General features: G+C 39.2%; 5 protein-coding genes across 8 annotated transcripts in view; 2 read left to right on the top strand and 3 right to left on the bottom strand.

The window, feature by feature from the left end:
• si:dkey-110g7.8 (GTPase IMAP family member 8) overlaps nucleotides 1-835 on the top strand; it is a 16,944-nt gene extending 16,109 nt beyond the window's left edge. The window contains 1 exon segment of the mRNA XM_061885089.1: nucleotides 1-835. This exon segment is cut by the window's left edge and continues 3,719 nt beyond it. The gene's annotated coding sequence lies outside the window, so the exon portion shown is untranslated.
• Nucleotides 836-7,672: 6,837 nt separating this feature from the next.
• atf4b (activating transcription factor 4b) lies at nucleotides 7,673-10,194 on the bottom strand. Its single transcript, XM_061885090.1, has 3 exons — nucleotides 10,032-10,194; nucleotides 8,944-9,372; nucleotides 7,673-8,878 (listed from the first exon to the last, which is right to left on the bottom strand). The coding sequence occupies exons 2-3, from the start codon at nucleotides 9,266-9,268 to the stop codon at nucleotides 7,965-7,967; spliced, it is 1,239 nt and encodes a 412-aa protein (XP_061741074.1). The 5' UTR covers nucleotides 9,269-9,372; nucleotides 10,032-10,194; the 3' UTR covers nucleotides 7,673-7,964.
• A 9,618-nt stretch (nucleotides 10,195-19,812) lies between these two features.
• Nucleotides 19,813-48,131, bottom strand: LOC133541289 (uncharacterized). Of its 4 annotated transcripts, none has more exons than XM_061884606.1 (11): nucleotides 48,007-48,131; nucleotides 39,762-39,860; nucleotides 39,568-39,648; nucleotides 34,296-34,370; nucleotides 33,670-33,729; nucleotides 33,416-33,511; nucleotides 26,789-26,929; nucleotides 26,629-26,715; nucleotides 24,648-24,696; nucleotides 21,824-21,878; nucleotides 19,813-21,751 (listed from the first exon to the last, which is right to left on the bottom strand). In XM_061884606.1, the coding sequence occupies exons 2-11, from the start codon at nucleotides 39,801-39,803 to the stop codon at nucleotides 20,992-20,994; spliced, it is 1,446 nt and encodes a 481-aa protein (XP_061740590.1). In that variant the 5' UTR covers nucleotides 39,804-39,860; nucleotides 48,007-48,131; the 3' UTR covers nucleotides 19,813-20,991. The 4 variants fall into 4 exon arrangements, with proteins under 4 accessions (XP_061740590.1, XP_061740591.1, XP_061740592.1 ...); XM_061884607.1 differs by having other exon boundaries at nucleotides 39,762-39,855; nucleotides 48,007-48,114; XM_061884608.1 differs by lacking the exon at nucleotides 33,416-33,511.
• Nucleotides 48,132-57,620: 9,489 nt separating this feature from the next.
• On the top strand, nucleotides 57,621-67,296 carry napsa (napsin A aspartic peptidase). The gene is made up of 9 exons (XM_061884236.1): nucleotides 57,621-57,818; nucleotides 57,984-58,137; nucleotides 61,826-61,949; nucleotides 65,988-66,106; nucleotides 66,180-66,379; nucleotides 66,447-66,569; nucleotides 66,629-66,773; nucleotides 66,844-66,942; nucleotides 67,024-67,296. Exons 1-9 carry the CDS (start codon nucleotides 57,751-57,753, stop codon nucleotides 67,183-67,185), a joined length of 1,194 nt encoding a protein of 397 aa, XP_061740220.1. The 5' UTR covers nucleotides 57,621-57,750; the 3' UTR covers nucleotides 67,186-67,296.
• Nucleotides 67,297-70,838: 3,542 nt separating this feature from the next.
• The window catches only part of mief1 (mitochondrial elongation factor 1), a 12,946-nt gene continuing 11,695 nt past the window's right edge, over nucleotides 70,839-72,089 (bottom strand). The window contains exon 5 of the mRNA XM_061885146.1: nucleotides 70,839-72,089. This exon is cut by the window's right edge and continues 1,835 nt beyond it. The gene's annotated coding sequence lies outside the window, so the exon portion shown is untranslated.

The following is a 72,089-nucleotide window of genomic DNA, read 5'->3' on the forward strand; positions in this document are numbered from 1 at the left end:
TTCTGTGGTCTGACGAGTCCACATTTCCAATTGTTTTTGGAAACTGCATCTGTGATGGTATGAGGGTGTAATAATGCTCAAGGTATGGGTAACTTACCTATTTTTGAAGGCACAATTAATGGTGAAAAGGTACAAACAGGTTTTGGAGCAACATATGTAGATATCCAAGCAACGTTATCATGGACGCCCCTGCTTATTTCAGTAAGACAATAACAAGCCATGTGTTACAACAGCGTGGCTTCGTAGTAAAATAATGTGGGTACTAGAATGGCCTGCCTGTAGTCAAACAGTCTGCCATTGAAAATGCAAAAAAAAAATAATGTTTCTCAGTTCGAACATTAAATATCTTGTCTTTGCAGTCTATTCAAATGAATATAAGTTGAAAAGGATGTGCAAATCATCGTATTCTGTTTTTATTTACGAATTACACAACGTGCCAACTTCCCTGGTTTTGGGTTTTGTACATCCCTCTGCTTGAATATCTGACATCACATCCCTGTACTTCGACAGCTGCAAGCATTTTCAAGAGGAAAATACTTTTACACGCACCATATTTCTATGTGACTTATGTCGTGCTGTAAACTGTAGGCTCTATGCTTTCCTGTCGTGACGTAGCCTAGCGCAGCGCTTACAAAGCATGAGTTGCACTGTATTCACACTGTCAACGTTGTTAATGTTGCTTTTAGTCGCGCATTTTTGTGCACTATTCTGTAAGTTTGGACACTTCACTGGTACCCAAAAGTGACGTGACTTGCTGTGTTGTCCCTCTCCATGGTGATTACGTCGTCATCAGCACTTTGGTTCATTGGTATAAAAATAAAAAGATACGGACATATTGTTGTGTATGTTTGGCTTTTTAAAAATATAAAAATCAATTCTGTCCTTAAGGAAGAAATTGTAAACAACAATAAAAAAAGATCAGGTTTTTACAGCATTTTTTCACAGTAAAATATTATAATTAAAATGTTCTATTATATTACAACAAATGACTATATTCTTTTATCTCACAGCAATTAAATGTTATTTCACAGTCAAAAAAAAGAGTCTAAAATTTCAACAAATGACTGTGAAAATTACAATATCCCAAGAGTTCACATTTTTTTAATGTTATTTCATAGTAGACTATGTAATCAAAATGTACTGTAATATTACAACAAATTACTGTAAAAATTACTATATCCCAATATTTCACATGATTTAAATGTTATTTCACAGTAAAATACTGCAATCAAAATGTACAGTAATATTACAATAAATGACTATATTCTTATATTTCACAGCAATTAAATGTTATTTCACAGTCAAAAACAAAAAGAGTCTGATGTTACAACACATTACTGTGAAAATGTACAGTACAGTATCCCAATATTTCCCAATATCTAAATGTTATTTCACAGTAGAACATCATAATCACAATGTACTGTATTATTACAACAAATGACTATATTCTCATATTTCACAGCAATTAAATTATTTCAAAGTCAAGAAAAGAGTAAATAGTCTAATATTACAACAAATTACTGTGAAAATTACAATATCCCAATATTTACCATTATCTAAATGTCATTTCACAGTAAAATATTGTAATCAAAATTGACTATAATATTACAACAAATGACTATATTCTTAATATATATCAGCAATTAAATGATATTTCACATTACAATACTGTAATCAAAATGTACTGTGTAATATTACAACAAATTACAGTAAAAATTATAGCTTGATATTTTACACCAATTAATGGTTATGTCACAGTAAAATACTTTAATTAAAATGTACTGTAATATTAGTGAAGTGAATTATATTTTATATAGTGCATTTTCTCTAGTGACTCAAAGCGCTTTACATAGTGAAACCCAATATCTAAGTTACATTTAAACCAGTGTGTGTGGCACTGTGAGCAGATGGGTAAAGTGTCTTGCCCAAGGACACAACGGCAGTGACTAGGTTGGCGGAAGCGGGAATCGAACCTGCAACCCTCAAGTTGCTGGCACAGCCGCTCTCTCTACCAACCGAGCTATATCAGGATATAAAAGTTATATCCTGATATTTCACAACAAATATTGGTTATTTCACAGAGAAATACTTTGATCAATATTAACTGTAACATTACAACAAACACTGTAAAATGTATGATATCCTTATATTTCACAGCAATTAAATGTTATTTCAGTGTAGTGAAGTGAAGTGAATTGTATTTATACAGCACTTTTCTCAAGTGACTCAAAGTGCTTTACATAGTGATACCCAATATCTAAGCTACATTTAAACCAGTGTGGGTGGCACTGGGAGCAGGTGGGCAAAGTGTCTTGCCCAAGGACACAACGGCAGTGACTAAGATGGCGGAAGGGGGGTCGAACCTGCAACCTTGAAGTTGCTGGCATGGCCGCTCTACCAACCGAGCTATACCACCCCAAAAATACGGTACTGAATGTTGTGTAACATTAGAACAGATTACTGTACAAGCTCGTACAAAGTATAACATAAATCACTACAAAATGATATAACATAAAATAAAGAATGGGGAATGTATTATTTATAATCTGAAAAATTAAATGTGTAAATTATAACGTGTAAATCATTATTTTATTAATGTCTTAATAAAAAATATAAAATAAACAATGTAATAAATCAAAATAAAATACTTTATTAATCCCAGAGGGGAAATTACAATTTTCAGCACAATCCCATTCAAGATCAGACAAACATTACAGGGAGACAGAACAGGATCGCTGACAGGTCTGCCAACTTCCGGCGCTCCTTACAAAAAAGGTGACATACAGGTAAACAAGTGGAGGGAATGGAAGGAAAAAAAATAAAAGATTAAAATAAAATAAAAAATAAAAAATAAAAAATCGGTCTAAGCCTGAGCCCCTGGAAAGGGTATCCAGTTTGAGGCCAAGCGAAAAAAAACAACTCATAGCCATAGTACACATCCCTCTTACATGACTGTAAGAGGGACACATCAAACATCAAAGAACACAAAGGACATGAAAAACATTGAAGTAGCAGAGCTGATGCAACCAGCCACTTCTAAATACATGGCCAGAGGCAGGAGCAGACCCATCAAAGCAACAAAGAGAGCCGAATCCACTCTCGGCCGCCCACTAACTCTCGGCCAGTGTCCAGTGCGCATGGATGAGTGAGGATACGTCCAAGGAGACCGAGGTGTCTGATACCTGCTCATTCAGCCAAGACAATGTGAAGACTGTCCGTCCGGGCGCTCTGTGCTAGCTCGGCAGTCCTGTTTCTTCATCCGCATCTCTTCCAGTCTCTCCAAACTGACTCTGGTGTGGCAGGGACCCAGCGGCTGGTCTCCATGGCCAAAAGGCTCCCGGGAGGCAGATCCAGAAGTCCATAAAAAATCACCGCAGAAGTCACGAAAATGCCACCCCTTGTCACACAGTCCCAAAGGGTCCCCAACCAAAAGACATACATACACACACATATATATATATATATATATATATATATATATATATATATATATATATATATATATATATATATATATATAACACATAAAAACAAGAGGGAAACACCAAATAATGACACAAGAGTACAGAGCTCCTGCCAACAGCTGCCACTACAGCTGCGCCATCTTGGGAAAAAAATAAAATGAAATAAAATTTTAAAAATACCAGCTATACATAAGTATTTAAAGGCCTACTGAAACTCACTACTACCGACAGCGCAGTCTGATAGTTTATATATCAATGATGAAATATTAACATTGCAACACATGCCAATACAGCCTTTTTAGTTTACTAAATTGCAATTTTAAATTTCCTGCGAAGTGTCGTGTTGAAAATGTCGCGGTATGATGATGCGTATGCTGACGTGTGGGCGTGACGTCTCGGGTTCTAGTGGACATTATTTTCCAGCCCGATCCAAGCTATAAGTAGTCTGCTTTAATCGCATGAAGTCAAAGTAGAAAGATGTAGGTGGGAAGTTTTTAGCCTTTAGCCACGTAAACACAGCCGGTGTTTATTTTCGAAAATTATGAAATGTGACCATATTTATTCATGCCCTATATCAAATGTCTCCAAAATGTGGCATGATGGCCATCTGTGGCCCTCAACTATTTTTTTTTAATTATCTTTTATTTTACACCTTCTACAGACAAGATAAACATGTCCTGTTACAAATTTTGTATTTTACTCATTTTGGATGTATATATGTATATATATATATATATATATATATATACATATATATATATATATATATAAGTATTTTGTCAGACACCGATTGTGCAAGTTCTCCCACTTAAAATGATGACAGAGGTCTGTAATTTTCATCATAGGTACACTTCAACTGTGAGAGACAGAATGTGAAAAAAAAAAAATCCAGGAATTCACATTGTAGGAATTTCAAATAATTTATTTGTAAATTATAGTGGAAAATAAGTATTTGGTCATTCATTCAAAGCTCTCACTGATGGAAGGAGGTTTTGGCTCAAAATCTCACGATACATGGCCCCATTCATTCTTTCCTTAACGCGGATCAATCGTCCTGTCCCCTTAGCAGAAAAACAGCGCCAAAACATGATGTTTCCACCCCATGCTTCACAGTAGGTTTGGTGTTCTCGGGATGCAACTAAGTATTCTTCTACCTCCAAACACGACGAGTTGAGTTTATACCAAAACGGATACATGGATGATACAGCAGAGGATTGGGAGAATGTCATGTGGTCAGATGAAACCAAAATAGAACTTTTTGGTATAAACTCACCTCATCCACCGTAATTTACAATTAAATTCTTTGAAATTCCTACAATGTGAATTCCTGGATTTTTTTTTACATTCTGTCTCTCACAGTTGAAGTGTACCTATGATGAAAATTACAAACCTCTGTCATCATTTTAAGTGGGAGAACTTGCACAATCGGTGGCTGACTAAATACTTTATATATATATATATATATATATATATATATATATATATATATATATATATATATATATATATATATATATTACACCTTCTACAGACCAAAAAAACATGTCTTGGATCAAAACAAAATGTTTTTAATTCTGTTTTACATTTATTTTGAAAATTCTACAGATCAAAACAAACCTTATTTTGCCTTTCACACATTTTGCATACAAAATAAACACATCCTGGAACAAAAAGAAAACTTGTTTAAATTTTGCACTTTACACAATTACGGATTTAAAAAAAAAATATATATATATATTTTAAACAATGTACAAAACAAATCTTTATTTTTTCTATTTTATACATTTTGCATTCAAAAGAAAATTATGGAGCCAGCCCAAACCCCCCCCTCAAAAAACTGGGTCTGCATGCAGTTAATATGCGGCCCTTGGAGGAGCAAGTTTTCCCTATGCCAGGGGTTCTCAAACTTTTTTCACCAAGTACCACTATAATGACCGACATTAAAACACAGTAGCGTAGTAGACCTTAGTATCGACTAAAAACAAGAGCGATGTTTTATTTAACCAGTACAACCAATATGTTTTGCTACAGGAACATTAAACACAGTTTAACACATTATTCAACGAAGTAATTATTTGTCATACTTCTAGATCAGGGGTGTCCAAACTTTTTCCACTTAAGTACGCAGATTGAAAAATCAAAGCAAGCGGGGGCCATTTTGACATTTTTTAAATTTAAAAACGGGTGGCCATTTTGACATTTTTTAAATTTAAAATCCAATATAATATATGTATAACCAATATACCTTTAGGCCTCCATTCAGGCTTGATCCCGGGGACCCCAAAGGGTTTTGGTCAAAAAAATATTAAAAACGTGTCATTATTCAGTATTATTTTGTTTTATTATTATTCAAGTTTTAAATCTCCAGATCAACATTATGTCCATCTGTCGATATAATGATTTTAAAGATTTAAGTTGTATGCTCTTTTTGTCAAAGAAAAAACACAAAATAGGCAATATTATCACCCAATATTTTTTCAAGTGTAATATTTCAAGTTAATATTAAAATTGGAGCCTTCAAAAGGTCAATAACTAATAACACTATTGATTATAATTCATTATTTTTTTTTTAGCAATTACACTTAAAAACAAATCACACTAAAATTATTGGGGATCCAAAAGGGTCCTACTCATTAAAGTGTTAAAAAATAAATTATACATGTTTTTACTGTTTACTTTTAACAAAATAATCTTGAGATCAACTTCAGGTATATCCGTCAGTTATAAGTTTTATTGTTGTTTATGTTTTTTGTTTGTTAGGCCCTTCTTTTAAAAAAAAACAGCTGTTTTTTTATGGCAAACACAAAATATGCAACAGTTTTCCCCAAAAATATGTCAAAGTGGAAAATTTAACGTGACGTAATTGGAGCCTTGAATAGGTTAAATAATTCATAATGACATTGATTTTGATTTATTATTATTTTTGAAAGAAAGAAACAGCCTGCATGGCAGCTTTGTGTTGTTAGAGTAAACATTGCCACATTTTCTTGTTACATTTCAATCGTATTTTTAAAATGTGCCGTGGGGTCGTTAAAAAATTACCCACGGGCCGCAAATGGCCCCCGGGCCGCAATTTGGGCACCTCTGTTCTAGATGGAGTCTGTGTACTCCCAATTTGAGAAGCACTATACTAACTGTATGAACATACAGCATCACCCCAACAGCATAGGTATTTTTCTGTTTTATAAGAATGGAGTTGTGCACCATCTCAAACTTGGCTTATTACCAAATATAGATTTTTTTTTTTTTTTAAGTAAATGGAGGCTAAAGTGTGGAGCAGTCCAAGTGTGCACAGCCAGAACCAGTTATAAGCTGAATGTACACATTTCTGCAGGGACTATTGAAGCTCTGCAGACGTCAGCACCAGCGTCAGCTTTTTCACGCACTTATGTCCTCCATGCCAGCACACCGTGGAAAAAAAACACGGAGACCGCATACGCCAATGTTGACACAAACTTAAAAGCGCATTACACCCAAACGCTGCATTATTGGTGACTCTTACTGCAGCATATTTATGTATGGCACTTTGTTCTGAGATTGTAAATCTTGATGGAATCTCTCATGAATACTGTATTTCACAGCCTTCCGGACTAAAAAGTACAAATACATGAGGTAAAAGTTTAGGCTTAGAATGATTTCTAAAATTTTGATTTAACTTTCACCGCAATGTTTTCAAACGCCGCCTCCAATTTGGTTTAGGACCCGGATGTGGACCCTCCACATCCGGGTCCTAAACCAAATTGTGATATGGATGAAAACAATGTTTCCATTCGGTCTTCAACCATAGTTTGACTTGTTTGTCCTGCATTCACAAGTGAACATTCAACTTGTGTTTTCTGGATTCACAAATCGTTAAACGAGCACTTACCTGTTTTACAAAAATAACGACTTCGCTGTGGGCTTTCGTAATGTCCGCTGCTAGCTCAACTCCGCTCCATGGGCACAGCACCGGACAATGACTGTGCTACATCAAACGTGACCGGAGAGCACACACAGGTAGTAATTGGTTCCGTTTTGTAGGAATTAACGCCAGTAAAAGAACATTTAACAGCGAGGGTGATATGTATGCATTCGTTACTAAAATGTTAATATGCAGGACCTTTCCTGGTTGCATTTATTACTTTTCTGTATCTGGGAGGAATTGTAATGCCATGAAGACAATTATTTACTATTTAATGTTACAAATCACTGCACAACACACAATAAAATTTTAAGGTTATTTAAACAGAATACAGGTTTATTTTGTAATACATACTGAGACATTTTACATAAAAAGGACCAACCACAATGTAACTGAGGCCCAGTCAATGAGAAATAAGCAATAAATGGAGGATGTATGTTTGACATAATTACAGTAGTAATGTCATAAAGGAGATACACATGGTGTACTTTCAATTACAACCAGGGTATTCTGTGCTTAAATCACATTATACAGATTATATATTTTGCAACAGATAAAAACAGTGGACATATAGTATTGTTAAAACTCTTCAGAGAACACTAGGGGCCGCTCTTTAATCTTGCCACACGAACTTCCTCCATGAGCTCTTTCAGGTACTCTATCTCTCTGGCCATAGACTCTGCCTTCTCACTCAACTCCACATTCTTCCTCTCCAGAGTTGCATGCTCTGACAACAAGGTGTCCTGCTCCACCCTCTTCTTCTGTCTGTAACGCGTTGCCGCCGTCTTATTCTGCTCCATCTTCTTCTGTTTCTTGTTCTTGGGCGCCTTTGATGCCGTTCTTCCATCCGTTTTGTTCCCGGGCACCTTCGACGACGCGCCCTCGTCTGCACACGGCTTGACTTTGACTGTGGGGGAAGGTGGGCTAGTATTGGGCTTGGGGTAGGGTGTGCTTCTGGAGGACCGCGCAGAAGTGGAATGAGGAGTGACGGTGGGTGCAGCGGCAAGGAGCCCTGCGTTGTTTTGAGGAGCCAGCAATAGGACGATCCTCGTTGGCGAAAGGGAGAGAACAACCCTCTGGACCGGAGGCGCCACAGCTACCGGACCCACATCACTTGTGGGGACATCCACTTCACTGCCAAGGTCCAGGGTGTAGGCAGGGGAAGCGGCGATGGAAGGTGACGTAGAGGGTGGGGAATCACAAGAGGTCGGCTCGGATTTGATTTCCAACTCCTCTTGGGGTTCTGGGATACACTGGACAGGGGAAGGAACACCACAAACCTCAAAGGGATCAGAACCAGCAGCCTGGGGGTAGGGAAGATCAGGTGCGGAGGCAGTGGCGAGGCTCGAAAGGGTTTGGATTGGGAGCGAGTCGAGCTCGAGGGAGGCCATGAACTCATTGGGATCACTTGGAGAATCTTTATCTGGAATGCAGGGGCCTATCAGAGAATCCAGGTCGAGGTCACTCAGATCCATCCTTTCGGCCATCCAGTCTAGGTCCCCAAACACGTCATCTGAGGATCAAAACAAGCACTTTATGAAGGTTCCAAAGAATACGCCGTCATAATCATGTTATTACCTCGGCCGTCCATCGCAGCATCTCTCAACTGACCCGAGTTATCCAACAAGGGAAAGGGGAGCGGCTCAGATGAAATCCCAGATTTCCCCTGGAAGATCACAGGCGGCGAGTGTGGGGGGGAATAGAAAGTTGGAGAAGACTGAGATGATAGGTTAAAAGGTGACACTGGTGCTGCCATTCTATCCACTGAGCTCGGTCCTCCTTTGCAGTGGTCAGAGTGAGACACCCCGAAGCCCATAGAGTCAGCCATGGGAGAGGAAGGCCCCCATAGAAGGACCTCCATGTCTTCCAGGCCAAACTGTGAGCTTGTCGTCGTCGTGGTCATAGTGGCTGTTATTGGTCACCAACGGAGTGCGAAATAATGCTCGGAGGCCGCCGAAGTCTTTGATGCTGTCGCGTGCAGCAGTGCTGAGGGTTTCCACGTGGGACCTGGGAATAAATATGGAGACATTTTAATCATCAAAATAAAAATACTAGATATACTCTTTATTGTTGTGCTCTCTATTGGCTTTAATCATTTTTACAACAGGGCTGTTGCCAAAAATAGTGGCTCAACACTACCCCCTCTCTGACAAATTAGGCGCTGCATGTCACGTGATTTACCGTGACGTCAACCCGCCTCCAAATAAAAGGTCAAAGAGTTCCCATCCCCCAATGGTGGCCACGCCACACCGCCATTTTAACACCAGTAAAACTGCTTAACTTTAACGGCCACGTTGGCATTTGGAAAATAAAAGTCATGGCAATTTGAAAGCAGTCACGACAGTTGTAACTCCATTTTTTGGGGGATATTAACAAAATCAGCTTTAATTAGCAAAGGCGAGTTAAAGAGCTAGAACATTTGGGATACATTTAATCACAGAATTGCTAAGGAAATCTCAAGCGTTACATCAGCCACCAATAATCCTTTGTGGGACAAAACATACGACTATACATATATTGTGTATTCTTTAATCTACTATATCGTAGCTACAATACAAAGATGTGCATGTGTAATATCTACTAAGGAGACCGCGGGGCATGTGGCGCGGTGCTAGGCCCAAACACACGTTGACGTAGAAAGCCAAATTATTTAAAGGAATACTTACGACATGTTTGCTGAATTAGAAGTGACTCAGTGCACTGGTTGGATGCACTGTTTGTTGGAGGCTGCTGGGCGCTGCACACGTTTACGCTGCCATTTCGGCAAAAACAGACAGTAGTCCTGGAATGCTGCTGTCGTCTCGGTCCGAAGTGGAAATAAAATGGCGCTCGCCACCAGCTGTGATGTTTAATAGTTTGTGCTGCGGCTTGCTGTATCCTTCCGCTACGTTGACGATTACTCCGCCTGGGTCTGCATTTCACGAAAGCTCATACACATCATAAAATAAATAAGTTAGTGTATAATAAGTATTCAAATGTTGAATAAACATACCATCCAGTGAAAAAGAAGAATCATGAGAGAGGGTTTAATGGGATTCAATTCACTTGCACAATATTTGAAAATGAGTCAAGATAGGGAGCGTTTTTTCACCTTATGGACCATTTGAATCCCCAAGTAATGATATATAGAAATGCAAGATACTATTGTCAGGAAAATACATATTTTTTATTGAGAAAAGTGTCCTGCTCATTGATATTGCATTCTTGATAAAAACAATTTCTAAAATACATATACATTTAACACAGGTAAAATTAGCATTTGTTCCCTCTCCCCGCTTCCTAAAATGAGAATTACTGGGCTAGTTATTGCTACCATGAAAAATGTAAATTTTGAAGTAATATATTTTTACGTATATGTTACTCTTACACTGCGATGAGTTGGCAACTTGTCCAGGGTGTACCCCGCCTACCACCCGATTGTAGCTGAGATAGGCACCAGCGCTCCCCGCAACTTCTAAGGGAATAAGCGGTAGGAAATAGATGGATGGATGGATGGATATTTTTACGTATATGTTACTCTTACACTGCGATGAGGTGGGAACTTGTCCAGGGTGTACTCCGCCTACCGCCCAAATGCAGCTGAGCTAGGCGCCAGCGACCCCCAAAAGGGACAAGCGGTAGAAAATGGATGGATGGTTACTCTTACAGAACCAGAAATACTTTATTAAACCCCGAGGGGAAATTAAAACTTTCAGCACAATCTCATTCAAAATCAGACAAACACTACAGGGAGACATAACAGGATCATACATTGTAGGTAGAAGGAACAGGATCGCTGAAGGGTCTGCCAACTTCCGATGCCCCTTTCAAAAAAGGTGATATATAGGTAAACAATGTGGTGGGGGTGGGGGGGTGTATCAGTCGAAGCCTGGGCCCCTGGAAAAGGGGTCCAGACTGAGGCCAAAGGAAAAAAACATCTCATAGCCATCGCACACGTCCCTCTTACATGTGTGTAAGAGGGAAACATCAATCATCAAAGGACATTAAAGACATTAAAAGAGCAGAGTTGATGAAACCAGCCACTTCTACATACAGCTATGAATAAAACATAAAAGAATCAGAATGAATCAGAATCAGACATACTTTATTAATCCCAGAGGGGAAATTACAATTTTCAGCACAATCCCATTCAAGATCAGACAAACATTACAGGGAGACAGAACAGGATCGCTGACAGGTCTGCCAACTTCCGGCGCCCCTTACAAAAAAGGTGACATACAGGTAAACAAGTGGAGGGAATGGAAGGAAAAAAAATAAAAGATTAAAATAAAATAAAAAATAAAAAATCGATCTAAGCCTGAGCCCCTGGAAAGGGTATCCAGTTTGAGGCCAAGCGAAAAAAAACAACTCATAGCCATAGTACACATCCCTCTTACATGACTGTAAGAGGGACACATCAAACATCAAAGAACACAAAGGACATGAAAAACATTAAAGTAGCAGAGCTGATGCAACCAGCCACTTCTAAATACATGGCCAGAGGCAGGAGCAGACCCAGCAAAGCAACCAAGAGAGCCGAATCCACTCTTGGCCACCCACCAACTCTCGGCCAGTGTCCAGTGCGCATGGATGAGTGAGGATACGTCCAAGGAGACCGAGGTGTCTGATACCTGCTCATTCAGCCAAGACAATGTGAAGACTGTCCGTCCGGGCGCTCTGTGCTAGCTCGGCAGTCCTGTTTCTTCATCCGCATCTCTTCCAGTCTCTCCAAACCGACTCTGGTGTGGCAGAGACCCAGCAGCTGGTCTCCATGGCCAAAAGGCTCCCGGGAGGCAGATCCAGAAGTCCATAAAAAAGCACCGCAGAAGTCACGAAAATGCCACCCCTTGTCACACAGTCCCAAAGGGTCCCCAACCAAAAGACATACATATACATATATATATATATATATATATATATATACATATATATATGTGTATATATATATATATATAACACATAAAAACAAGAGGGAAACACCAAATAATGACACAAGAACACAGAGCTCCTGCCAACAGCTGCCACTACAGCTGCGCCATCTTGGGAAAAAAATAAAATGAAATAACATTTTAAAAATACCAGCTACACATAAGTATTTAAAGGCCTACTGAAACCCACTACTACCGACAGCGCAGTCTGATAGTTTATATATCAATGATGAAATATTAACATTGCAACACATGCCAATACAGCCTTTTTAGTTTACTAAATTGCAATTTTAAATTTCTTGCGAAGTGTCGTGTTGAAAACGTCGCGGTATGATGATGCGTATGATGACGTGTGCGCGTGACGTCTCGGGTTCCAGCGGACATTATTTTCCAGCCCGATCCAAGCTATAAGTAGTCTGCTTTAATCGCATAAATACACAGTATTCTGGACATCCGTGTTGCTGGATAAGTCGAAGTAGAAAGATGTAGGTGGGAAGTTTTTAGCCTTTAGCCACGCAAACACAGCCGGTGTTTCCTTGTTTAAAATTCCCGAAGGTGAAGCTTTACTATGGAACAGAGCGGTCAAGCGAACATGGATCCCGACCACCTGTCAACCGGCAGGTTTTGGTGAGAAAATTGTGGTACCAATTTGGCTCTTACCGTAGATATGAGCGGAGCCTGCGTCCTCCTGCAGCTGACGCGGACTGTTAAATCCTCCCATGGAGACACTGGCGGTGAACACACCCGTGGCAACACCTCTTCGACTTTCAGGTACTCTATAATCTCACAAAAACACTAATAGGCAGATAAGGGATTTTCCAGAATTATCCTAGTAGATGTGTCTAATAACATCTGAATCGGTCCCACTGCAATCCCCTTTTTATTTTTTTTCTAGTCCTTCACTCTCAATATACTCATCCACGAATCTTTCATCTTCGCTGAAATTAATGGGGAAATTGTCGCTTTCTCGGTCCGAATCGCTCTAGCTGCTGGTGGCCATGATTGTAAACAATGTGAGGGGCCCTACAACCCGTGAGGTCACGCGCACATCTTCTGCCACTTCCGGTAAAGGCAAGGCTTTTTTATGAGCGACCAAAAGTTGCGAACTTTATCGTCGATGTTCTCTACTCAATCCTTTCAGCAAAAGTATGGCAATATCGCAAAATGATCAAGTATGACACATAGAATGGACCTGCTATCCCCGTTTAAATACTAAAATCTCATTTTAGTAGGTCTTTAACAATTTAGTTTAAATCCACACTTAAGTAATTTCCCTTATGGGTTTCTCTTGTATATTATCTCAAATCTGAACACAGCCAGGTTACACTTTAATATAATTCAAACTTCTTTTTTAAGAATTTGTTTATTTTTAAAATTAAAAAAATGTTTCACCTGAGTTCATCAAAGTCTGTTGACTTGTTGAACTATTTTAGTGGTTATGCAAGTTTCAACAAATTTGCAACTTGTCATTTTTCCTCTGTTGTTTGTTTCTTCTTTTAGCATCTATGGCAGGGTCTCAAAGTCGCGGCGCATTTGCGGCTAATAGTTAAATACAGCGATACCTCAACTTAAGAGCGCTTAAAATCTGTCTTTCGGTTATTCATTTTGCTTTAAGCTGCAAGCAAAATGAAAACACAAGAAACACACAATGGACAACACAAAAAGCAACTTCTTGTAAGCAAGCGGAAGTGTCTTTGATCATTTCTTGGTGAACTCAACCGTGCAAAAATATAACATTTTTACACACTATTTTATACTTATATTGACTTAAAAGCATACCACAGCTAAGGGTCACTTATGGATTTTAGACTACTTATCAGACGCAAGGTCCGGGGGCCAGATTTGGCCCGCCATTTGCCATTAAGTGGTCTGCCATTTAATTTTGCGTGGCCCACCACGTTATTTCAGTGGCCCACAACATCATTTTATGTGGCCTGCCACGATTCTAAACGGCCTGCCACATCATTTTATGTGGCCTATCACATCATTTAATATGTTCTGCCACATCATTTTACTTGGCCCACCACATAATTTTATGTGGCCTGTCACATAATTTCAGGTAGCATGCCACGTCGTTTCATGTGTTCTGCCAACTAATTCTACTTGGCTCACTACATCCTTTCATGTGGCCAGCCACATCATCTAATGCAGCCTACCATATGTCAATTTACAGTATGTGTTCTGCCACAAAACTTTACTTGGCCCACCACATAATTTTATGTGATATGCAACTTCATTTTAAATGGCCTGCCTGTCGCATCGTTTATATGGTCTGCCACATCATTTTATTCGGTTCGACCTCATCATTTATTTTGCCTGCGAATAAGATGGAAATAATAAAGCACTTTCTGGCTGAATGATTTTGAGAGAAAAATGTACTGCATGAAATTGTTGTACAGTTTAATTATTCTCAAATCATGCAGCAAATGTTCCAAGCATTGTTAAGTGGTTATCCAAAATAGATACTTAATTATCTGCTTGTCACCTTGACTTACAATTTAAAGTAAATATCCATCAATCTGTTAGCAAAAATATAACAATCAAAAACAGTTGCCTATGAAAATTGTGTTATGAGGCTATTATATGTTTATATTCATAAATGCTGTATATAAAAGGCACCCACAATTCTGATGTTACCCTATTATTCTTTTTATAAATTAAGTAACATTTATGACAACCTTTTTCCATAACACAATTAAAATGTGAGATATAACAGGATAATGCATACATTTATCATTTGTTTTCAAAACGGTTACAAAAAAGCGGGACCCCAAAAATTTATTGTGGGACCCCATTTTTATGACCTGATGGGGGTCTTTGTGACCCCATTTTGAAAATTCCTAGCGCCAACACTGTAAGAGGATATCTGTCTTCCATGATATGTTGAAATAATCGTGAGCTCGCCAGACAGAGGAATTATACAAAACACGTGTTATTTCAAAACAATATCACTACCTGAGGTTTACTAAAACTCCACTATCTATATTAACATGTCAATTACACAAGTACTTAAAAATTAGGGATGTAACGGTTCGATTCTAAATTTGTGGTTGCCAATACGATTCAGGTATTATTTTTTTTGTTTTTTTAGAACGATACAATACGAAATGCGCTGAAATCAATTGTGTAACTTTGTAGCCCAGTGTGACTGAGAAATAAATACTAGATTCTGCGTGTCCGTGTACGTCGCGGCTATCTGATTTTTGTTAGGAAGAGAAAAATAATCCATCTATTCATTTTTTACCGCTTTATAATTTAACTTAAAAATTCATTTTTCCCGTTTTGTGGTTTGATAATAAAACAACAAAAATGGAAAACAAATTGTTATTTGGTCTGTGTACCTTCCGTTCAATCTATTTCAAATTCTGAAACGCAAATCAAAAAATAAAATTAGAGCCATCCATCCATTTTCTACCCCTTGTCCCTTTTGGGGTTGCTGGAGCCTCTCAGCTGCATTCGGGCGGAAGGCGGAGTACACCCTGGAAAAGTCGCCACCTCATCGCAGGGCCAACACAGACGGATAGACAACATTCACACACTAGGGCCAATTTCGTGTTGCCAATCAACCTATCCCCAGGTGCATGTTTGTGGACGTGGGAGGAAGCCGGAGTACCCGGAGGAAACCCACGCAGTCACGGGGAGGACATGCAAACTCCACACAGAAAGATCCCAAATCCGGGACTACTTAGGGCCGTTCTTTTGTTTTTTTTAATATACATATATATACATATATATACATATATATATATATATATATATATATATATATATATATATATATATATATATATATATATATATATATATATATATATATAAGGCTGATTTTAAAAGAAACAAAAAATGGATCATTTTCATTAAAATATTGCCATAACAAAAGATTTTGTGCTGTTTTCCCTTTATGGGTTTTTTTTTCCAGATAAACACAAAAATTGAATATATGTTCATCCAAAATGCAACATGCGTGGTTATTTGTGTGACGACAAAATTAACCGGAAAAAGTATTTTAGCTTTACCTTTGCGATTAGCATGTTTGTTTGTTTTTATTTGCATTTAAGAATTGGAAATCGAATGAACAAGCGAAACATATAGAGGAAAAGCTGAAATACTGCTTCTGGTTCAATTTGTCATCACACACATACCGTATTTCCTTGAATTGCCGCTTGGCATATAGTATGCGCCTGCCTTGAATTACTGCCGGGTCAAACTCGCTTCGCAAAATAATTAGCGCATGCTTAGTATTACCGCCTGTTCAAACTCGTGACGTCACAAGTGCCACTTCCCCTGTCATCATTTTCAAAATGGAGGAGGCTCATTTCAATACCGGTAATTTGAAATCGCACAAAGGGAAGAAGATAAAGAGCTATTCAGTAGGATTTAAGGTACGGTATGCTAAAAAGAACAGTAAGCAGCTGTGTTTTATTAATATACCTGTGGAGCCGAAGGTCCGACAGACAGGCAGGGCATGCTGTAGCCCGGCCCAAGATGGCGGTGAGGAGACGGCGAGCGAGCGGAGAGGAGGAGCGGAAGAGCGACCTGGACTGAGGTTTTATTGAAAAATAAACAAAGTCAAACTACTCAAGCCATGTACTTCCTTGGTGGTCCTGGGAACCCGCAAGACGACGGCTTGAGACCGTCACAATACCGTAGCTGCGTGTGTCCAATATGAGTCATTAAATGACTCCTGCCTCCTGGTGGTAAAGGGCGCTAGTTATCCTTCTTGCGACTACTCGGCTGCAGAAGAAGTGAAATGAGTGACGTGATATGTGCTGGAGAAGGTAATAAAGGAAGATCTCCATCAAGACAGAGAGACTTTTAAAACTGAAGAAAGATAAGGAAGACTTCTATAAACAAGTTATCGATGCTTTTGATCAGAAGGAGCTGTCATGGACTATATTCATAAGTAAAGGTAAAACAATAATAAGTATTTTTTTTTTATTAAATGTGCTTTTCATGATGGTATCTTTACATCACACTCAAATTTTTACTGCATGCCTTTGGTAAGTGCCGGAGTGAGAAGAGGTTTTAAAATAATTGGCGCATGCTTAATATTTACCGCATGCCTTTGGTAAGCGCAGGAGTGAGAAGAGGTTTTAAATAATTAGCGCCTCGGCGGCAATTCATGGAAATACGGTACTCATCTTATAAGGGTACGCTACTGCCGACTGACGCCGACGAGATGAGGGGCCGCCATGCTGGAGTGGTGATCCGCTTCACTCAGTGCAATTCACTTGGCAGGAGCAATGAACTGCCAGCGCATTTAATTCATAAGTCTTCTGTTTTTAAATCCATTGTTTGCTTTTATCCAGTATCAATGAAATTGATGCCGTCCGTCTAAATCGCTGTTAGATCAATACCTATCTTCTGGAAGGCCAAATTGCAGAGCACGGATCGATATACTTGAAATGTATAAATATATATTTAGATCTATGAATATATTGTTTCAGATTGTTAGACTCCTACTAAAAATGCAAAGATATTTAGGACACGTTTCCTAGCAAAAACGCATCAAGGCCTTTGCCATTTTTGTTTTTTTTGTTTTGTTTCTTGCAACATTTTACTTCTGAGCATTCCCTAATGTCAATGGAAGCAACTGACCAAAACATGCAGAAGCAATCCAACTCGACCTAAGACAAATACCACTTTGGCTAGAAGAATTCCGCTAAAATAGGGGACGTCTGGGTTTACTGATTAGGTGATCTCAGCAGGCACAAGGTATTGATACAACTTTGATGATACATACCTGTACATGTCCTTTAAAACGGACTTTGACAAATAGTTGTATTTGTAAATTGAAACAACGTTGATGTCCAACGTTGGATCCATCTTGTTGGTTGAGCAATGACCACATTTCAATGGTCAAATCACCGTCACAACCTGACATTCAATAATCGTTGTCAAAAAGCATGTTGTTTTAACGTTGAATTTGTGTTGTAGAATATTGGTTTTTGAAATGACCAAAATTCAACAGTCAAATAAACGCCAGAACCCAACATTGATTCAACGCCATCAAGAAGCATGTTGTTTCAACATTTTGTTTGTTTGGCTCAACGTCAGGACCAAATTCAACAAGTTCTCAATGTTGTTTTAATGTCTTGTGTCTGCTGGGATAAAATTAAACGTACCAAAAGTTTGGACAAACCTTCTCATTTCAATGCGTTTTCTTTACTTTCGTGAGTATTGACATTGCAAATTGTCACTAAAGGCATCAAAACTATGACACCTGTGAAGTGAAATAATTTTCAGGTGACTACCTCTTTAAGCTCATTGAGAGAATACTAAAGGTGTGCGAAAAGTTAATCAGAACAAACGGTGGCTATTTTGAAGAAACTAGAATATAAAACATGTTTTCAGTTATTTCACCGTTTTTTTTTTTGTTAAGTACATAACTCCACATTGTCAGAACGTGGATTATTTTGTAACTTACTGCGAGGATTGTTTTCCAGGGGTGCAAACGAACTTGACCGGACGAGGCTTGCAGGTAAACACATGATTATTTATCTACTCAAAAGGGGTCCAAACAAAAAGCGCTCACAGCGGAGGCACAAACTTAGCGTAGGAAACAAAAACTAGCACTTAGAGTAAACTATGGACATGAAAAAAAAGTCACTAACTGTGGCATTAATAAACAAAAACTTACTTGGCAGAGCAGGAATCTATGGCATGAAACGAGCATGAACAGAGCAGATACAGAGAATGAAATGAGAAATGTCGCCAGACAGACTAATTGAAAATGACAGGCCTAAATAATAGTCTCTGATTAGCGACAGGTGCGTGAGTCCATACAAATGAGGCAGGTGAAACTAATGAGTCGCCATGGTGACAAAACAAACCGGGAAGCGCAAACAGGAACTAAAAGAGTCGGTGGTCGGGGTGGGGCGGGGGCGTGGTTGGGGTGGGGGCGTGGTTAAGAGGGGAGGAGTATATTTACAGCTAGAATTCACCAAGTCGAGTATTTAATTTATATATATATCTATATATCTATATATCTATATATATATATATATATATATATATATATATATATATATATATATAAGAAATACTTGACTTTCAGTGAATTCTAGCTACCTGTGTAACGGCTGGGGACATCTCTGTGCTGCTGATCTGCCTCCACTTGGGATGTTTTCCTGCTGGCTCCGCTGTGAATGGGACTCTCGCTGCTGTGTCGGATCCGCTTTGGACTGGACTCTCGCGACTGTGTGGATCCATTATTGATTGAACTTTCACAGTATCATGTTAGACCCGCTCGACATCCATTGCTTTCCTCCTCTCCAAGGTTCTCATAGTCATCATTATCACCGACGTCCCACTGGGTCATCATTGTCACCGACGTCCCACTGGGTGTGAGTTTTCCTTGCCCTTATGTGGGCCTACCAAGGATGTCGTAGTGGTTTGTGTTGTGGTTTGTGCAGCCCTTTGACACACTAGTGATTTAGGGCTATATAAGTAAACATTGATTGATTGATTGATATATATATATATATATATATATATATACATATATATATATATATATATATATATATAACAGGAATACTTAAATTTCAGTGTTCATTTATTTACACATATACACACACATAACACTCATCTACTCATTGTTGAGTTAAGGGTTGAATTGTCCATCCTTGTTCTATTCTCTGTCACTATTTTTATAACCATGTTGAACTCCCTCTCTGATGATGCATTGCTGTGTGGCACGCACAAAAGTGCTTTCATCAAATGCACTAGAATCTGGAATTTTCCATCTCTCCCTAGCATGGCCCAAAACCGGTCAATCTTTGCTTCCTGAGGAAGATCTTCCCTGCCAAGCACTTGGTAGTCCACTACTTCTTCCCAGAGGCTTTCCAGGTCCAATCGTAGCTGTGGCTTGGAACTTACAAGCGTATTTCTTCATCTTACTCGTCGTCGGCGTCGCCATGGCTGTATCTTCCTCGTTCTTCTGCTTCGTCTCCTTGTTGTGTGCGCAGTTGTGCACTGCACTCTCTAAAAGCCGTAGATGTTATTGTCACATATGCATGTACAGTAGATGGCGGTATTGTCCTGTTTAAGAGTGTCACAACATTGCTGTTTACGGCAGACGAACTGCTTTACAGTAGACGAAAACATGACTGCTGTTTTGTGTGTTGTTACCGTGCAGGGAGGACGTTACTGAAACTGCCTAACAATAAACCCACAAAAGAAACCAAGAACTCGCCCTCCATCATTCTACAGTTATAACGTCATTGTGCAGGCACGTTGTTTATATTGTGGGAAAGCGGATGTGAAAACAGGCTGTCGACACGTCACTCAGGTCTGCATGGAGCTGGAGGGGGCGTGGGCTCCAGCTCTGCCTGAATTTTGGGAGATTTTCGGGAGAAAATTTGTCCAGGGAGGTTTTCGGGAGAGTTGCTGAATTTCGGGAGTCTCTCGGAAAATCCGGGAGGGTTGGAAAGTATGACTACTCATCTGTGCATCAGTTGATGACGTCTCCGCGCTGCAGACTCAAGATGATCCCCTGCTGGCCCCACTATGGACTGGACTCTCACACTATTAACTAGATCCACTCGATGTCCATTGCATCAGTTGCCGGGGTGGGAGGGGTGGGATTGGGGATACCCCACATCTGCGGTTCCCTCCAAGGTTTCTCATTGTATCCTATTGGGTTGAGTTTTTTCTTGCCCTGATGTATGATCTGACTGCAGCCCTTTGAGACGCTTGTGATTTAGGGCTATTTAAATCAACTTTGATTAATTGATTGATTAAAGCATTTCCACATATCATTGAGATAATCCAGCTCCTCCTGCAGGTTTCGAACCAGCAGTTGAACTCTGCCAGAAAGTCTGCTCTTGTTGGACTTCCTCAGCTTTTTATGTCCGCCCTTGTCTTTATAATACTGGTCCATCTCTGCAGCAAAGGCATGCAGCAGCCTCTCAGAAGGCATTGTACTTGCGTAAGAAGAAATTCTCCCGTTGTGGATGTTATTCGTCACCGCCTGTGACCTGTGGGCCAGCGTCAGTGCGGCAGGCAGCACTCCTTCGGCGTGCTCCAACCTCCCCAGGTCGTGCCTTTGCAGCTCGTTCACTTCAAAAAGGATCAAACCCAGGCAGCGTTCTATATCGGTGACGCTCATCGCATAATCGCAGGCCAGCTTCTCAATTTTTTCTTGATCGTTAATCTCCTTGTTGGGTGTAGCGGCATGGACGCCGATGCCACCGGCCGCCCCCACCATTCCGACGCCGACAGCCGTGGCGACCAGCGAGACTCCCATGGTAACGGGCGCCAAGGCGATGCCCACCACTGCAGCTACTCCGCCCACTGCCCCCGTGGTGCCTCCGGCAATGCCCAAATTTTTCATCTTCTTCTCATCTTTGTCCAAGAGTTGCGAGATGGATCTGAACTCGGTAACATAGTACCAGAGACTTCGACTTCGTCGTTTCATTAGAACATCGTAGAGATGAAGCGCTCGCCTTATAGTCATGGCTCTCTGATTGAATGACCTGTTGGGAAAAAGAAACTACACTTCAATGATCATTTCCTGAGGTATTTATACATGATTAACTTTTTTATACCTTATTTCCTGCTTAATATCGAGTCCAAACACTGATGGGTTCTTGTGAGCAGCCTCTGTCAAAAGTCCAGCATAGTTATTATTAGATGCATTATAGTTTAGTATACAAAACCAACTTTTCCAACCCAACGGTACCTGCTTATGTGTATTTGGGATCTGCATAAGTCCTAAAATTGTGAAATCAAACTGTGGAGGCATTGCAGGGATAGTTTCATGCCAATTTGGCCTCCGTCCCTACTTCCTCCAAACTGTTCGTTTGAAATTGGTCAGGCATGTGATGTTTTTCTGACAAATGACGTCTGTGGATGTCTCTATATATGGTAAAGGCTTACCCAAAGGTCTGTGTGAATCCGCCATTTTATTTATCGTTCGAGCATTTGTAGTAAAAACGAGATACGACCAAGGTACGACGTACAGACCGAAACGCTAAGTTATTGGTTGCATTACCCAAATCAGGACAATATTCAAACCTCCGGTCTAATCTGAAGAAGTAAGAAGTGCCTGGAAAACTTTTTTGTTTCAGGGCAATGTGCCTTTTAAAGGGGAACTGCACTGATTAGAGCTGTGGCCGCAAGGTGGTTGGTGCCTGTCGTGGCGGTAATCCTTGAACCCGTCCACCAGCGGTGAGGGATGCCATCAAGCTGAAGAAAGAGTCCTATCGGGTTCTTTTGGCTCATAGGACTGCGGAGGCAGCTGATCAAAATCTACATACATTTTTCACCAAAGAAACATCATTACATGTTATGGAGACCACAATTAAGAGTTTTGAACGTACAAAACCCCAAACCAGTGAAGTTGGCACGTTGTGCAAATCATAAATAACAACAGAATACAATATTTGCAAATCCTTTTCAACCTGTATGCAATTGAACAGACTGCAAATAGAAGATACTTAATGTTTGAACTGGAAAACTGTTATTTTTTGCAAATACTAGCTCATTTGGAATTTGATGCCTGCAACATGTTTCAAAAAAGCTGGCATGGGTGGCAAAAAAGACTAAGACATTTATTTGGAACATCCCACAGGTGAACAGGCCAACTGGGAACAGGTGGGTGCCATGATTGGGTATAAAAGCAGCTTCCATGAAATGCTCAGTCATTCACAAACAAGGATGGGGCGAGGGTCACCCCTTTGTGAACAAATGCGTCAGCAAATTGTCCAACAGTTTAAGAACAACATTTCTCAACGAGCTATTGCAAGTAATATAGGAATTTCACCATCTGCGGTCTGTAATATCATCGAAAGGTTCAGAGAATCTGGAGAAATCACTGCACGTAAGCGATGATATTATGGACCTTCGATTCCTCAGGCGGTACTGCATCAAAAAGTGACATCAGTGTGTAAAGGATATCACCACATGGGCTCAAGAAGGCTTCAGAAAACTACTGTCAGTAACTACAATTCATCACGACATTTGTACGTGACCCTGGACTGTTAAACAACTTATGCTGTATATCAAGCAAGAATGGGAAAGAATTCCACCCGAAATTCCCTCAAAAATTGGTCTCTTCAGTTTCCAAACGTTTACTGAGTGTTGTTAGAAGGAAAGGCCATGTAACACGGTGGTAAAAATGCCCTGGTGCCAACTTTTTTGCAATGTGTTGCTGCCAATAAATTTTAAGTTAATGATTATTTCCCAAAAATATTAAGTTATTCGGTATGGACATTAAATATTTTAAATTGAATATAGGTTAAAAAGGATTAGAAAATGTTTGTACTTATTTTTATTTACGATTTACACAACATGCCAACTTCACTGGTTTTGTAGAAAAAAATCATTATACGACTCCTTTAATATAGAGCCAGAACACTGCCAATAACTTCTGATATTGAAAAAAAAATATATATATATAGTAGAAAATGTTGTATTGACACTGAAAACAGTATTTTGAATTAAAACTGACATATATTTTTTGTGAATCTTTTTCCTATTATGATTAGGGCTGTTAAAGTTAACTTATTAATGCGATTAATCACAAAAACTATCGCATTAATCATGTATAAACACAGATTAATCATGCAGTACATTTTGGCATCAGCAATTTTTAGTTGACTTTTCTCCCCTTTTTTAATCAAAGTAAAACAGAAAAAAGCTACCACTGTTATTTTTACAGTAAAAAACTGGAAAATAAGCTGCCAGTTGTGTTTTTGTTTTTACAGTGCTATTACGTAAATTAAAAAAACGGTACCACGTTTATTAACAGTAAAATTATAGTGACTAAGCTGTCAGTTATTTTTTTAACCGTAATATGTACTGACTTTTGTTTTTACAGTGTAAATAAAACAGGTCTTTGTTTAAAGACTAAATGATGTGTAAAACATTTAAAAAGTGTTCCTTATGTCATTTTGACAATAAAATTGCATTTGTTTCAAAATATTGTTGTCTTTTTTAAAGTTAAATTGAGTTTTTCGCACAAGTAATTTTTTGTGATCGATCAAAATGCAAAAGTGTTATTATTAGTCTGATTCAGAAATGTAATCGTTTGACAGCACTAATTATTCCCACACTGCTGGAGTCATGTAAGCAGCGTTGGTCAAAAGTCCAGCACAATTATCGATTATTAGAGGCAATACATTTTTATTACGGAGCCAGAACACTGCCACCAAGTTTTGATATTAAAATAAAAAATACATAAAGTGTATATTATAGAAAAAGTTGTACTGGCACTGAAACAAGTATAGAAAAATAAAAAAGACATTTTAAAAATACCTTTTGCGAATCTTTTTCGTATTATGATTAGGGCTTTATCGCATTAATCATGTATAAATGCAGATTAATCGTGCAATATATTTTGGCATTATCAATGGTGCGTTGTATACATACTTGACTCTTGTCTCATCCATTTCAACAGTTCCTGTATTTCCTGGACATCCTGTGAAGACATAAAACAGGACTTTTTCATGTGAATTACAGATTAAGTTGTACAAAACCCGAAACCAATGAAGTTGGCATGTTGTGTAAATCGTACATAAAAACAGAATATAATGATTTGCAAATCCCTTTCAACCTACATTCAATTGAAAAGACTGCAAAGACGAGATATTTAACGTTCGAACTGGAAAACTGTGTTATTTGATGCCTTCAACAAGTTTCAAAACAGCTGGCACAATTGGCAAAAAACACTGAGGAATGCTCATCAAACATTTATTTGGAACATCCCACAGGTGAACAGTCTAATTAGGAACATAATAAACCCATGATTGGGTATAAAAGTGGCTTCCATGAAATGCTCAGTCATTCACAAACAGGGATGGGGCGAGGGTCACCACTTTGTGAACAAATATGTGAGCAAATAGTTTAAGGACAACATTTCTCAACCAGCCATTGTAATGAATTTAGGGATTTCACCATCTACGGACCGTAATATCATCAAAAAGTTCAGAGAATCTGGAGAAATCACTGCACGTAAGCAGCAAGTCTGCAAATCAACATTGAATGCCCGTGACCTTGGATCAATCAGGCGGTACTGCATCAAAAAATGACCTCAGTGGGTTAAGAATATCACCACATGGGCTCAGGAACACTGCAGAAAACCACTGATGGTAACTACAGTTCCTCGCTACAGTTAAAACTGTACTATGCAAAGCGAAAGCCATTTATCAACAACACCCAGAAACGCTGCCGGCTTCGCTGGGACAGAGCTCGTCTAAGATGGACTGATGCAAAGTGACACAATTTTCTGTGGTCTGATGAGCTCACATTTAAAATTGTTTCTGGAAACTGTGGACATCGTGTCCTCCAGAACAAAGAGGAAAAGAACCATCCGGATTGTTATAGGCGCAAAGTTGAAAAGCCAGCATCTGTGATGGTATGGGGGTGTATTAGTGCCAAAGGCATGGGTAACTTACACATCTGTGAAGGCACCATTAATGCTGAAAGGCACATACAGGTTTTGGAGCAACATTTGTTGCCATCCAAGCAACGTTATCATGAACGCCCCTGCTTATTTCAGCAAGACAATGCCAAACCACTTGTTACAACAGAGTGGCTTCATAGTAAACGAGTTTGGGTACTAGACTGGCCTGCCTGTAATCCAGACCTGTCTCCCATTGAAAATGTGTGGCGCATTATGAAGCCTAAAATACCACAGTGGATACCCCGCACTGTTGAACAACTTAAGCTGTAAATCAAGCAAGAATGGGAAAGAATTCCACCTAAAAAGCTTCAAAAAATGGTTTCCTTAGTTCCCAAACATTTACTGAGTGTTGTTAAAAGGAAAGGCCATGTAACACAATGGTAAAAACGCCCCTGTGCCAACTTTTTTGCAATGTGTTGCTGCCATTAAATTATAAGTTAATGATTATTTGCAAAAAAATTACTTCTCAGTTCGAACATTAAACATCTTGTCTTTGCAGTCTTTTTAATGGAATATAAGTTAATAAAGGATTTGCAAATCATTGTGTTCTGTTTTTGTTTTCGAATTACACAACATGCCAACTTCACTGGTTTTGAGTTTTGTAGATTCAACTGGAGGTTTATCAATTTAAAGGGGCCTCGACTAAAAGACACGACAAAAACTATCATAAAACTTGGCAATGGAAATAAAATTCACTCGATGGCGGGAGCGGCAAAAACAGGACTGCTTTTTATGGTCACATGATTGGTGTGGTTGTCTGTTGCTAGGCAGAATTTGTAGGGCTGAAACACGACTGGACGGAGTCCGAAAAGTCGAAGTAAAGAAACGGTTAGAATAGTATGAATTATTAAGTGATTTGTAATAAATAAAAAGTACATAATCGACCAATTAAAGTACTCATACTGTAATTAGTATGAGTATGTGCGGTAAATAGGAATGTCACCTTACCTCTTTCTCTTCTATGATTTCATAATATTGTTCACAAGAGTCTATTTGGTTGTACACTCCTTTCGAAGTTGGTGATGTCACCTGTGCCTGAAATGAATAATAAATCATAGTATCAGAGGTTTGTGTGTGTGTGTGTGTGTGTGTGTGTGCATGTATGTACCGGTTTTCTCACTGTGACATCATCTTCTGGTGGTAGAATGACCAGGTACTGAGCGTCCTCTATTTCCATGTACAGCGGCTCCACTTGTGGCGTTCTGGATGGGCGCGGCAGCGTACCATAAATCTGCGGGCGTGGTCTAGCCTGGGGAAGACAAAAAAAAATAAATGATTTGAGTCTTAAATTCCCAACATGGGTTTACATGTGTCACAAGCAAAAGGTATTAGTACTGGAAAAAGCAATTCCTGCATAATGCGAGTGGACCCCTGCCTGGTTGCCTGGATTTTGAACTACCTCACTGACAGGCCACAGTACGTCAGACTGAAGGACATCACGTCTGACACTGTGATCAGCAGCACCGGAGCACCGCAGGGAACGGTGCTGGCCCCTCTTCTCTTCACCCTGTACACCGCTGACTTCTGCTACAACTAAGAGCTGTGTCACATCCAGAAGTACGCGGATGACACAGCCATCGTCGGGTGCATCAGGGACGGCAGAGAGGAGGAGTTTCGGAATCTGGTGAGGGACTTTGTTGTATGGTGCCACACAAACCTCTTGCAGCTCAATCCATCAAAGACCAAGGAGCTGGTCATTGACTTTGGGAGGTCGAGTCCGCAGTCACAACCTATTGTGATCGAGGGAGTTGAGGTACAGACCGTGGACTCATTCAAGTACCTCGGGGTTTGGGTGGACAATAAGCTGGACTGGACTGTTAACACGGACCACCAGTACAAGAAAGGACAGAGCAGGGTGTACTTCCTTAGGAGACTGCACTCCTTCAACATCTGCAAAAAACTCCTGTGGATGTACTACCAGTCTGTGGTTGCCAGTGTTCTGTTCTACATGGTAGTGTGCTGGGGGGGCAGTACATCTAAGAAGGACAGCTCCAGTCTTGAGAAACTGATCAGGCGGGCCGGTTCTACAATCGGAATGAAACTGGACTCACTGGTGACGGTGGCAGAGAAGAGGACTGTTGACAAACTAGTGAGCATCCTGGATGATGCCAGTCACCCTCTGCATAGCATTATCAGTAGCCAGAGGAGATTGTTCAGTGCTAGACTGCTTCATCCAAAGTGCAGGACTAATAGACTCAAAAACTCCTTTGTCCCACACGCCATTAGACTGTACAACTCCTCTCTGGGGCGGGGGCCGGGGGGTACTAGGATGACAGGGGATGCAAAACAATAACAGTGCAATACATTTTCATAACATGGTCACTACTGCCTACTTTGTCTTGTTATATTCTTATTTTACTGTTATATTTTTATTCCCATTGTTGCTTTTTATTTTTTATTCTTATTGTAATATTTCTGTATTTTGTTTCCATTTAAACCCCCATTATTTACTTTTTAATTTTATTTAAATTGATCTCAACTCTGTACACTGCTGCTGGAATTTTAATTTTCCTGAAAGAACTCTCCTGAAGGAATCAATAAAGCACTATCTATCTATCTATCTATCTATCTAAATTGCGCATGAATGCTGAAAAGCCAGGTATCATGCGAGCCAGTTATCGTCAGGTAACAAAAAATAATACTCAAATGTTTACCTGCAAAATGCGCAACAAAAGCTGGCATGAAGCTAGCATGCGCCAAGCACCAAAATTAGAAAGAAATATCTAAAAAGGCCAACATGCTAATGTCAGCATGCTAACATCTGCAAGCGCTAAGTACTAAAATATACAAACCCCGTTTCCATACGAGTTGGGAAATTGTGTTAGATGTAAATATAAACGGAATTGCAAATCATTTTCAACCCATATTAAATTGAATGCACTACAAAGACAAGATATTTGATGTTCAAACTCATAAACTTTATTTTTCTTTTGCAAATAATAATTAACTTAGAATTTCATGGCTGCAACACGTGCCAAAGTAGTTGGGAAAGGGCATGTTCACCACTGTGTTACGTCACCTTTTCTTTTAACAACACTCAATAAACGTTTGGGAACTGAGGAAACTAATTGTTGAAGCTTTGAAAGTGGAATTCTTTACTATTGTTGCTTGTTGTACAGCTTAAGTAGTTCAAGAGTCCGGGGTCTTGTTGTCGTATTTTACACTTCATAATGCGCCACACATTTTCGATGGGGGACATGTCTGGACTGCAGGCGGGCCAGGAAAGTACCTGCACTCTTTTCCTACAAAGCCACGCTGTTGTAACACGTGGCTTGGCATTGTTTTGCTGAAATAAGCAGGGGCGTCCATGATAACGTTGCTTGGATGACAACATATGTTGCTCCAAAACCTGTATGGACCATTCAGCATTAATGGTGCCTTCACAGATGTGTAAGTTACCCATGCCTTGGGCACAAATACACCCCCATACCATCACAGATGCTGGCTTTTGAACTTTGCGCCTATAACAATCCGGATGGTTATTTTCCTCTTTGTTCCGGGGAACACCACATCCACAGTTTCCAAATATAATTTGAAATGTGGACTCGTCAGACCACAGAACACTTTTCCACTTTGCATCAGTCCACGCTAGATGAGCTCGGGCCCAGCGAAGCCGGCGGCGTTCCTGTATGTTGTTGATAAATGGCTTTTGCTTTGCATAGTAGAGTTTTAACTTGCACTTACAGATGTAGCGACCAACTGTAGTTACTGACAGTGGTTTTCTGAAGTGTTCCTGAGCCCATGTGGTGATATCTTTACACACTGATGTCGGTTTTTGATGCAGTACCGCCTGAGGGATCAACGGTCCGTAATATCATCGCTTACGTGCAGTGATATCTCCAGATTTTCTATAGTTTTTGATGATTTTACGGACCGTAGATGGTAAAATCCCTCGATTCCTTGCAATAGCTCTTTGAGAAATGTTGTTCTTAAACTGTTCGACAATTTGCTTACACATTGGTGACTCTTGCCCCATCCTTGTTTGTGAATTACTTAGCATTTCATGGTAGCTGCTTTTATACCCAATCATGGCACCCACCTGTTCCCAATTAGCCTGCACACCTGTGGGATGTTCCAAATAAGTGTTTGATGAGCATTCCTCAACTTAATTAGTATTTATTGCCACCTTTCACAACTTCATTGTCACGTGTTGCTGGCATCAAATTCTAAAGATAATTATTATTTGCAAAAAAAAAAAGTGTATCAGTTTGAACATCAAATATGTTGTCTTTGTAGCATATTCAACTGAATGTGGGTTGAAAATGATTTTTGGCAATAGCCAAAAACAGCTGACATGCTACCCTTTGCCTGCTAAGAGTAAATGTGTCAAATGCTAAAATAAATTATTCTGAGGTGTATATCTGTAAAAATGGCTTACAAAGTTGGCCTGTTAACCTCAGCATGCCAACAGTTAGCATTTGTCAGGTACTAAAGCACATGACTTTATTACCTGCAAAAATAGCTTAAAATGATAGCATGGTCATCTTAGCATAATTAACATTAGCATAGAGCATTTTGACTTTGGAACGGTCTGAAAGCAAATTTGGAAAACATTTATTTCATTTCAAATAAGAAAAAATATCCCAGAAAATATGGAATTCCTAGAATTTAGGGAGTTTTAAATACAAATATTAAACGTAAAAAAAATTAAAAATTATAATAATAATGGAGCTGTGATAAGCTCCAGCACCCCCCACGACCCCGAGAGGGACAATAGTAGAAAATAAATGGATGAATAAAAATGGTTTATGTAAAAATTGATAGCACAAGTGTCGTGAATGAGCCGAACTTAGTGAAATGGTTTAAATTGGATGAAAATGAGGGGGGAGAAAGTGACAAAAAATAAGGCAAAATAATAATCAGCATTGACACTAAAATCATGATTTTGAAATTGTGGTATTTAATTTACTTTACTTATTTTAATTCTACCTAATTAATTTAATTAATATTAATATTGTCAGAATCTTCTGATTCTGAATGAATCAGAAGAATTATTTGAAGGTCGCCCCTAATGACGAAAATGATTCACTCTTTTTTGTTTATGTAAAAACAATTTTTATAGTTCTTTTCAATCAAATTTGAATTTAATTTGACGCGTGTTTTGTACTAAAACAAATTATTAAGGAAGGAAGTGTTCAACAGTTTGTTTATTTAGCGCAAAATAAGCAATTTAACATCATTAAAACATAAATTTGCAAAACTAGGGATTGGAGCCAGTCCAGTACCTCTGTGTCACTAACACAGCACGTCACAGGAAACTATAGCCATGAATAATATGGGAAATTTACATTATGTTCTTATCAGTGACGGAGCAGGAAGCAGCTAGGAACACGTTTGCAGTAGAAATTCATTTGAAGCGCCTTGTCTTTCAATATTTGCATTCAAATAATGAATAATAAATAATAATAACAATAATTATCATGCAAAATGGATTGCGGGGTCCTGTATATTCTTATGCTTTTTATTATCATACGGATAATATAATACGGATAATATATCAATGTGAAGATTGTGCTAGTCTGTGTATTAACTATAAACCTTCTATATAGTCGCTTTAAATTTAAAATATTTTAAAAGCTTGCTAATGGAGGCAAAATAAATACTGGATAATAACTATTATTTTAGTAGGATTTGTCATGGTTTACTTACTTAAACTGTGTTAAATTATTCTGTTAAAACAAAAGAAAAGAGTAATAATAATAAGACAAATATTCATAATAACAATACTGTAAAGCTCATCAGATATAGAAACAAGTAGTTCAGAATAGAAACGACATATTAAGATTTGTTTTTTCACATCCAAAAAGGAGGGGGAAGAGTTAATAATTTTTATCCGTTGGCAATTAGGCTATTAAATTAGTCCCAATAACTTGTTTTTCACTGTATCACAAAACTAACAATACAATAAATATTGTATGGGACAATACAATAAAATGTACTACAAACAACCACAGTGGTATTATGTTGTAGTGTAATAATAAAGTACCTTAGAGAGTGGACTTCTACAGTATCTTTTTTGAGCTGCATCTCCATCAAACACACCATCAGCAGCTTTTCCAATATTTTCATGGACAAATGTCAGCTGTTTAGATATTATATATGCGTTCTTGGCGGGCGTTATAGACTCATTCTGCTTCAGTATGGTGCAAAATAGCAGTGATACCCTCCAATTTCTTCACTACGTTTGCGACATGTTTTTAATGATTTCTTTCTTGAATTCAAAGACTATCATCCACTTCTTTACCTCAGCACTCTTCTTCACCCTCACCTTCTTCCAAAGTTATGTTCATTTCAAGCCAGTGTTAATTTTGTTGACTAAAAATGTTCGCATTAGTTATCGCCAACGGTGTAAATTTTTGACAGCAGTTTTTAGTTCAGTTTCAGTCAGAGTCTTTTGATGAAAATATATATAATGAAATATATTTCAGTCTTTTAAACTGATTTAGTTTTAGTCGACTAAATTCCTCAACATTTTTCAGTACTGTAATTTTACCAAAATTACAGTAATCTGCATCGACCGAAATATAAAGTATAAAATATAACGCGTCTTTGAAGGTGTCTTTAAACCACTTTTATCAAGGTTATTGCAGAGCAAGGTTGATTGGCAACACTAAATTGGCCCTAGTGTGTGAATGTGAGTGTGAATGTTGTCTGTCTATCTGTGTTGGCCCTGCGACGATGTGGCGACTTGTCCAGGGTGTACCCCGCCTTCCGCCCGATTGTAGCTGAGAAAGGCGCCAGCGCCCCCCGCGACCCCAAAAGGGAATAAGCGGTAGAAAATGGATGGATGGATGGATGGATCTCAAAAAAAAAATTCACAACAAGATCTGTCTTTGGTGATAACTAAAACAAACATTTTTAGTCAACAAAATTAACACTGCCTTGAGCTATAAACTAATGCTTGCGAGTATGACCAGATGTTTTGGTCTGATCTCCCGAGGTTCACTGTGACATTTTTGCACGCAATATAAAGCAAAACAATTAGCCCAGAAACAGCTTTCATCTCAAAACACTCTTAAGTTGAGTATATATATATATATATATATATATATATATATATATATAATCAGCAATATATATATATATATATATATATATATATATATATATATATATATGTATATATCAGCAAGATATATATATATATATATCTCTCTCTCTCTATATATATATATATATATATATATATATATCTATATCTATATATATATATATATCTATATGGCAGAGGGGTTAGTGCATCTGCCTCACAATAAGAAGTTCCTGCAGTCCTGGGTTCAAATCCAGGCTTGGGATCTTTCTGTGTGGAGTTTGCATGTTCTCCCCGTGAATGCGTGGGTTCCCTCCGGGTACTCCGGCTTCCTCCCACTTCCAAAGACATGCACCTGGGGATAGGTTGATTGGCAACACTAAATTGGCCCTAATGTGTGAATGTGAGTGTGAATGTTGTCCGTCTATCTGTGTTGGCCCTGCGATGAGGTGGCGACTTGTCCAGGGTGTACCCCGCCTTCCGCCCGATTGTAGCTGAGATAGGCGCCAGCGCCCCCCGTAACCCCGAAAGGGATTAAGCGGTAGAAAATGGATGGATGGATAGATATATATATATATATCTATATATATATATATATCTATATATATATATATCTATATATATATATATATATAGATATATATATATATATCTATATATATATATATATATATATATATATTGCTGATTTTAGGACGTACATACCGGTAACGCCCTCGTGTTCAAAGAAGCCCCTTCTGAGAGAGACAGTCTTGGTCGAAAAATGTGAGGCTGTTTTGCAGGTCCGTCAGTTTCAGAATGCTGAAATTCAACAACAACAACAACAAAATCATGTTATGCAGCGTTCATGCACATTCCAACTGCTGTGTGAGGGTGACAATGCAGACAAGTGTTTATCATCATGTAGATGTCAGGTGAACAATAGCTGTCAAATTCTGAGGAGGTAAGGTTCCACTCACGATGGCTGGTAAGGACATTTGCCTGAGTGTGGCTCCAGAGTGATGAGGGTTATCTATAATCTGACAAAATAACACAATTTGTGTCCGGGAGGGATTATCATTCTGTTCAAGAATGGGATGGTGTCTTAGTTACATACAGTGGGTATTGAAAGTATTCACGCCAATTTAAATTGTTCATGCTTTGTGTCATTGCAGCCATTTGCTAAAATCAAAAAAGTGAATTTTATTTCTCATTAATGTAAAGTCAGCACCCCATCTTGACATATTTTTTTGTTTTGTTATGAATAAAAAACTGAAAAATTACATGTACATAAGTATGATTTCGTATTCAAAAGGACTTGAGGCTGTAATTTCTGCCAAAGGAACATCAACAAAGTATTGGGCAAAGGCTTTGAATATTTATGTACGTGTTATTTTTTATTGTTTTATTTTTAATAAATTAGCAAAAATGTTAGTTTCTTTCTGTCAGGATGGGGTGCTGAGTGTTCATTAATGAAAAATAAAATTTACTTTTTAGATTTTAGAAAATCTCTGTAATGAAACAAAAAGTGAAACATTTAATGGGGCCTGGATACTTTCAGTACCCGCTGTACACTATCATTCATATTATAACAGTCAGTTCATACCTTGGATTTCTGGTTGTAATAAAAGTTGGGAGCTGGAGGTCTGGGTGGAGCAGTCGGCTGTGTCCTGACAGCAGGCTGGAGGAAACGGTGATTATTAAAGACAGTTGATGTGTTTCAAGCTGCGTTCACACTTGTGGTTTGGTACTCTTGACCTGACCAAACTGGAACGGTTCACAAAACGCACGGTTCGGATCGTTACACGGTTTTTGGTTGTTCCTTTTAACACCCCCGAAATCTATAAATATATCCCAGCAATCCACCGTTACCTTTTATCAGTTGTGTTTCTTACAAACATATCTTATAAAATAATAAATATAATAATAGATGATATAATAATAGATGATAAAATAAACTGGAAATCTCATATGAAAAGATTTACAACATAAGTTTAAAGGAAATTCGTCAACAATGAATAAAGCAATTACTTATTCTCAGGTGTAACCATATCCAAGTTATTATGTGGACAGAAAAGGGAGAATGGACGCATTTTGGCCTAAAAAATAAAGATAAAGGTGAAGCTATAACACTGAAACGCCCCCAGGAAGAAGTGCTTTAAGACATGGCTAGCTAGCTGGCGGCAAACATCCATCCGCAGTCGGCAGTGTTTTAGCTACTTCTAAATCACTAATCCTCGCATCCATGGTGACAAATAAAGTAAGTTTCTTACAAGTATCATCCCTGAGGAAAAGCTAAACATGCTTCACTACACAGTAGGATACAATAGCTCACCGGCGTCACCGCTAACAAAAGCTAGCACACTTGAATGTAAACAAATGCCATGGGTGGATCTACACCTGACATCCACTGTAATGATACCAAGTACAATAGCATATCTAGTCGATACTACTATGATTAAATACATATGCTTTATCAGCACAAAACTTTTTTTCAAAATTAATATTGTGTTTTTAAACTCAGGAAATATGTAACTGGACACATGAGGACTTTGAATATGACCAGTGTATGATCCTGTAACTACTTGGTATTGGATCAATATCTAAATTTGTGGTATCATCCAAAACTAATGTTAAGTATCCAAACAACAGAAGAATAAATGATTATTACATTTTAATTGAAATATAGATAGATCATGTTGGAACGGGAAAAAAAAACAGATATTAACAGTAAATGAACAAGTGGAATAATAATTCATTTTTACAACTTATCCCTCATAATTTTGACAAAATAACAGAATGAGAAATTGACACAATGTGTTACTGCATATGTCAGCAAACTAATTATGAGCCTTTGTTTGCTTACTTACTACTAAAAAACAAGTTGTCTAGTATGTTCACTATTTTATCTAATTAATCTTTGATTGACTTAAGAAACATATGTTTAATGTTCTCTAAGATTTTTTGTTCAAAGAAAGCCAATAATGAATTTTTTTGTGGTCCCCTCTATTTAGAAAAGTATCGAAAGGTATCGAAAAGTATCGAAAAAAGGTTTGGTACCGGTACCAAAATATTGGTATCGATACAACCCTAATTAGAACTGTACTCTACTTTGCCAGTCTGCCTCACAACAAGTGAAGTGAATGCTCTTTAAATAGCGCTTTTCTCTCGTGACTCAAAGCGCTTTACATAGTCAAATTTACATTTAAACCAGTGTGGTTGACCCTGGGAGCAGGTGGGTAAAGTGGACACAACAGCTGTGAATAGGATGGCGGAAGCGGGGCTCGAACCTGGAACCCTCAAGTTGCTGGCGGACTCATAAATGTATACCATATATGGATAATCCGCTGACGTCAACGGTGTGAAAAAGGTCACCGGTGGGGCAAATTCCAAACATCTCATTTAGAAGGAAGGCAGGTGATTTATAAATATCTTTGCTCTGCCTCCACGGTTTGATTTCAAGTTTTCGGGACTTATGCCAAATACACAAAAACAAGTACTAGTTAGTAAGAAAAGTTGTTTTTCCATAATAGGTCCGATTTAAGGCATACAAAGTACATACTTTTAATATGATGTAGTGTGGAATTTTAGAAAAGGTCAAGTCAGTATACCCATAGAACTGGGGTGTCAAAGTCATTTTAGATCGGGGGCCACCTGTAGAAAAATCTACTCCCAAGTGGGCCAGACTGGTAAAATCTTAAAAATAAAAACAACTACAGATTTTCTTTGTTTAAAAATAGAACAAGCACATTCTGAAATTGTACAAATCATAAAATTGTTGTTGTTTTTTTACACTTACATGTTGCGGTTAATAGTATTCTATCTTTATTTGTCGTTATTTAGATTTTCTGAATGAATTATGTGATAATGTTCATCAGTCAACTCATTGGTGTTAATTTTCCATCTATCAAGATAACATTTTTTTATCAAAATCAAATTACAGTATGTTATTTATGTAGTTAGATGATATGTCTCGACTTGTGTTCTAACATCATGTGGTTTATTTTGTACAAACGTAGCACCATCTACAAAGATACAAAGAATTGTTATTGTGACATCCAGTAAAGACATTTAGAACAGCTGTTTCTTTCATTCAAAAATTTCAGGTTAATTTTTATACTTAGCAGCCTCATCCAGCTTCATCGCGGGCCTGATCCGTCCCTTGGGCCGTACGTTTGACACCTCTGCCATAGAACAATGGTAAGTAAGAACAACTCTAAGCTGTTTGCAGATTTATGCTTTTCAAGTGGAATATTAATTTGTGTTTTACCAACACTTAGTGGTAACAATTATTTATGAATTAAGGTCATGACAAATTAAACTGATTGACCGGACATGTTTGTTACTAGATACTTTCTAATACAATTCCGCCTTGGAGACTTTGTATCTGTTACTATAAATATTTCATACTTGTTTATTTTTAAAAATGTCCTGTTTTAGACTGCAATAAGGACACTTTTTATGTACGTCTTGCTTGTGGGCTTAGCCCTTGTGTAGAATAGCTGCTAGTAGCATATAGTCCACAATGTTTTGTAAATGACTTCAATAAAATACAAAGAAAGACACAACGTGCTTTCTTATTGGAGGACAATTGAATAATAACTGTCCGTCCATCTTTGCCCATGTGAACGTGTACCATAACAGACTGATATCTGATATCAAAATCAGATCAGGACACTCTTAGAATTAACGACAAAAGTGCGCTGAATTCACTAATTATGTAACAAAAAAGGTCAGTTAGGATAATACATAATGTTGGGTCTAGAGAACATTAAGACCCATTTTTTCTTCAATTCAATGACTTGGTGCATTTGGAAACAGATACAATTATGCACAAAGCAAACTGTAACCCAAGAATGTACAACAATTACTCTAAACTCAACTTAACTTAAAACATTTGTATGCGCATAGGACACTTCAAACCTTTAGTACAGTGGTTTAAAAAAAAACTTGGCTCCCCAAGTACCGCAATAATGACCAACATTAAAATACGGTAGCGTAGTAGGCTTAAGTATTCATTAAAAACAAGGCAGAAGTTTTATTTAACAAGTATGTTTGATATTTTTAGCCACTGTAACATTGTACACCGTTTGAACAGTAACACTGTGTTTGAATATAGGACAATAAAACGCCGTACTTTAATCAAGTGATTTTTTTTGGAGCCCACTGTGGTACATGTATCACTAGTGGTACGTGTACCACCGTTTGAGAATCTCTGCTTTAGTATAACAGTATGTGGGATTAAATTGTGGAATGTATTAAGCAAATGAGCAAAAAAAAAATACTAATATGAAGTAGTTTAGGTGACTGTTCAAACTCAAAAGTGTTTACAAATTTTGGTACAAGGAAAAAAAAATCCTGCTAAACATATTGAACCTAATTGATATGTGAGACGTAATCTATCATCTATTACAGGAGTTTACAAAGTGTGGCCATTTGTAGCTCGCAGCTGTTTTATTAGTACGGAAAAAATAAACGCGTTTTTGATTAGGAAACAAACAATCCAAAAAAATCAAAGTAAAAATGAAACCACCCCAATGTCCTCATTAAGAGACCTGAACCAAAATTGCCGGTCACCTGTGCATTTTCTACACAGTGTTTAATGAACGTAATGTAAACAATTCTTTCAAGATATGGCAAGATTTTCAGTTTCCAGTTTCAATTCAATTGCTAACATATTTTTTCACTTCCTGCACTCAATATGTAACACAAACAAACAAATAGATAATAATGTTTACATAATAAATAGCAATTACCAAGTTGTGGTTCACATAGTTAAAAGTTAAAGTACCAATGATTGGCACACACACACTAGGTGTGGCAAAATTATTCTCTGGATTTGACCCATCACCCTTTTTTAGCCCCTGGCAGGTGAGGGGAGCTGTGGGCAGCAGAATTAGCCGCGCCTGGGAATCACTTTTGGGGATTTAACCCCCAATTCCAACCCTTGATGCTGAGTGCCAAGCAGGGAGGTAATGGATCCCGTTTTTATAGTCTTTGGTATGACTCGGCCGGAGTTTGAACTCACAACCTACCGATCTTAGGGCGGGCACTTTAACCACTAGGCCACTGAATAGGTTAGCTGATTTGCTCCAAAGTACAGCTCCTCTTTATCACAAAGGAAAAACCCGCCAGGTGCACAGCTGATTTCATTAGCTCTGACGTAGGAAAACCCTGAGACTCGCGTTCCTTATTTGACCTAGTACAAATATACTATGGTACTAAGACTATAGTGGCCAGAAACAGTTCGCTTCTACAGCAGAGGTGCCAAAAGTGCGGCACAGGGACTAACTGTGGCCTTAGGGAAATTACAAAAAACAAAACAAAACAAAACAAAAAACACCAGCACAAATTGGGAAAACAACAAGAAGCACAATGAGGAAAAGCCAACATGTTGAAATCAGTCAATAACAATGACACAAAGCTTTGGCTTTAAAAAACAAATGACTATTTACATTGTAGATTGTCACTGAAGGCATCAAAACTATGAATGAACACATTTGGAGTTATGTACTTAACAAAAAAAAAAGGTGAAATAACTGAACACATGTTTTATATTCTAATTTCTTCGAAATAGCCACCATTTGCTCTGATTACTGCTTTGCACACTCTTGGCCATAAGCTTCAAGAGGCAGTCCCCTGAAATGGTTTTCACTTCACCTTCAGTGTAAGTAGTCATGAAAATAAAGAAAATGCATTGAAACGAGAAAGTGTGTCTAAAGGTACATACATATATATATATATATATATATATATATATATATATATATATATATATATATATACATACATATACGTATATACATACATATATACATACATACTTTGCTCCTGACATTTCTGTATTAATTTGCAATAAATTATGTGCAGGAACTCACCACGTCATATCTGGTTTCATAGATGTTGTTGGGTTTTTTCAACCTTGGAAGAGGTACTGGTCTTACTTTCAACTCAGACTCCTGAGGAAAATGGGACATTGGAATAAATTGCATGTAAATGTACAATTTCCATAAAATACCAAAAAAGAGCAAAACAATTATAGATGTATATGGATTGCTTATTGTTATATTACCACTGGCGGTGGTTCAGACGGTGGAATAATGGAGGACTTCATCGCGTCAGGTTGGGGTTTGGATGGCTCGAGCTTTCAGAATCCAGCTTGGGTCCTAAACTGTTAAAAAAAGTTACCTATCAATCATAACAGTGTGGTACGCCAGCTGCATTGAAGCAGACAAAGAGAAGCAGACAAAGAGGCGATTCAGAGAGTCAAAAAGTCTGCACAAAAAATCATCGGCTGCCCCTTCCCCTCCCTGAAGGATTTACATAACTCCCGTTGCCTCAAGAAAGCAAAAACCAACACCAAAGAGAGCACACACCCTGGCTACCACCTGTTCCACTTGCTACCATCGGACAGGCGCTACAGGCTCAGAGATAGCTTTTTTCCCAGAGCTGTCACCATGTTGAACTCTAACTTATAATAATAATAATTCACCCCTGTACAATATCCTGCCCTAATACCCTACTGTGCAATACTACCCTTCGAGTGCAATACGTCCAACACTGATTGTTATTTATTACTTTGGTACTCTTGTCTTGTTCTGTATATTGTACAGTATTTTGTATTTCTACAGTGTTTTGTATATTGTACAGGATTGCTTGTTATTTTTATTGGATAGTAGTCTGTTTATTTCAATTGTTAGTTTTTCCTTTATTACCTCTTGTGTTATTTATTTTACCCCATATGTGTTCCCACAACCGCACCTTAAGTTGGAGTCTTTAATCTCGTTGTATGCAAATATAATGACAATAAAGTCTATTCTATTCTATTCTATTTTAGTAAGTGACTTTATCACCAATAACAATCTCAGCAGGAAACATGTTTTTCCTCCTTATCTACCTTGAATGTGTCAAGTTCAATTTCAATGCCTGGGACATGATGACGTGTGGCACTTTTCACCCACTCGCAAATGACAAAACATGATTGTTGCTGAGCGATTTCAGCCCAGATTACCCTGTGACAGTTGTTACACTCAGGTGTTCCCCTCTTATCAGTGGCATCAGCGTCTTTGTTCAAGGTGCTCTTCACATGCTCCTTTGTCATCTCCAATCTGCTCACACAACAATAACGAGATCGAACAAGAGTTTGCTCCAAATTTTTAGCGCCTCATTCCACCTTTTGCATTTAGCCTTCTTTGTGTTCTCCCAGCCAGTCGACAGAGCCTTGCATAAAGCTGGTAATTTCTGCATCTGTCAATGTTCTGGCATGGAAAAATGCCTCAAGCGGTTTTATCAGCCACAGAGCAGGGTTGGTGTTCCCATACTTTCAGAAAATGCTGCAAAACCAGTCTTATCTTATAAAAAAAATTTAATTTACAAGTACCGGTATACAGGGTACAGTGCATCTGGACAGTATTCACAGTCGTTCACTTTTTTCCAAATTTTGTTATGTTACAGCCTTATTCCAAAATGGAATACATTCATTGTTGTCCTCAAAATTTTACAATGACAATATGAAATGTTATTCCTTTATTTATCAAATGTATTACAAAAAAAAAAGAAGAATCACATGTACTTAAGTATTTACACCCTTTGCTCAATACTTTGTTGCGGCACTTTTGACAGCCTCAAGTGTTTTTTAATACGATGCTACAAGCTTGGCACGCCGATCTTTGGGCAGTTTCACCCATTCCTCTTTTCAGCACCTCTCAAGATCCATCAGGTTGGATAGGAAGAGTTGGTTTTCATCGAGGATGTTTCTGTACATTGCTGCATTTGTATTTCCCTCTATCCTGACTTGTCTCCCACTTCCTACCGCTGAAACCCATCCCCACAGCTTGATGCTGCCACCACCATTCTTCACTGTCGGGATGGTATTGGCCTTGTGATTAGAGGAGCCTGGTTTCCTACAAACATGATGCCTGGCATTCATGCCAAACGGTTCAATCTTTGTCTCATCAGACCACATAATTTTGTTTCTCGTGGTCTGACAGTCTTATATGTGCATATTGGCAAACCTTTTACGGATAAATGTCTTCCACCTAGACACTCAACCATACAGGTCTGATTGGTGGATTTCTGCAAAGATGGTTGTCCTTCTTGAAGGTTCTTCTCTCTCCACAGAGGAATGTTGTAGCTCTGACAGAGTGACCATCAGGTTCTTTGTCACATCCCTGACTAGACTAAGATGAATGCAGCAATGTACAGAGACATACTGGATGAAAACCAACACTTCCCATCCAACCTGATGGAGTTTGAGAGGTGCAGCAAAGAGGAATGGGTGATAAATGAGAAATAAAATTAATGTATTTGATTTTAGCAAATGGCTAGAATTAAACAAAGGGTGAACAATATAAAGTGGTGTGAATACTTTCAGTACTGTATGTAACTAAGACACCATCTAACCTGATGGAGCTTGAGTAGTGCTGCAAAGAGAAACGGGTGATACTGACAAAGATAGGCGTGCCAGGCTTGTGGCATCATATTCAAAAATACTTGAGACAGTAATTGCTGCCAAAGGTGCATCAACAAAATACTTATATAAATGTGATTTTTCAGTTTTTATTTTTATTTTTATTTTAATACATTTGAAAAATGTATTAATGTTTTTTTAACAATGTCATTATGTAGAATTTTGAGGTGAAGTGAATTATATTTATTTAGCGCTTTTCCTCTAGTGACTCAAAGCGCTTTACAAAGTGAAACCCAATATCTAATTTTTATATTTAAACCAGTGTGGGTGGCACTGGGAGCAGGTGGGTAAAGTGTCTTGCCTAAGGACACAACGGCAGTTACTAGGATGGCGGAAGCTGGGATCGAACCTGCAACCCTCAAGTTGCTGACACAGTCGCTCTACCAACCGAGCTATACCGCCCGGTAGCTGTGAGGACAAAAATGGATTTATTCCATTTCGTAATAAGGCTGTGACACAACAAAATGTGGTAAAAGTGAAGCGCTGTGTATACTTTCTGTATGGACTGTATACCAAAGAGATATTCAACTTAATGGTTTTGAGGGCCACATTTCAAGAAAGCTAAGGACCAGAGGGCCAGACTTTGACTGTTAGTCTTATTTTGTATGTTTCAGTGAACCAGCGTCCTCTGCAGTAGACATTAGAATTTGGTCCATTTATTTTGTCAGAGTTACAGGAGCGCTCTGCTGTTTTTATGGACTTTCTCCAAAAAAGCTAGTCAAAGACCATTTCTATGACATCCCAGCACAGCACTAAACATTGGTACAACGTTGATTATACATACGTGTCCTTTATAAACTGACCTTGAAACGTTGCAAAACAGTTGTATTTGTAAATTGAGACAACGTTGGTGTTGAATGTTGGATCCACGTTGTTAGTTGGGAAATGATCAAATTTCAATGATCAAATCAACGTCACATCCTGACATTGAATAAACGTCGTCAAAAAGCATGTTGTTTCAACCTTGTATTTGAATTGTAGAATATAGGTTGGGAAATGACCAAAATTCAATAGTCAAATCAACGTCAGAACCCAACATTGATTGAACATCATCGTTTTGTTTGAGTTGCTCAACATCAGGACATTTTTCATCGAGTTCTTAACGTTGTTTCAATGTCTTAATACCGACAGCCATCAGACTGTATAATGCATATGTTCCTTTTTGACTGTAATTGAATGTATAATGTATTTATAGTATTCACATGTGAATAATGCTGTATAATAGACGGTATTTATGTTATTTACTTGTGAATAATGCTGTATAATAGACCGTATTTATATTATTCACATGTGAATAATGCTGTATGATGGACTGAATTTATGCTATTTACATGTGAATAATGCTGTATAATAGACTGTATTTATTTCATTCACATGTGAATAATGCTGTATAATAGACTGTATTTGTTATTTACATGTGAATAATACTGTATAATAGACTGTATTTATATTATCCACATGTGAATAATGCTGTATAATGGACTGTGTTTATGTTATTTACTTGTGAATAATGCTGTATAATAGACTGTATTTATGTTATTTACTTGTAAATAATGATGTATAATAGACTGTATTTATATTATTCACATGTGAATAATGCTGTATAATAGACTGTATTTATGTTATTTACATGTGAATAATGCTGTATAATAGACTGTATTTATGTTATTCACATGTGAATAATGCTGTATAATAGACTGTATTTATGTTTTTTACTTGTGAATAATGCTGTATAATAAACTGTATTTATGTTATTCACATGTGAATAATGCTGTATAATAGTATGTATTAGGGCTTCACGGTGGCAGAGGGGTTAGTGCGTCTGCCTCACAATACGAAGGTCCTGCAGTCCTGGGTTCAAATCCAGGCTCGGGATCTTTCTGTGTGGAGTTTGCATGTCCTCCCCGTGAATGCGTGGGTTCCCTACGGGTACTCCGGCTTCCTCCCACTTCCAAAGACATGCACCTGGGGATAAGTTGAAGGGCAACACTAAATTGGCCCTAGTGTGTGAATGTGAGTGTGAATGTTGTCTGTCTATCTGTGTTGGCCCTGCGATGAGGTGGCGACTTGTCCAGGGTGTACCCCGCCTTCCGCCCGATTGTAGCTGAGATAGGCGCCAGCGCCCCCCGCGACCCCGAAAGGGAATAAGCGGTAGAAAATGGATGGATAGTATGTATTAATGTTATTCACATGTGAATAATGCTGTATAATAGACTGTATTTATTTTATTCACATGTGAATAATGCTGTATAAAAGAGTGTGTTTGTTATTTACATGTGAATAATGATGTATAATAGACTGTATTTATTTTATTCACATGTGAATAATGCTGTATAATAGACTGTATTTGTTATTTACATGTGAATAATGCTGTATAATAGACTGTATTTATATTATCCACATGTGAATAATGCTGTATAATGGACTGTGTTTATGTTATTTACTTGTGAATAACGCTGTATAATTGACTGTATTTATATTTTTCACATGTGAATAATGCCGTATAATAGACTGTATTTATGTTATTTACTTGTGAATAATGCTGTATAATAGACTGTATTTATGTTATTTACTTGTAAATAATGATGTATAATAGACTGTATTTATATTATTCACATGTGAATAATGCTGTATAATAGACTGTATTTATGTTATTCACATGTGAATAATGCTGTATAATAGACTGTATTTATTTTATTCACATGTGAGTAATGCTGTATATTAGACTGTATTTGTTATTTACATGTGAATAATGCTGTATAATAGACTGTATTTATATTACCCACATGTGAATAATGCTGTATAATAGACTGAATTTATGTTATTTACATTTGAAAAATGCTGTATAATAGACTGTATTTATGTTATTTACATGTGAATAATGCTGTATAATAGACTGTATTTATGTTATTTACTTGTGAATAATGCTGTATAATAGACTCTATTTATATTATTCACATGTGAATAATGCTGTATAATAGACTGTATTTATATTATTCACATGTGAATAATGCTGTATAATAGATTGTATTTATGTTATTTACATGTGAATAATGCTGTATAATAAACTGTATTTACCGGTATGTTATTTACATGGGAATAATGCTGTATAATAGACTGTATTTATATTATTCACATGTGAATAATGCTGTACAATAGACTGTATTAATGTTATTCACATGTGAATAATGCTGTATAATAGGCTGTATTTATTTTCACATGTAAAACATACATAAGTGTTTATTGTCTATTGTGAGCAAACTGTGGTGCTGAATTTCCCCAATAAAGTATATTATATTCTATTATATTCTATTAAGAACCTGCTGCAAAAATTGATTCTCTTAAAATTTTTTTTACTGAATTCACCGTTTGAATATCCCAAATGATAAAAAAGAGAGGCCCTAAAGTGTAATCTCGAAGAACCCCACTAGTATTACTAAAGCAGGGGTCGGGAACCTTTTTGGCTGAGAGAGCCATGAAAGCAAAATATTATAAAATGTATTTCCGAGAGAGCCATATAATAATTTTTAACACTGAATACAAATAAATGTGTGCATTTTTAAGTAACACCAACATTTTAAGAATATAATAAGTATCTTCTTCTTTTTAATAACATTGTTATTCTGAAGCTAATGAATAAAATAGTTCTTACCATTAATGCGACTTCTTGAACAGGAGTGGTAGAAAACGGATGGATGGATTAAAATGCATGAGAATGTTTTATATTTTCAATGTTATTTTTAACACTGTGATTACCAGCGGGATTATTCATTACTTATCGCTGTGTTTTTCAACCACTGTGCCGCGGCACACTATAGTGTGCTGTGAGATACAGTCTGGTGTGTCGTGGGAGAGATTATGTAATTTCACCTAATTGGGTTGATAATATTTTTTGCAAACCTTTAACTATAATTCAAAAATATGCTGTTATTGAGTGTCTGTGCTGTCTAGAGCTCGGCTGAGTAAGCGTGTAATACTCTTCCATATCAGTAGGTGGAAGCAGGTAGCTAATTGCTTTTGTAGATGTCGGGAACATGGTATGTCGTGATCACAATATGCGGGAGGCAGCATGTAGGTAAAAAGGTATCCAACACTTAAATTAAAAAAAAAAAAAAGAGGCAAGTGCCGCTAAGAAAAGGCATTGAAGCAAAACAAAACTAAAACTGAACTGGCTGCAAAGTATATAAGAACAGAATGCTGGACGACAGCAAAGACTTACAGTGTGCGGAGCAGATGGCGTCCACAAAGTACATCCGTACAAGGCATGACAATCAACAATGTCCACACAAAGAAGAAGTGCGTCCGCACAACTTAAATAGTCTTGATTGTAAAAACAAAGCACGTGCGATGAATAGCATTCAAGGAGGACATGAAACTGCTACAGGAAAATACCAACAAAAGAAGAAAAGCCACCAAAATAGGAGCGCAAGTCACACAGGAAAACACAGAAAAAACTCAAAATAAGTTACGGCTTGACAGTACACCTACATAGAGACAAGAGCTACGTATTGCGAGAACATATTTTTTTGTCAATATCGGCTACTGAGTTGAATTTTTTTTATGTTTTCTTCTGGTGGTGCGCCTCAGAATTTTTTCAATGAAAAAAAAGTGTTTTGGCTCAAAAAAGGTTGAAAAACACTGACTTATCGTGTTAAGCAATGCCAGCTAAGATTTATCTGAGAGCCAGATACAGTCATCAAAAGAGCCACAGGTTCCCTACCCCTGTACTAAAGCATTAGAACAAATGACCACTGACTGCATCTGAAGTAAAGAAGCTACAGCAACACCTTAGATACACAAATCACATTCAATCAGTGTTGTATGTTTTCTCGCAGGGTTAAAATATCAAAGCAAGTATCTGCCAACGTGTTTACAATGGTCCAAATTCCTCCATGCAACAGAAGCACTCTCGTGTTTTTAGGAATTTGCTGCAAACAAACATTTTAATCACCCAGGTTCTGAACTTCACTCCGGGGGCCAGAATGATGTCATTCCCGGGTTGCCTGTTGAATAGCCCTGATATACAACGTCAGTATATGAAGAATTTGAAGGGTAAACCATCATAATAAAGGGTAAACCATCATAATAAAATTACCCCTAAAAGTTAAAGTACCACTGATAGTCACACACATTTGACCCATCCCCTTGTTCCACCCCCGGGAGGTGAGGGGAGCAGTAAGCAGCAGTGGTGGCCGCGCTCGGGAATCATTTTGGTAATTTAACCCTCAATTCCAACCCTTGATGCTGAGTGCCGAGCAGGAAGGTATTGGGTCCAATTTTTATAGTCTTTATCATTTTAATAGTCTCACAGCCTACTGATCTCAGGGCGGACACTTGAACCACAAGGCCACAGAGAATGAAAAAAAAAACACTAAAATTAAATTGTAGTCCAAAATATTATCTAGTCATTGGCATTAAAAAAATTAATAATTTATAGCACCTTTTTTACATGCAATAATTAGATCTACAGTGTGTTTGCTGTTTGGTTATCACTAAGTAGTGGCCAATAAGGACTGTTGTTGAGGAAGTGAAGCATTCATGTGCTCCCAAGAGTAGCGTGACAACTCTACATCAAGTCCGCTTGAAATGTTCTGAAGGCTATTAAAATTGAACTGAAATAGGCTCTGGCACCGCCCGCGACCCTGAACGGGACAAGCGGTAGAGAATGGATGGATGTAGTGGCCCATCCATAATCCACTACATTTTATGCTGCCATAAGAGAGATGCTAAAAAAGAAACGATTACTGTGCATAATTCATTTCAATAGTGGAGGAAAAAAACAGACAAAATAAATGTTTTAAATAAAACAAACATTTTCTACGCATTTAAACGGAGAGTTTATGCATACCGTCATCTTCATCAGTCCGCTGCGTTGTTACATGTTTTCTTGATCGTGGATCCGGTGTCTGGAATAATACAATGTTGGTGGTGATGTCTGCTGTTGTTGTTGCTTTACACTGTCTGGCGTTATGTACTTGAAATGCCTGCATGGCGTCATAAAAGAAACAGGTGGGCGGATCTTATGAATGGGAAATGATGTCATTATTCAAATGCATCAACAAGGAGATATACTTAATGGCGCTTGTCTGTGCCTTTTTACATCCCTTACATAACCCAAATAGGCAAGCCGTGCAAAGTGAGGGCGCTCTTTGCTTCCGTGCCTTGCTCGAGGGCATGTTGACAGTGATCCTGAAGCAAACTGACAACTCTATATAACATGTGACAATTCCCATAGGTTTTTTGTCTGCAACAATACGTGTATCCCAATCACAAAGTTCAGTCCTAATACAAGTGTGTAAAAAACTAAGGAACATTTTCAAAAGGCACATTTGTTTAAAGGCAAATTTAATCAATCTTAGTTTCTTATAGAGACAGTAAACCATTTTGGGTTAGTTGAAAACACAAGAAAATCTGTTTTTTTTTCTTAGGAGAAAGAGGAACCCGCAGTTGCATATTGTCATTATTCTTTTAAAAACAAAGCATGCATGTCAGTGTCATAAAAGAACAAAATGTCAGAGCCTTTATACTGTAACCTGGAATTTTGCATGAACTTGCAGGACAGGAAAAGTGAGTGTGTGCGGGTTGGATTCTTGTCGTGTTCACTATATGTAATAGAATTCCTGCAGGTAATACAATATGTTTTAATGACTATTGTCATTCCAATCACTGCAATGCAAAATGACTAAACAATGTTGTTAAAAGTGCATCAGTGGAAGAAGTAAAAAATGATTTGCACAGATTTTGAGATCCTAGCAGAACTATATCTTACCTTCGATAGACCAAGGATCACAAAACTGATAGACAGGTGAAGAAGGAGCGCTCTACTATGTCCTGTATAAAATTGTGTTTTAAATTGAACTGGTCATGTTATTGTCCAAATACTGAACTGGTCACCTTGTTATTGTCCAAATACTAAGATATTTAAATTATACAGTATTACGTGGCTAATCTCTGGCTAGCAACTATAGAGCGTTAATCACTAGCTATCTTGAATGCTAAAATGAGTATAATACAGGTCATTTTTAGGGGTGCAGAAAAAATTGATTCACATCAGACTCACAGTTGTTATTCATCATGATACCAAATCGTCGATTCATAATATTAAAAAAATACATTGAAACATACATCAATTTTAGCATCAATTTTAAAAAGCCGTTTTTAGGCCAACTACATGCAGCCAGAAGGGGCTTTTCTAACCTGCACACTGTTCTAAAATAGTTTCATTATAATTATTGCACTGTTCCAAATACAAACCCCGTTTTCATATGATTTGGGAAATTGTGGTGGATGTAAATATAAACGGAATACAATGATTTGTGAATCTTTTTCAACCCATATTCAGTTAAATGCACTACAAAGACAAGATATTTGATGTTTAAACTCATAAACTTTTTTTTTTGTTTTGCAAATAATAATTAACTTAGAATTTCATGGCTGCAACACGTGCCAACGTAGTTGGGAAAGGGCATGTTCACCACTGTGTTACATCACCTTTTCTTTTAACAACACTCAATGAACGTTTGGGAACTGAGGAAACTAATTGTTGAAGCTTTGAAAGTGGATTTCTTTCTCATTTTTGTTTTATGTAGAGCTTCAGTCGTTCAACAGTCCAGGGTCTCCGCTGTCGTATTTTACGCTCCATTATGCACCACACATTTTCAATGGGAGACAGGTCTGGACTGCAGGCGGGCCAGGAAAGTACCCGCACTCTTTTACTACGAAGCAACGCTGTTGTAACACATGGCTTGGCATTATCTTGCTGAAATAAACAGGGGCGTCAATGATAACGTTGCTTGGATGACAACATATGTTGCTCCAAAACCTGTATGTACCTTTCAGCGTTAATGGTGCCTTCACAGATGTGTAAGTTACCCATGCCTTGGGCACTAATACACCCCCATACCATCACAGATGCTGGCTTTTGAACTTTGCACCTATAACAATCCGGATGGTTATTTTCCTCTTTGTTCCAGAGGACGCCACGTCCACAGTTTCAAAATATAATTTCAAATGTAGACTCGTCAGACCACAGAACACTTTTCCACTTTGCATCAGTCCATCTTAGATAAGCTTGGGCCCAGCGAAGCAGGTGGCGTTTCTGGGTGTTTTTGATGAATGGGTTTTGCTTTACATAGTAGAGTTTTAACTTGCACTTACAGATGTAGCGACCAACTTTAGTTACTGACAGTGGTTTTATGAAGTGTTCCTGAGCCCATGTGGTTATATCCTTTACACACTGATGTGTAAAGGATACACAAAGGTCCGTAATATTGTCGCTTACATGCAGTGATTTGTCCAGATTCTGTGAATCTTTTTGTGATTTTACGGACTGTAGATGGTAAAATCCCTAAATTCCTTGCAATAGCTCGATGAGAAATGTCGTTCTAAAACTGTTCGACAATTTGCTTACAAAGTGGTGACCCTCGCCCCATCCTTGTTTGTGAGTTACTAAAAATTTCAGGAAAGCTGCTTTTATACCCAATCATGGCACCCACCTGTTCCCAATTAGCCTGCACACCCCTGGATGTTCCAAATAAGTGTTTGATGAGCATTCCTCAACTTTATCAGTATTTATTGCCACCTTTCCCAAATTCTTCGTCACGTGTTGCTGGCATCAAATTCTAAAGTTAATGATTATTTGCAAAAAAAAAAATGTTTATCAGTTTGAACATCAAATATGTTGTCTTTGTAGCGTATTCAATTGAATATGGTTTGAAAATGATTTGCAAATCATTGTATTACGTTTATATTTACATCTAACACAATTTTCCAACTCATATGGAAACGGGGTTTGTAATAGATTGTGAGAATTAATCATGTTAATTCTGAATCCAACCGTCCCCCCAGGAATGGGAATCAGATCAAATTCTTAGGTGCCCAACGATTCACACCCCTGATATTAATCAATGTCCTGTAAAATTGTGTTTGAAATTCAACTGGTCCTAAAATGCACTTTATTTTTGTGCAATACTCAAGATATTTATATCATCAGCCTTTATTTAACCAGGTAAAAATCCCATTGAGAGCAAAGATCTCTTTTCCATGGGAGACCTGGCCAAGAGGGCAGCAGAAGGGCAGTTATTCCAAGCCTTCGATGCTGAAAACCTAAATGCTTTCTTGCTCTGTTCAGTTCTTACTTTGAACGAAAATTGTGACTTTCTTGTTTCTTTGTTAAAAGACAAGATAGGTAAGATGGAGTGATACCCAGAATGGTTTTGTAGATGAAGACATACCAATGATTGAGGCGTCGAGCACATAAAGATGTCCAGTTAACCATTGAGTATAACACGCAATGGTGAGTAAGGGGAGCGCAGTTGGTGATGACTGTCAGTGCCCCGTGGTACACACTATCCAGCTTATGGAGACAACCATCAGTAGCATTCATGTACAACACATCTCCATAGTCAATAACAGGTAAAAAGGTTGTTTACACCAATTTCTGTTTCACAGTAAAAGAAAAGCAAGACTTGTTTCTATAATAAAATCCCAGTAAAAGTTTCAGGTTTTTTTTACAACGTACTGACTGTGCTCCTTAAAACTCAAGTGGTGATCAATTAAAAATCCTAAATATTTAAAAGCAGATGCTAACATAATTTGTTGCCCATATCTTGTTAAGATTTCTTGTTGCTAACAGCTAGCTGGTAACTAGCACACTATAGCTATCTTAAATGCTAACATAATTAATATAAATATGTTGTGATGTATTTCATATTTAAATTTGTTAAAAATCTTCAAGGGCATACATATTTTTCTTTTTTTAAAGGTCTAATCAACCATAGAATAGAAAATAGCGTTAATGTATATTTATTAGTTTTGAGGATTTGAAAATATTTCAGCAATGCATTAGGCCAGTGGTTCTCAAATGGGGGTACGCGTACCCCTGGGGGTACTTGAAGGTATGCCAAGGGGTACGTGAGATTTTTTTTAGGTATTCTAAAAATAGCAACAATTCAAAAATCCTTTATAAATATATTTATTGAATAATACTTAAACAAAATATGAATTTAAGTTCATAAACTGTGAAAAGAAATGCAACAATGCAATATCCAGTGTTGACAGCAAGATTTTTTGAGGACATGTTCCATAAATATTGATGTTAAATATTTCTTTTTTTGTGAAGAAATGTTTAGAATTAAGTTCATGAATAAAGATGGCTCTCTATTACAACCCCCAAAGAGGGCACTTTAAGTTGATGATTACTTCTATGTGTAGAAATCTGTATTTATAATTGAATCACTTGTTTATTTGTCAACATGTTTTTAATTATAAATAAATGGGTTGTACTTGTATAGGGATTTTCTACCTTCAAGGTACTCAAAGCGCTTTGACACTACTTCCACATTCACAGACTGATGGAGGGAGCTGCCATGCAAGGCGCTAACCAGCACCCATCAGGAGCAAGGGTGAAGTGTCTTGCTCAAGGACACAACGGACGTGACGAGGTTGGTACTAGGTGGGGATTGAACCAGGGACCCTCAAGTTGCGCGCGGCCACTCATCCACTGCGCCATGCTGTCCCCTGTTATTTGTATATATTTTTTTCCAAATAGTTTAAGAAAGACCACTACAAATGAGCAATATTTTGCACTGTTATACAATTTAATAAATCAGAAACTGATGACATAGTGCTGTATTTTACTTCTTGATCTCTTTTTGTCAACCAAAAATGCTTTTTATTGATTGATTGATTGATTGAAACTTTTATTAGTAGAGTGCACAGTTTAGTACATATTCCGTACAATTGACCACTAAAAGGTAACTCCTGAATAAGCTTTTCAACTTGTTTAAGTCAGGGTCCACGTAAATCAATTCATGGTACAAATATATACTATCAGCATAACACAGTCATCACACAGGTTAATCATCAGAATATATACATTGAATTATTTACATTATTTACAATCCGGGGGGTGGGATGAGGAGGGTTTGGTTGATATCAGTACTTCAGTTATCAACAATTGCATTGTCAGAGACATGGACATTGTAATAGTGTAGGTTTGACTTAGTAGGATATGTACAGCGAGCAGAGAACATAGTGAGTTCAGATAGCATAGGAACAAGTATATACATTACAAATACATTTGATTATTTACATTTGGTTATTTACAATCCGGGGAGATGGGATGTGAATGGAGGAGGGTATTAGTAAAGGGTTGAAGTTGCCTGGAGGAGTTGTTTTAGAGCGGTTTTGAAGGATGATAGAGATGGACTTACTTTTACACCTGTTGGGAGTGCATTCCACATTGATGTGGCATAGAAAGAGAATGAGTTAAGACCTTTGTTAGATCGGAATCTGGGTTTAACGTGGTTTGTGGAGCTCCCCCTGGTGTTGTGGTTATGGCGGTCATTTACGTTAAGGAAGTAGTTTGACATGTACTTCGGTATCAGGGAGGTGTACCGGATTTTATAGACTAGGCTTAGTGCAATTTGTTTTACTCTGTCCTCCACCCTGAGCCAGCCCACTTTGGAGAAGTAGGTAGGAGTGAGGTGTGATCTGGGGTAGAGGTCTAAAAGTAACCTGATTAGCTTGTTCTGGGATGTTTGGAGTCTAGATTTGAGGGTTTTGGAGGTACAAGCGTAATCGAAAAAGGGTTGATTTGCTTGGCTCTGATTAGGGGCTACTTATCCACCCATCCATCCATCCATCTTCTTCCGCTTATCCGAGGTCGGGTCGCGGGGGCAACAGCCTAAGCAGGGAAACCCAGACTTCCCTTTCCCCAGCCACTTCTTCTAGCTCTTCCCGGGGGATCCCGAGGCGTTTCCAGGCCAGCCGAGAGACATAGTCTTCCCAACGTGTCGTGGGTCTCCCCCGTGGCCTCCTACCGGTTGGACGTGCCCTAAACACCTCCCTAGGGAGGCGTTCGGGTGGCATCCTGACCAGATGCCCGAACCACCTCATCTGGCTCCTCTCGATGTGGAGGAGCAGCGGCTTTACTTTGAGCTCCTCCCGGATGGCAGAGCTTCTCACCCTATCTCTAAGGGAGAGCCCCGCCACACGGCGGAGGAAACTAATTTCGGCCGCTTGTACCCGTGATCTTATCCTTTCGGTCATGACCCAAAGCTCATGACCATAGGTGAGGATGGGAACGTAGATCGACCGGTAAATTGAGAGCTTTGCCTTCCGGCTCAGCTCCTTCTTCACCACAACGGATCGGTACAACGTCCGCATTACTGAAGATGCCGCACCGATCCGCCTGTCGAGCTCACGATCCACTCTTCCCCCACTCGTGAACAAGACTCCTAGGTACTTGAACTCCTCCACTTGGGGCAGGGGCTCCTCCCCAACCAGGAGATGGCACTCCACCCTTTTCCGGGCGAGAACCATGGACTCGGACTTGGAGGTGCTGATTCTCATTCCGGTCGCTTCACACTCGGCTGCACACCGATCCAGTGAGAGCTGAAGATCCCGGTCAGATGAAGCCATCAGGACCACATCATCTGCAAAAAGCAGAGACCTAATCCTGCGGTCACCAAACCGGAACCCCTCAACGCCTTGACTGCGCCTAGAAATTCTGTCCATAAAAGTAATGAACAGAATCGGTGACAAAGGACAGCCTTGGCGGAGTCCAACCCTCACTGGAAATGTGTTCGACTTACTGCCGGCAATGCGGACCAAGCTCTGGCACTGATCGTACAGGGAGCGGACCGCCACAATAAGACAGTCCGATACCCCATACTCTCTGAGCACTCCCCACAGGACTTCCCGAGGGACACGGTTGAATGCCTTCTCCAAGTCCACAAAGCACATGTAGACTGGTTGGGCAAACTCCCATGCACCCTCAAGAACCCTGCCGAGAGTATAGAGCTGGTCCACAGTTCCACGACCAGGACGAAAACCACACTGTTCCTCCTGAATCCGAGGTTCGACTATCCGGTGTAGCCTCCTCTCCAGTACACCTGAATAAACCTTACCGGGAAGGCTGAGGAGTGTGATCCCACGATAGTTGGAACACACCCTCCGGTCCCCCTTCTTAAAGAGAGGAACCACCACCCCGGTCTGCCAATCCAGAGGTACCGCCCCCAATGTCCACGCGATGCTGCAGAGTCTTGTCATTCAAGACAGCCCCACTGCATCCAGAGCCTTAATGGAACTCCGGGCGGTCCTCGTCCACCCCGGGGCCTTGCCATCGAGGAGCTTTTTAACTACCTCAGCGACATCTGCCCCAGAAATAGGAGAGTCCACCACAGATCCCCCAGGCACTGATTCCTCATAGGAAGACGTGTTGGTGGGATTGAGGAGGTCTTCGAAGTATTTCTTCCACCTATCCACAACATCCGCAGTTGAGGTAAGCAGAACACCATCCGCACCATACACGGTGTTGATAGTGCACTTCTTCCCCTTCCTGAGGCAGCGGACGGTGGTCCAGAATCGCTTCGAAGCCGTCTGGAAGTCGTTTTCCATGGCTTCCCCGAACTCCTCCCATGTCCAAGTTTTTGCCTCAGTGACCGCTGAAACCGCACACCGCTTGGCCTGTCGGTACCTGTCCACTGCCTCCGGAGTCCTATGAGCCAAAAGGACCCGATAGGACTCCTTCTTCAGCTTGACGGCATCCCTCACCGCTGGTGTCCACCAAGGGGTTTTAGGATTGCCGCCCCGACAGGCACCAACTACCTTGCGGCCACAGCTCCGATCAGCCGTTTCGACGATAGAGGTGCGGAACATGGTCCACTAGGACACAATGTCCAGCACCTCCCTCGTGACATGTTCGAAGTTCTTCCGGAGGTGGGAATTGAAACTTTCTCTGACAGGAGACTCTGCCAGACGTTCCCAGCAGACCCTCACAATGCGTTTGGGCCTGCCAGGTCGGTCCGGCATCCTCCCCCACCATCGCAGCCAACTCACCACCAGGTGGTGATCGGTAGAAAGCTCTGCCCCTTTCTTGACTCGAGTGTCCAAAACATAAGGCCGCAAATCCGATGACATAACTACAAAGTCGATCATGGAACTGCGGCCTAGGGTGTCCTGGTGCCAAGTGCACATATGGACACCCTTATGTTTGAACATGGTGTTTGTAATGGACAAATTATGACGAGCACAAAAGTCCAATAATAAAACACCACTCTGGTTCAGATCCGGGCGGCCATTCTTCCCAATCACGCCTCTCCAGGTTTCACTGTCGTTGCCAACATGAGCGTTGAAGTCCCCCAGTAGGACAAGGGAATCACCCGGGGGAGCACTTTCCAGTACTCCCTCGAGTGTACCCAAAAAGGGTGGGTACTCTGAACTGCCGTTTGGTGCGTAAGTACAAACAACAGTCAGGACCCGTCCCCCCACCTGAAGGCGGAGGGAGGCTACCCTTTCGTCCGCTGGGTTGAACTCCAACGTGCAGGCTTTAAGCCGGGGGGCAACCAGAATTTCCACCCCGGCCCGTCGCCTCTCACTGTCGGCAACGCCAGAGTGGAAAAGGGTCCAGTCCCTCTTGAGAGAAGTGGTTCCAGAGACCTTGCTGTGCGTCGAAGGGAGTCCGACTATATCCAGCCGGAACTTCTCCACTTCGCGCACTAGCTCAGGCTCTTTCTCCCCCAGTGAGGTGACGTTCCACATCCCAAGAGCTAGCTTCTGTAGCCGAGGATCGGACCGCCAAGTGCCCTGCCTTCGGCTGCCGCCCAGCTCACATTGCACCCGACCTCTATGGCCCCTGCTATGGGTGGTGAGCCCATTGGAGGGGTGACCCACGTTGCCTCTTCGGGCTGTGCCCGGCCGGGCCCCATGGGAACAGGCCCGGCCACCAGGCGCTCGCCATCATGCCCCACCTCCGGGCCTGGCTCCAAAGGGGGGCCCCGGTGACCCGCGTCCGGGCGAGGGAAATCTGGGTCCATGTTTTATCTTCTTCATAGAGGTCTTTGAGCTGCTCTTTGTCTGATCCCTCACCTAGAACCTGTTTGCCTTGGGAGACCCTACCAGGGGGCATAAAGCCCCCGGACAACATAGTTCCTAGGATCATTGGGACTCGCAAACTCCTCTACCACGATAAGGTGGCAGCTCAGAGACTACTTAAATTTAAAAAAAAAAATGTCACAAGGGGTACATCACTGAAAAAAGGTTGAGAACCACTGCATTAGTAGGTACCACGGATATAATGAAGGAGCAGACTTTCGACTTACATCATGGGAAGTGTAGTTTTTACGGATTTCATGAAGTCCAAATGCATCATGGGAGTGTAGTTCTACATCAGGAAGTCCAAATGTATAGTGCTAAAAACAACAAAGCAGACAACAGTCAGTGGCTTAAACGCCAAGTATATATAACGTATATGGATTGTATTTTAAGTCAATATTTTGTCAGCCGTGTTTTCAAAAGTATTTCCGCGCGTGCCTTATCGCTGCCAAAGTCACATTATCCGCCACTCGTGACCAGTCATGTTTGTCTGCGTAAGATTGCATGATTGACATTCGCCTCGGCCAACAAGAGCAGCCGCCATTTAACTTCCCACCAATAGCGGCCTCTCGTCGAAGATTACCGAGTGAACCCGGACTAAGCCGAAAAGCTTTTCGACACATGCGTCAGTTGAAACTGTGTAGCGGTTTCTTGTCGGGCGACAGTTTGCACCGGAAAAGACAAAAGCGGTGTTTTCTCTTCAAGGACAAAAAAAATGTCACGACTGGGGACTTTCGTTATAGTTCTGGTACTGCTTGTAGCGCCCAGTATCGCCATTATAAGGTAAACACGTTGTATTTTAAATTAATTGAATGTATTTAGGAATGTGCTTTTATTTTAATTAATTAATCAATCATTCTCACGTGTTGCATTGTGGTTCGTTGGCTCACTAATTACTTATTTTGACTGTATTAAGCCAATAAATAGTTACTAATATTATTATTTTAGGGTTCCCCTTAAGAAGATGAGGACCCTCCGTCGCCTCATTAGCGATAATGGGATGTCTCTAGATCAAATTCGGACCTTGGCGAAGACGAGCGGAGCCCCTGACAACGCCCCCTCGCCACAACTCCCCGTGGAGAGACTGACTAACTTCATGGACGTGAGTGTTCCTTGCGATAATGGTAGTCATCTGCAGATAATTGCCATACATGTTAATCCCGTCGAGCAAAGTATCAAAAGCATCGATATTTTTTATTTGAGTGTGGATATTAGAGCATATAGATCTGCTATTGGTAGTAAAAAAACCAAAACAATTTTCTGAAAGTAAAAAACTATTTACAAGTACCAAAAAACTATCTATTTATTTAAAACATTTGCAAGTCCCAAAAAATATTTTCTTCAATGAAATATTTATTTGCCAGTATATATATGTTGTTTCCAAATTACAAAAACGATTTGCAGGTACAAAAACTCCATCCATCCATCCATCCATTTTTTACCGCTTATTCCCTTTTGGGTCACGGGGGGCGCTAGCGCCTATCTCAGCTAAAATCGGGGCGGAAGGCGGGGTACACCCTGGACAAGATGCCACCTCATCTCAGGGCCAACACAGATAGACAGACAACATTCACACTCATATTGACACACTAGGGCCAATTTAGTGTTGCCAATCAAACTATCCCCAGGTGCATGTACAACAACTATTTTCTTCAATTATAAAACAATTTGCAAATTTAAAAAAAAAATTAAATTGAAAGAATGAGTCGCAATCTTAAAAACATTTTGATTAAAAAAAAACAATGATAACCATGATTAACATGGACCCCGACTTAAACAAGTTGAAAAACTTATTCGGGTGTTACCATTTAGTGGTCAATTGTACGGAATATGTACTGAACTGTGCAATCTACTAATAAAAGTATCAATCAATCAAACTTGCAGATATAAGTGAAGTGAATTATATTTATATAGCGCTTTTCTCTAGTGACTCAAAGCGCTTTACATTTTGAAACCCAATATCTAAGTTACATATTTAAACCAGTGTGGGTGGAACTGGGAGCAGGTGGGTAAAGTGTCTTGCCCAAAGGCACAACGGATGGCAGAAGCGGGAATCGAACCCGCAACCTCCAGGTTGCTGGCGCGGCCACTATACCAACCGAGCTATACCGCCCCTTAAAATCAATTATTTTGCAATAAATGATTCACAATGTTGTTGAAATTAAAAACATTTGTCAGTTAAAAAAAATGTTTTCTTTAAAAACCTCTAAAGCAGTGGTTCTTAACCTGGGTTCAATCGAACCCTAGGGGTTCGGTGAGTCGTGCCCGGGGGTTTGGCGGAGGTCAAAACACACCCAACTCATCGTTTATGCACTGTGTTGGTTTCGTTGTTTGAACAAGGTGATGTTCATGCATGGTTCACTTTGTGCACCAGTAAAAAAAACATGGTAACACTTTAGTATGGGGAACATATTCACCATTAATTAGTTGCTTATTAACATGCAAATTAGTAACATATTGGATCTTAACTATTAAGTACTTATTAATGCCTTATTCGGCATGGCATTATTATAACCCTAACCCTAACCAAATAACTCTAAATTAAGTCTTTATTACTTAGAATATGTTCCACATACTAAAGTGGTACCAAAAACATCACAACTTTGTCTTGAATTTGAAAAAAAAAAAAAAAAAAACATTTTATTTTTCGGTGAATGCGCATATGACACCGGTGGGGTTCGGTAGCTCCAACAAGGTTAACAACCACTGCTCTAAAGGCTTAGTGGCCACATGGACGGACAGCACCTTTTAGCTCTTATTTCCAAAATTGTGTACAGTACTGAATTGGGGTCTTATGGCCGCTTATGTGGACACTTATACTGTCATCCGGTGGTGTCAGAAGAGTAAAACATACAATGGAATTTTGAAAAAAAAAAAAAGTGTAAAAATAAGAATTAGCATGTCACTAAACATGAAGTACATGTTTGTGTACTTATGGACTGAGTACATCATATCAAAAGATAATTCTTAGTTTTTATTCTAATTAGGGTCTAATAAGCCCAAATAGCGAAGAGAAATAAAATAAAAACATGTAAACAAACAGCTTGGGCCTTAAGAAGTAAAAAAAAATGATTCATGAGTAAAAAAACAATTTGCTTCAATCAAAAAAAAAAAAGATTCATAACTATAAAAACAAGTTTCCTCAAGTCAAAACTGTTGGCAGTAATATTCACCCAGGTACCATTCACACACTTGCACCTGCAATTTGCACTCTACAGCAACATGTGGCGCTGCTGACTCAATCCAAGGCCATCAGAGTTACTGTTATATACGCATGGTGCCGTCCGCCAAAAATAACAAAGAGAAAGAAGCAGGGTGGGGAGTAAAATGTCGGACAGAAGAGAGGAGAAACCTACAGCTTAACTTGAAGGTTGAACTTGTTTTTTTTGTTGAATTTTGCAGTGATATGTTCAAATTGCTTCTCCATGATAGTGACACACACTGTCATGTTTGATGATTTTGTTCTTTAATTAAATATATGTCATCCACCTATTCTCAGCACTTTCCTTTACACTCATGTTCTTCCCACACGTTTGTAAAAACAAAGCAACTTAAAGGCCTACTGAAACCCACTACTACCGACCACGCAGTCTGATAGTTTATACATCAATGATGAAATATTAACATTGCAACACATGCCAATACGGCCGGTTTAGTTTACTAAATTACAATTTTAAATTTCCCGCGGAGTTTCTTGTTGAAAACGTCACGGAATGATGACGCGTGCTTGTGACGTTATTGGTTGGAGGGGAAATATTAGCCCAGCACCACTTGTGGCTAAAAGTCGTCTCTTTTCATCGCATAATTACACAGTAATTTGGACATCTGTGTTGCTGAATCTTTTGCAATTTGTTCAATTAATAATGGAAACTATAAATAAGAATGCTGTTGGTGGAAAGCGGTGGGTTGGAGCTGCCTTTAGCACCGAGACACAGCTGGTGTTTCTTTGTTTGCTGTGAAGCTTTAACACAGAGCGGTCATGCGAACATGTTTCTCTACGTCAACTAGCATGTTTTTGGATGGGAAAATTGTGATATTAAGTCGGCTCTTACCGGAGCAATCAGTGGATTACTAGACCTTATAGAAGCTGTGAGCTTGGCCCCTCCATGGCTTCCGTCAAAGACACTGGCGTTCACCGCAGCCATCCGACTTTGAGGTATGACTTGACCATCTCACTAAAACACTATTAAAACAATAAGCAGATAAGGGATCTTCCAGAATTATCCTAGTAAATGTGTCTAATTACATCTGAAACGCTCACACTGCTGCCGCCCGGAGCCATCGCTTTTTTTTTTGTGTGTGTGTGTGTGTTCACTCTAACTTTCCTTATCCACAAATCTTTCATCCTCGCTCAAATTAATGTGGAAATCGTCGCTTTCTCGGTCTGAACAGCTCTTGCTGCTTGAGGCTATTATTATAAACAATGTGAGGATGTAAGGAGCCCTCACACCGGTGACGTCACGCGCACATCGTCTGCTACTTCCGGTAAAGGCAAGGCTTTTTTATTAGCTACCAAAAGTTGCAAACTTTATCGTGGATGTTCTCTACTAAATCCTTTCAGCAAAAATATGGCAATATCGCGAAATGATCAAGTATGACACATAGAATGGACCTGCTATCCCCGTTTAAATAAGAAAATCTCATTTCAGTAGGCCTTTAAAGCACAATTAGCAGAAAGACGGCTCCTATCTCATAACACTCTAAGGTCAAGGAATTATTGTACTTGGAACCTCAAAAGGTCCCCACCTGCAAATAATAATCAGAAATACATTGTTGTGTTGTGTCTTAAGGCCCAGTACTTTGGTACTATCAGTATTGGTTCCCCGCCTCAGGACTTCACAGTGCTTTTTGACACTGGCTCCTCCAACCTCTGGGTGCCCTCCATTCACTGCTCCTTCTTTGATGTCGCCTGCTGTGAGTACCCTGACCCACTTTTCATGTCGTGAAAGAGTGAACAACATCCATCTGTACTTCGGATGGTATAATAATGACAGTATTCTTTAAACCACTGAAAAACAAGCAGACTGGGAGAGGGTGTACATGCAATAATCTTTTTAGAAAACTTTACAGATTTCTAATCATGTAAATAGGGAACTTGGGGATTTTGCCCATCATTCACAATCATTATGAGAGACAAGACGGGGAAAGTTTTTTTTTTTTTTTTACATTATAACATGTAAAAATCGGCTCGGACTAGGTCGCTAGCAATGCAGCTAATGGGAGCAAACAATTCTCCTTCTAAATCACTTTAAAATGCATTCAAAAACTGTCACCAATACTTAATTTACATCCCGTAACCTGTGTAATAATCAAGCTATTGTTATTGTAAGAGCGAACACTGAGGAACTCTTTTTCTAGTGTACTAACACATCGGCATGCTATGGTATTAGCCGTAAAAGCTAGCTATGAAAAGAGATAAACTATCTTCTACAACAACACGATACGCATTTGAGTTTGTTATGCACAATGCAATAGGACACCAATTTGTACTGACTGAAAACATGAACAATCATATTACAGTATCTGAAAAGTATTAGCCCACATTTCATGTTTTGTCTGTACACAGCTAGCCAGACAGTGTATGTACTGTAGTTGTACTAACACGCATAATGTTCTGCATGTATCATGATAGATATAAAGTGTGACTCACTTGATGGACAGTTGTGTATTTGGTCCAGCTGGCCCGGGACGTTTTTTACGGTTTATTTGGGTAAGCACTCCATTTATGTCTAAATAGCATGACTTCAAATTCCACATTTTGCAGCTTTGAGTCACTTTCATCCCACTCTCTCGGCTTCCGTTTGCTCCAACATATCACCTTTCCTTCGTGCTGGCTTCTAGAAGCATTAGTTTATCATCAGTATTTTCAGATTAAAAAAGATAACTTTGTGAATCCTTATTCGTATTAAAATAGTTGTCTTTGTTGTTTGTTACCGAGTCTGCCATGATTAGAAGACACACACGCCTTTGTTTCCGGAAGTAGGAACACACACGTTGCCAGAAGTCGGATGTGCGCTGCTATGGAAATGTAAATCAATGTGCTAAAATATCCGTCCCGACAATGATTAAAATGACCAAAAAACAGTTATTATTGTACATATTACATATTGTTATAAACGTGTATTTAATACATTATATATATATATATATATACACACACACACACACACACACACACACACTTGCAGTATGTATATAAAGCATTGATAGAAGGTTTTGAAATTGTTTGAGGTTTTAAAGGCTACAACGGTGACTCCCATTCGCCCCATCTTTGAAGCATTTTTCATCATCTTTAAAATTGTTAAAAAAAGAAAAAAAAAGTGTGTTTTTGTCTCATTTTTGTGAACAATAGACACAATTCCACAAAAATACCGTTCCCCTTTAAGGGTTGCATGATTATTCAATTTCAATTGGGGACGGCATAGCACAGTTGGGAGAGTGGCCGTGCCAGCAACCTGAGGGATCCTGGTTCTATTCCCACCTTCTACCAACCTCGTCACGTCAGTTGTGTCCTTGAGCAAGACACTTCACCCTTGCTCCTGATGGGCTGTGGTTAGGGCCTTGCATGGCAGCTTCCGCCATCAGTGTGTGAATGTGGAAATAGTGTCAAAGCGCTTTGAGTACCTTGAAGGTAGAAAAGCGCTATACAAGTATAACCCATTTACCATTTAGATTGAAGTTTGTATTTAAGAACTTTTTTGTGAATAATTTTTTTTTAGAAAAAGTTTCTTTGGATATGTAATCCATTCTTTAAAAAGTCCAAACCCTAATTAAGGTTTGTCTATGTGTTTTAAAAAGCAGGTTTCCACCAAATCCATTCGATAATTACTTTACTACATGTAAGTAAGTGTGTGTTTATGGGGCGACAACGTTGGGTAGAGGGTGGGACGCGAGCCGAGAATTTGGTCCTACGCCCCTGACATGGATTAATGTTTCCTGCAGTTGTTCCTTGCAACACAGGTCTATTCAACTAGTGGCACATGGCTAAATCCGGCACGGGAATGACACCATACCGGCCCCCGAGTGCAGTTCAAAACTTGAGAGACAAATATTTTTGCAGCAAATTCCTAAAAACCCGAGAGGGCTCCTATTGTATAGAGGAACTTAGACCACTGTAAACTAGGGGTGTAACGGTACGTGTATTTGTATTGAACCGTTTCGGTACGGGGGTTTCGGTTGGGTTCGGAGGTGTACCGAACGAGTACACATGCTAGCAGCGACCGGGCTAAGACAACATGTATAAGCCAGAGCTGGAAGACCCTCCTGCCTTGTTAAGATCTCCCGTTTGGGAACACTTTGGCTGCGTGATACAACGATGGAGGACGGAGGTTTGCCAAGATTGTTCAGCAGCTGCTTCTGACAACACGTCAAACATGTGTTGCACCTTTCCTGCTTCCTGCTCCAAGACTGTCCAGGGGAGACACTCCTCCAGGGCTGATGTATTCTCTGGGTCAAAACCCTTCACTCTACCCGGCAGTCGGTCTCCACAGCTCCGGACTTCAGGGTGTTCTTGGGATGCAACTCAGTATTCTTCTTCCTCCAAACACGACGAGTTGAGTTTATACCAAAATGGATACATGGATGATACAGCAGAGGATTGGGAGAATGTCATGTGGTCTGATGAAACCAAAATAGAACTTTTTGGTATAAACTCAACTCGTCGTGTTTAGATGAAGAAAAATACTGAGTTGCATCCCAAGAACACCACACCTACTGTGAAGCATGGGGGTGGAAACGTCATGCTTTGGGGCTGTTTTTCTGCTAAGGCGACAGGACGATTGATCTGTGTTAAGGAAAGAATGGATGGGTCCATGTATCGTGATATTTTGAGCCAAAACCTCCTTCCGTCAGTGAGGGCTTTGAATGATTGACCAAATACTTATTTTCCACCATAATTTACAAATAAATTCTTTAAAATTCTGAAAATGGGAATTCCTGGATTTCTTTTTCACATTCTGTCTCTCACAGTTGAAGTGTACCTATGATGAAAATTACAGACCTCTGTCATCATTTTAAGTGGGAGAACTTGCACAATCGGTGGCTGACTAAATACTTTTTGGCCCCACTGTATGTATGTTATGCCATTTATTACAAATTTGGTAAATAAATAACCCAAAAATGTTTATTTTGTTGTTTTCTTACTGTACCGAAAATGAACCGAACCGTGACCTCCAAACCGAGGTACGTACCGAACCGAAATTTTTGTGTACAGTTACACCCCTACTGTAAACACATTGACAGGTCCTTGTATGGACATTTTAACTTGACTAGCAAACATAAAACCCGGCCCCCGAGTTCAGTTCAAAACTTGAGAGACTAACATTTTTCCTGTAAATTCCTAAAAACAAGAGAGGGCTCCTTATGTATAGAAGAACTTGGACCACTGTAAACACATTGGCAAGTCCTTGTATTGACATTTTAACCTAGCTTGGAAACATAAAATACTGGGGTCCAAGATTGTGATTTACATAACTGAGACAATCCTCAAAGCATCCCTAGAAGTCCTCTCCTTTTTTGCAGTTAGAATATTTTAATGTAATGTGATTTATGTAACTAATGTGTTGCTGTAGCTTGTTTACTTCAGATGCAGTCCGTAGTCATTAGTTACATTTCTTTAGTTGTACTAGTGGTGTTCCTCAAGGTTCCATTTTAGGTCCTCTTTTTCATCATTTGGGCCATCCAATTGGTTTCCCATGAGTTCAGTTCAAAAATAATTGAGACTCCCATTTTTGCGGCAGATTCCTAAAAACACTAGAGTGTTGTCATGGAGATGATCTTTGGTCCTTAAACACAGCGGAGCGCTCCTGTAACTGACAAAATAAGTAGACCAATGTCTACAGTAGAGGACGCTGGTTCTCCGGAATACACAAAATAAAAATAATAGTGAAGGTCCTTGGCTTTCTGTAAATGTGGACCCAAACAGTTGATGTGAATATGCCTGTCTGTGAGCAGGGATCCATCACCGCTACAACTCCAAGAAGTCGAGCACATATGTTCAGAATGGTACCGACTTCTCCATCCGCTACGGCAGAGGCAGCCTGTCGGGCTTCATCAGCGGAGACACAGTCACTGTGAGTTTTAGCTCCTTTTTGTTGGACTACATCAACTACTTGGTCACCAGGACTCCTCTCCCTGCACCTCCAGATAGCAGGTTTGCCCGTGCCTGGCCAGCAGTTTGGGGAAGCGGTGAAGCAGCCCGGTATTACATTCGCCGTGGCCCGCTTTGACGGGGTCCTGGGCATGGCATACCCGTCCATATCGGTCGCCAACGTCACGCCGGTGTTTGACACGGCCATGGCGGCCAAGCTGCTGCCGCAGAACGTCTTCTCTTTCTACATAAGCAGGTGCGGCAGGGCCCTCCCCACACAGGTGTGTAAAACCTCCCGTGTAACACCCGTGTCCGGGCCTCAGGGATCCTGCAGCGGCTGTGGGAGGAGAGCTGATGTTGGGTGGGAGTGACCCGCAGTACTACACCGGAGATCTGCACTACGTCAACGTCACACGCAAGGCCTACTGGCAGATTGAGATGAACAAGTGAGTGCTTTCATTCCTCCAAAAGGAACTTTTTCCACAAAACTATTGTTTGCTCCCAGAGTGGACGTGGGCCCCCAGCTGACAGTCTGCAAGACAGGCTGCCAGGCCATTGTGGACACAGGGACTTCCCTGATTGTCGGCCCCGTGGAGGAAATCCGAGCACTCCAGAAAGCCATCGGAGCTCTTCCCTTACTCATGGGAGAGGTCTGTTTCTTCCACTTGGCCACATTGTCCTTTTTTTACGCTCACGTCCTTTTTCTTTCGCCATTTTTAGTACTGGATTGACTGCAAGAAGATCGACACCCTCCCCGTCATCTCCTTCAACATTGGAGGGAAGATGTTCAACCTGACTGGAGAGGATTATGTCATGAAGGTATCATTTGGGGAGTGATCTAAATTCAATGTTGGCAATTAAGAACTCTGTCACCTATCTTGTTTTGTTGATTTGCTGCAGGAGTCCCAGATGGGAACTTCAATCTGCCTGTCAGGCTTCATGGCCATGGATATTCCGCCCCCTGCAGGACCTCTGTGGATCCTGGGAGATGTCTTCATCAGGAAGTACTACACCGTTTTTGACAGGAGTGGTGACCGTGTAGGATTTGCACGAGCCAAGTAGTACTGCCAAATTAAAGTGCTGTTCTGGTTTGCAGCCTTCAAAATGATGTAAGATCACATTTTCAAGAATGCTTGCAAGGACCGGCATTAAAAAAAATTCTTCAAAAATTGATACTGAAACATTTTTTTTTAAAGGTTTTTGAATCGCTTCTTGACAACATTGTTCTAATTGTTTTTTTTTTCTTGTAATTTTGACTTTCTATCTCATAAATATGAAGTGTACCTTCATAACTGATTTCTAATTTCAACTTTTTCTTTTTTGTACTTCTCTTTAGACTTTTTATCTCATAATTTTGACCGACTTTTTTTAAAATCTATTTCATGATTTCAACTTATCCTTACCTTGTAATTTTGATCCATCCATCTTCTTCCGCTTATCCAAGGTCGGGTCGCGGGGGCAGCAGCTCTTCCCGGGGTATCCCGAGGCGTTCTCAGACCAGCCGGGAGACATAGTCTTCCCAACGTGTCCTGGGTTTTCCCCGTGGCCTCCTACCCGTTGGACGTCCCCTAAACACCTCCCTAGGGAGGCGTTCAGGTGGCATCCTGACCAGATGCCCGAACCACCTCATCTGGCTCCTCTCGATGTGAAGGAGCAGCGGCTTTACTTTGAGTTCCTCCCGGATGGCAGAGCTTCTCACCCTATCTCTAAGGGAGAGGCCCGCCACCCAGCGGAGGAAACTCATTTCGGCCGCTTGTACCCGTGATCTTGTCCTTTCGGTCATGACCCAAAGCCAGAGGTGGGTAATAACGCGCTACATTTACTCCGTTACATCTACTTGAGTAAATTTTGGGATGAATTGTACTTCTAAGAGTAGTTTTTATGCAACATACTTTTACTTGAGTATATTTATAAAGAAGACACGCTACTTTTACTCCGCTCCATTTATCTACAATCAGCTTGTTACTCGCTACTTTTTTTTATCGATCTGTTAATGCATGTTTTGTTTGTTTTGATTTTTTCAGACACGCATTCAAAGTAGGAACTACGCATGCCTGTGTTTCACCAATCAAATGCAGTCACTGGTGACGTTGGACCAGTCAAACAAAACCAGGCGGTCACGTGACCGTCACACGTCAAATCCGACCTTAAAAAGTTGAAAAACTTATTGGGGTGTTACCATTTAGTGGTCAATTGTGCAGAATATGTACTGTATTGTGCATTCTACTAATAAAAGTTCCAATCAATCAATCAAAAGTGTAAAGGAAAAAAGACACTTTTTATTTCAACGGTACTTCCTGTCAATAGCCTAAAGACTGATCGCACAGTTCCTGTCTTCACAATAAAAGTGCCGCTCCATCGCGCCTGCGCTAACAAAATAAGAGTCTCCGAAAGCCAGCACTAACAAGCGAGCAAGCTACGGAGTTTGCCGCCAATGTATTTCTTGTAAAGTGTATAAAAACGAATATGGAAGCTGGACAAATAAGATGCCAAAAACCAACGACTTTCATGTGGTATTAGACAGAAAAGAGGAACTTTTTTTCTCCTCCATTTGAAAACGTAGACGTCTGATTCCAATCAATGCAAGTCATCAGAATCAGGTAATACACCAACTTATATTCTTGTCTTCATGAAATATAGGAATCTATATGTTAAACATGCATGTATATTCATTAAAACACCTTCAACATGTGAACAAAAACGGCAAAATAAATAAATATAAATGATATCCTGTATATATAAATGTATGTATATATATATATATATAAATGTATGTATATATCTATATCTATATATATATATATAATATGTGTGTGTAGAAATGATTTGTGTGTGTATATATGATATGTGTGTGTATAAATGATATGTGTGTGTATGTATATATGAGGTATATCACCTCGACTTGGTCATTTATTAAGTAATTGATAAAGGTTGAAAAACTTATTGGAGTGTTACCATTTAGTGGTCAATTGTACAGAATATGTACTGTACTGTACAATCTACTAATACAAGTTTTAATCAATCAATCAAATCAATGAATGCCTACTGGGGCTATGGTGCTGTTAAGTTATTGTAGCTGAATGTGCCATTTTTTAAATTTTATTTTAATGTATTATTATTTAATATATATTATTGTTTTAGTTACTTCAGAGATATTCCTGGCTCTGAATTTGCTCATTGCTATTTTTATGTTTTTGTGCATTATTTGTTGCCGTAATCAGGTTACTCATCAGTTACTCAGTACTTGAGTAGTTTTTTCACAAAATACTTTTTACAAGTAAATATTTGGGTGACTACTCCTTACTTTTACTTGAGTAATAAATCTCTAAAGTAACAGTACTCTTACTTGAGTACAATTTCTGGCTACTCTACCCACCTCTGCCCAAAGCTCATGACCATAGGTGAGGATGGGAACGTAGATCGACCGGTAAATTGAGAGCTTTGCCTTCCGGCTCAGCTCCTTCTTCCCCACAATTTTGATTCATCTAACAATTTTTAATTAACCTAGTAATTTGGATTTTTTTAATCCCGTCATTTCAAATTTGTATCTAATTTAGTGATGTCATAATTTAAATTCCTTGTATTTATGCCTTTTTTTTATCCGCAATTTTGACTTATCTGGAATTTGACTGTCTTGTATTTGACCTTGTTGTACTTTTAACTTTTTCTTGAAATTTTAATCATCTAATTTCTATATTTTATTTCGTAATTATAAACAATTTTGACTCAAATAATTGACAATGTAACGGCGTGTAATTGGGACGGCGTGTTGCAGTGGGAGAGTGGCCGTGCGCAACCCGAGGGGCCCTGGTTCAAATCCCACCTAGTACCAACCTCGTCACGTCCGTTGTGTCCTGAGCAAGACACTTCACCCTTGCTCCTGATGGGTGCTGGTTAGCGCCTTGCATGGCAGCTCCCTCCATCAGTGTGTGAATGTGTGTGTGAATGGGTAAATGTGGAAGTAGTGTCAAAGCGCTTTGAGTACCTTGAAGGTAGAAAAGCGCTATACAAGTACAACCCATTTATCATTTATTTATTTATTTATTTCGACTTTATCTCGAACCCAGTGGACTGGTGGTTAGTGTCTGGCCTGAGATCGGTAAGTTGTGAGTTCAAACCCCGACAGAGTCATACCAAAGACTATGAAAATGGGACCCACTACCTCTCTACTTGACACTCAGCATCAAGGGTTGGAATTGGGGGTTAAATCACCAAATTGATTCCTGGGCACGGCCACCGCTGCTGCTCACTACTCCCCTCACCTCCCAAGGGACGAATCAAGGGTGAAGGGTCAAATGCAGAGAATAATTCCGCCACACCTTGTGTGTGTGTGTGACAATCATTGGTACTTTTTAACTTTAACTTTGGTTAGGACTTTTGTAACTTTTCATGTTACAATTATTACTTTTTATGTCATAATTTCAACTTTCTCATAGTTATGACTTATTAGCTTTTCCTTTACATGCAAAACTAGTTATTTCAGTCTTCCGTGACCAGCTAGAGAACAGTTTGACGTGCAACAAATGCATAAAGCACAGTCAAACCTGTAAAAAAAGTTTATTTTCTTAACCTGACTTTTTGCGTTTTATTCTGTCATAGAATAACCTACTTGTTCTAAATAAAGTTTACATCCCCTGTGTGTGTGAATGATCACTTGCAATCAGCAGAAATGTACTCCCCCCCCCCCCCCCCCCCCACAAATAATCAAGACCAAATAAAGTCACTTGTTGCATTTATTTGCATTTCCAAAGAGCTGCACTGCTCCAATTCAGAGCTGGGCTGGAAATTAAAATAAAATAAAGCTCGAGAGGGACATAACATAAGCACAGCATGCAAGACAGCATATGGCTAATGTGTACAAACCTGCACGTTAGAGGTAGTGATCTACTTTTAGGTATAGCTTGAACAGAACAAATGTGGCACAATGACTCAGTCTTTTGGAGCATAAGTAGGTCTGCAAAGTAAGACGTTACATGCACACAAAGATCTATTCGGACAGAAACTCCATAAGAGCGCATAATGATGCACACCTTACTTTATTGCCAGTATTTCTTTTGGTTGCAAATGTACGAATAGTAAAATATTTATCGATTTGACAACATTTTTAACCGCACGTGCAATGGAATTGACCTCCTCCCGACAAAAAGGGACACGGGATACTTGCCCAAAGCAGAGACTTTGGGCAAGTATTTTAGAAACAATCGCAACAATAACTCTAGTAACTATGGAGTTAAATTAGGGCCAAACGGTTTTGTGCTCTGAAAAAAATAAATAGAAAAATACAAATTTGACATAGATTTTGAAAAATGATTCAGTATTCAGAATAAAGTGGTGCACAGTTTTTTTTCCAGGTTCAATGTAATTTAGATTTTTTCTGGAAATTTAGATTTTTTAAAAACTTTTTTTTTTTTTTTACAATTTTCAAGTTGATAGTTGGCCTTATTTACATATTCAAATTTTATTGTTTAGTTAACTTTTTTTACCCCCAGGTTCAGATCTTTTATTTTTCAGATTCAGATTTATGGCCCAAATTTAGCATGGATGGTGAAATTCGGGCCATAAGTCTGAAGCTGGGGAAAAAAAGCTCTTTAACTGAATAAAAAAATAAATCAATTTGAAAAAAAAAAAACTAGCTGAGATATCAAAATATAAAAAAGTTAAAATTTAAAGAAGTTATTCAAAATAATGTGAATCATAATTAAATTCAACCTGGCATTAAATTGTGCAGTTATTTCTATTTCAAAATTCAACATCCAAACTAGATTTTCCAGTTTCAACTACAAAACTTTCAACCCGAATTTTGCTCTGCAAGTCTGGTAGCTGCGGTTAATACTTGGTCATGTTGTGTAACAAGCTTCCACATTTGAACTGGGAGATTTGTAGGTCAGGTGCACTAAGACAGTGGTTCTCAGAATTTGGCACGCAGTCTCCATCTGGTGGTACACCAAAGAATCAACTTGATTCAA

The sequence above is a fragment of the Nerophis ophidion genome, linkage group LG23 (genome assembly GCF_033978795.1).
Source record: "Nerophis ophidion isolate RoL-2023_Sa linkage group LG23, RoL_Noph_v1.0, whole genome shotgun sequence".
NCBI classification, from domain to species: Eukaryota; Metazoa; Chordata; class Actinopteri; order Syngnathiformes; family Syngnathidae; genus Nerophis; species Nerophis ophidion.

What these genes read in the sequence shown, in the direction of transcription:
- atf4b (XM_061885090.1), bottom strand. Translation starts at nt 9,268, where the DNA reads ATGACCACGACGACGACAAGCTCACAGTTTGGCCTGGAAGACATGGAG. An exon ending in TGCTGCGATGGACGGCCGAG is followed by an intron (nt 8,879 to 8,943) that starts GTAATAACATGA and finishes TTTGATCCTCAG; the next exon opens with ATGACGTGTTTGGGGACCTA.
- LOC133541289 (XM_061884606.1), bottom strand. Translation starts at nt 39,803, where the DNA reads ATGAAGTCCTCCATTATTCCACCGTCTGAACCACCGCCAGTG. An exon ending in ATGGATGAGACAAGAGTCAA is followed by an intron (nt 21,879 to 24,647) that starts GTATGTATACAA and finishes GACTTTTGACAG; the next exon opens with AGGCTGCTCACAAGAACCCA. An exon ending in GATATTAAGCAGGAAATAAG is followed by an intron (nt 21,752 to 21,823) that starts GTATAAAAAAGT and finishes TTTTCCCAACAG; the next exon opens with GTCATTCAATCAGAGAGCCA.
- napsa (XM_061884236.1), top strand. Translation starts at nt 57,751, where the DNA reads ATGTCACGACTGGGGACTTTCGTTATAGTTCTGGTACTGCTTGTAGCG. An exon ending in CCCAGTATCGCCATTATAAG is followed by an intron (nt 57,819 to 57,983) that starts GTAAACACGTTG and finishes TTATTATTTTAG; the next exon opens with GGTTCCCCTTAAGAAGATGA. An exon ending in CTTCTTTGATGTCGCCTGCT is followed by an intron (nt 61,950 to 65,987) that starts GTGAGTACCCTG and finishes GTCTGTGAGCAG; the next exon opens with GGATCCATCACCGCTACAAC.